At 39.5% G+C, this 72,089-nt stretch overlaps 1 protein-coding gene across 1 annotated transcript; it reads right to left on the reverse strand.

The window, feature by feature from the left end:
* Positions 1 to 15,307: 15,307 nt before the first annotated feature.
* ANKRD50 (ankyrin repeat domain 50) lies at positions 15,308 to 56,219 on the reverse strand. Its single transcript, XM_008929663.2, has 4 exons — positions 54,972 to 56,219; positions 33,412 to 33,641; positions 21,455 to 25,002; positions 15,308 to 19,159 (listed from the first exon to the last, which is right to left on the reverse strand). The coding sequence occupies exons 1-3, from the start codon at positions 55,448 to 55,450 to the stop codon at positions 21,458 to 21,460; spliced, it is 4,254 nt and encodes a 1,417-aa protein (XP_008927911.1). The 5' UTR covers positions 55,451 to 56,219; the 3' UTR covers positions 15,308 to 19,159; positions 21,455 to 21,457.
* Positions 56,220 to 72,089: the final 15,870 nt, after the last annotated feature.

Below are 72,089 nucleotides of genomic sequence, written 5' to 3' on the forward strand. Positions count from 1 at the left end.
TCCCACGCTTTCCCAAGGCTGGCAGCAAGCAAACACCCCAGTGCCCTGCATGTTTGCCCCCGCTGCCAGCGGCACAGGGCCAGGGGGAGTGGCAGAGAGAAGGTTTGGAGCCACCTGCAGAGGAGGAGTCACAGCCACCTCCATGGGAAGCGCTGCTGAAGGGGAACAGCACGGAGCCTTTCAGCCCCAAGGGCCAGCCCGCTCTGTATTTTCCCTGAAACACCAACAGCAAAGGCTGGATGTTTCCTTTTTGTCTCATGTACATGTGGTACCTCCAGCTGCTGCAGGAGGAACAAAGGATGAGGCAGGGGGACAGATCTGGGGCCAGGTTTTTGTCTTCCTTTGTTAAACTAATTCACACTTATATACAATTGACACCACTTCAAATCTGATTTTAAGTTATTTGCCTGTAGAGTAAGTTAATTTAATAGATAATTAATGTGAGAGATAATGGATTCATTAATTTTTTACTTTGTGAAGCCCTTGGTCTCTGAAAAGCATTTTTGTAATTGACTGTTGATTCTCCAAAAATAAAAATAATAATAAAAGTATTGGTAGTGTTTAATGAGCCCAAAACTATTTTACACCAACAAAAGCATCAATTCGAGACACTGGTAATAAAAAATACTATCCTCATCTGCTTCATAATGCTTAGTTTTCCTTTAAGATATTTTGGGTGCAATTCTGTATCATCACACCCAGAGTGAGCCTGGAAAAGGAACAGGAATTTTTATATGTCTGTAATAAAATATGATAGTATTCCTGGATTGGAAATATTTGACAGATGGAAGGAATCCTACTAATGCCCAGCAATGCACCAAGCAATGTAATTACATGCTGTAGCTAGGATCCAGTTACTAATGTTTTGCAAGGCACAAAGGTATATGGAATCAACTATTTTTACAGCTGTCATAAAACTGCATTCCTGGTAATATTCCTCTACCTTTCTTAAGATGCTCATTGTATTACAATAAGAAAAAATTCTAGTTTCTAGCAAAGAAGAAATAGAAATTACATCAGGACAAAACTGGTTTTAAACCCAAAGTAGAACAGATAACATTGTATGGTATTTACAGAAATCCCTTGACCTAACCCAGTAAACTCAGTTTACCAACTTGGAAACAAGTTCTTTGAAGTTTAGGGTTAATACAGGCCCATCTTAAAAGCTAGAGGCAGTTTTTTTTTCCTAGTAAATCAACATAATGCCAGCAGAAGTCCCACATTTCTCACCATAATGCACAGCGCTGCCAGGCTGCTCCATCCCTGAGGCTGGAGGAGGGTTTGAGTTTTCCAATTCTTTCTCAATTTCTTTCCTTACTGTGTGCTGCACAGACCTAAACCCATGGATATATGCACATATCTGTGTGTAAAACTCTGTATCTGTACTGTTTGCACAGATATAATTGGCATTTTCCAAGGAGGCTGTACAGTGCCAAGTGTTGTACTCCACTGGGCCGAGGATGGAGCTTCTGCAATCAAAGACCACAGGGGTCCTGCCAACACATGGCAATCCCAAACCATTCAGAGAGACAATATTTGTCAGGAATAATACTTGATGCACACAGCCAGGAAAATTGGAACCAGATTCAGGGCTCATGTGCTGGAAAAAATAACTGTGATTGTGGAAAAAATACTCTTATAGCCAACATCGTTGACTCCAGATTACAGATATGGATTTGCTGTGCACAAAACCCCAGTGCTGGGATTGCTCATTTATGGAAGTGAGCTGTGTAGCTGGCATTTTAACTGGTTTTACCTCCATAATCTTACTACAGCTGCAACTGCTTTGCAAAGTGTATTGAATTATAATTGCTCCAGTTTTTCCATCTTTTTATGTATCACATATATCTAAATAACCTATAAAGAATATTTTCTCCTCCAGTTCTCTTTTGCTTATCATTTAATTTCAATAATTCACTTAACAAAAGATCTGCTTCAGATATGAGGAAGCCAGGGAAGAGATTAGAAGCTAAAGGCACTGTACTCTTTATTGTACATGATAGCATTACTTTCTGGAAGATTTCACATTCTTACTTTAATAGTTTTTCCATTAAGCTCAATCTTGCTACAGCTGAGTTATAAACTCATACTTGCCAGAGTTGCAGTTACTGTATATCTGAGGTATATAATGATTCTTTATATAAATTTAACAAATCATTATATACCATGTATATTATTAGCTTTTCAAAATTATTGCAGCCTTCCCTTCTAATTCCATTCATAGGGATATAAACAATGCTGTCTAATGACTATTGCTAAAAAAGGTCATGGAACTTGCTCAGGTAGTTTTTCCTGGACATGCTAAAGGAAAACTCAAGTTCAGAGGTGAACATTCCTACCTTTATTATTTTAAATGTATTCACGTTGGCTTTGTCTGCCAGCTTATTTACACAACAGTTTTCCTGATCCTTATTTGGCCTACCTGGCTTGCTAAAGGTCTTGCTTTGAGTAAGTTAGAAGACACAATGGATGTGATTGTCTTAGTACTGAGAAGAACCATCTGAATCCTTCAGGTTCCTCCTTGCACTGAACTCCAGAAATACTCTATTTAATCATTTTCTAATTGAATCCATTCAGCATTTGTTCCCTTTTAAGAGGAGGGAAGATGTCAGGTAATTGTATATTTCAAACCAGGATGGGAGTGACTAGATAATTGTATATTTTCAATAGCAGAATCTTCTAGAGAACTTGTTTCTGTGGGGATACTTTATCTGTTGTCCCTTTCTTTTCAGAGATTTTGCTTACTAGAAATATATCCTTGGGCTTTTCTTTTACCAGGGCGACTGAATATTGCCACTGGAAAGTTGTATTCTACAGATCTCAAGGAGAAATTAAATATAAACAGAAACACTAGGAAAATATTATAGCAGGAGATTCCATATGATGATAAAGCAGTAGCACTTTTGCATATACAGTACAAAGCATACTCTGCACTAATGCAAACACCAAACACAGCAATTTCTATGATCCTTCAGGCATATTCATCACAGAGATTTTTGGCCCTAGAATTAGCTTGGAGAGTAACAAAAATCAGAGGTTTTAAGTCAATTTCATTTGCTGAGATTAAAGCAAAAAGATGAAATGAACAGCAAACATTGCCAAAATTGAAGTTTGGATATCAACATTGTCATTCTTGCAAACTTTTCCAGCACTATAAATCTTCCATATTATGCTCAAGGATTTTTTTTTTTCAGTGGCTTGATGAAAGGTAGTAACACTTTACAGATATTATAAGTTGTGCAAAATGATTGCCAGCCTTGGGAATTCTCCTGTATTTGAATGACATTTAAAACCTATGAAATTTAATTAAAAATACATATATCATAATTGCTGTGCCTAATTTTCTTTGGCACTTTGCTATCCCATCTAAACCACCCCATTTTCTCTTTTTCCTGCACAATGGCTCTCAGCTGCCTGGCACAAACTATTATGCCTATGTCAAAAGAAGTTGGTGCAACGTTAAAGCTTTTCTCCTCTGCTAAACCAAGTCACAGGCAATTTAGCACAATACGCGTGGGAGTTCATAATCCCTGACACAGTGCCCTGTAACCATTAAGCCACTGACCAAAAGTCTCTTCAGGGATATTCAACTTGTATAATCCTGAAGATAGCTGAAGCTTTAAGGCTTTAAACCTGTTTCCTATCAGGCCAGAGAACCCTCTTGAAGCGTATTCATGAATGTTTTGTTTTTTCATCTGGTACTTCTAATGATGTAGATCACATTCCCTGCCCATGGCATGGCGGTTGGAACTAGAGGATCTTTAAGAACCCTTCAAACCCAAACAATTCTATGATTCTGTTTTAGAACCCTCCAAATAAAAATGTTTTTCAGAAAAAAGTGTGTGTTTTTGCACGAGTACGTATCTCCATTACAAGGATGAGCTTGTTTTGGAGAAAACATGGGATATAATCTCTTTCCATTCAAGCAATACTGTATGCACAGTAGCAGTAATAGAGATTGTAATGTTGTTGAGCAGCATAGATAAAATAAAACTGAAAATCTTGCCTGGATATCGGTTTCCATACCATAAATCTCACATCTTTCCTTGTTCTCCACCCAGAAACCATCCTAATAACAGCAACTGTAACCCTTTTTTATTAGATTGCTGTGAAATCTCTTGCTCTGTGTCAGAATAACTGATAATCCTCACTGACGTAACAACCAATGAATGCAAAATAGAGGGAGAGATCAAACTGATATCCTTTCCTTTGCATAGACTCAGTCAGAACTTGGCCATCGGTTCTTACCTTGGCAACTGGACAGGATGCTTTCAGTAGCAGTCCCTCCTCTACACTTTAACTTTCCTCTCTGTAAAACAAGAGTCACAGTACTGGCCTCAGCTGTGGTTGTGTGGAAATCCACTGATGCAATTACTGCTACTCCCAGAATCTCTTGAAAGCTGAAAGTACTTTGTAATTTAGCTCATTTTTAAAGGAATTCTTTTCAAATAAAAGAATATTTCCTTTCTGTTTTTAAATAGCTCATTTAAATTAATATTTTATGAGTTCCTTTAGCTTAAATTGTCAGAGGTATTGTCCCTCTTTCCTAGCAAGTCTTGAAGTGGTAAAGATATTGGTTAAATATTGCAAACTAACTAATTAGGTCTTCAATTATCATTAAAATTATTTTTTAAACAGCTATCTACTGAAATGAGAATGCTTTGATCCTATAGAAGAGCTTGAAGTATCACACTGTTCAAAACACAATATCAGGTTACTCTTACATTAAATGTCTCTATTTATATATAAACTATTTCTATCTAAACATTACAAAGGAGCTTGTAAAATGACATGCAATTATTTAAGAAATAATCAAAAGGCTTTTTCTCTTTCAAATTGAAATTTGAGCCCAGCTATAATCAAAACACTTCCCAACTTTGTTTTTGTTACATCATCAAAACTTAAGAAGTTAGCTTCAAGAAGATAATCTATAGAATACCTTGATATATTTAATATATTTGAAAGGAACAGTATTTTCTCAAGGAAAAAAGCTCCACATGTCCTCTGGACAACTTAAGAAGGAGGAGGTCTCCTGGTCTTTAAAAAGATTCCACTGATGGTTGATTGCTTTTTTAAAAAAATACCAAAACCCAACTGGTTGCCTTAATTACAAGCTGCAGCAGCATCTCCTAAAATTAAAGGTTATTGTCAAACACTCTCTGTAAGACAATGCTAAACCAAAAAGAAAGATATAAAAATACATCCCGGGGTTTATGCAGTAGAGAGCTGGAGGCAATAGGACTTGGTTTATGCTGAATTAGAAAAAAAAGGGCATAATTCTTATTAACACTCATTGTGTCTGAATGGAGCCAGTAATTGCCCAGGGGTCTATATAATTAGCTTTAACACTTTCTTTGATAAAACAAGGATGCAGAAGGATGTGAACTATCATTTTCTGTAGGTCTTAAGTACTCAAGGAGCCTCTGAATACCTTATGCTAGGAAGAAACATGCTTTTGTGTCCTCAACTAAAATGACAATAATAATTATAGTAGTAGTAGTAATAATAATAATAATAATAAATAATAATAACAAGAATAATATCATTACCAACTAGGTTTGCTTTGGTAGTGAAATTTGTGTCTCTCTGTCAGAAAGCTGGTGGTGAGGTATGAAGAAGCACCAAGCAGAGAGGTAGAGACATGCCTTATCACTGCTGGGGAGAACAGGAGGACCTCCCCACCACAGAGAGAACATGCAGAGGACAGGAGGACAGAGGTAAAATGGGATTAGAGACAGAAGAGAGGGGGAGCATTCCCTATACCCTTCTTCCTTCTTATTGCAGTTGTGCTGTGTGCCAAAAATAACTTTTCATACATCTTGAGAGACCCCCACGAAGTAGCACAATCATCCAGCTGAGACTCAGATGCCTTTGCCTGCAGCACTAGATGTATTTTTAAGGACTCCCATCACACCCAGATCTGGTGTGACTCTGCTTAACTTGTGAAATCTGATCACAGCATTAGGTGATATGACTTAAGGCAGAATCGTGGCTCCAAGTAAGAGACAAAAACGATTGTAGTGCTGTAAATAAGTTCTTTTGTACAACATGACTTCCAGTCAGATTAAAGCTACCTTAGATTCCAAACTTGTATGATCTTCTACCAGTTACATTAACTGTTTGGAAGCTGGTTTTGGTGGAGTCTTTAGGACAAAAGAATGTAATTCTTGAATCATGGAGAGTGAGATCACACTTCGGTTACTTGATCTTCTGCAGTGAGCTCCAAACACATTACTGTGACTAAAATAAACATAATTATCCATTCTTATGGAGGAACAAAGCCATTATTTCTATTAGGGTAAGTCAGCAGAGTTCACGATAACATTTTCCTAGAAACAGAGATTACCTTTCTTTTCCTCACTGCTGATTTTAAATGGTGGTTCTAACTGAATCAATCTAAAGTTAACTTCAATGAAGCTACTCCAGGTGTATGGTGCTGTAAAGGAAACTTGTTATACTTGAGGATGCATGGGTTTTCTGGGCAATCTGAGCTGAGGCATTCACAGAATGCTTTGGGTTGGAAGGGATGAAACTCCTTGCAATGAGCAGGGACAACTTCACTTAGATCAAGTTGCTCAGGGCCCAATCTAACCTGGCCTTGAGTGTTTCCAGGGAGGAGGCATCCACCACCCCTCTGGGCAACCTGAGCCAGTGTTTCATCATCCTCATCTTAAAAAACTTCTTCCTTATATATATGACCTCCCCATGTTCCTTTGTCCCTGGACAAAGCATGAGTCATTATACTCTGCTTCTTGGACACTCCAGGTTCCAGGCTTATGCATTTTTATGACCATGAACCTGACTCCCCTCAGTTTGACCAAGGAGGATAGGAAAGGCTCAAGAAATATGAACTAATATATTCTGGGAAAGTACACGTGCTTCAGTTTGCTTATTCTGAGCAGAAGCTCTGAAACTTTATACCTGAGCAGATAAGATGCCCGTGCTTGGACTTTAGATCTATAGGGTGCTTGGAATGATTAAATCAAGGGAAAAATATGCAGGAGGAGGAAATGAGTTTCCTCCCCCACGCTCTTTGGTGCTGTCTCGCTTCTGAAGCCTCACCACTGCTCCCCACAAAGCCAAGTCGTGCCTGTGCCTCTTTCCATTTCCATAATGGACGGCAGCCAGAGGAAATCCAGAGAGCAGAGCAACGAGAGACTGGAATATGCCTGGTCATACTTCTGAGTGATCTGATTAAATAAAACAAGCTAAAGGAGGCAAAATCCCACACTGTGGAAAACCTGGCACATGGCACATTTAAGAAGTCTGGATGGCGAAAAGACAGGAAAATTAAAGTCAGGTAAAGGCTAAACTTTTGATGTTTGAAGACTTTGGACTCAACATCTGAAAGCTACCCTGACCCAGAAATCTAAAGGGGAGGAAACTGCATCAAATCAGCTAAAAAAATGCTGACTGCTCATCTTAAGCTCTACATTTTTACGCCTTTTACTTCTGTAAGTTTTACTTTAAAAAATGGAAGTAACAAAATTACAAAAGAAAATGCTTTGATGATTTCAAACTTTGCAGAAAATTAAAACTGGAGCTGTCTCTGAATCTTCTTTCCATGGAACAGTTTCAATTTAGATGAATTGCCACTATTTTCATATATATATAGTAATATACATTATAATATATATATTATATCTATAATGTATAATAAAAAGACCAGGACATTCATCTTTGCTTGTCCCAAATGGCTCATCAGAGCAGTAAAAAAAGAAGTGTTTCCTAGTTTGGAGGTAAAGATAGAGGGAAGAAAACCTCACAGAGCTTTGCAATGAGCTTGGTCCTGCATTTGGCAGGGAGGATTTGACAGGTCCTCCATTTTGCAAAAGGGAGGATGGATGTGTCCTGCAGAGCGTGCCAGTGACTGCACTGGATGCTCACAGAGCTAATGGGGAACATGTTCAGAAACCAGCTTGCACCACAACAAAGAAATTAATCACAATTTGTTGGCATGAGCCTGAAGACAATTTCTCTGGGTCTGTAATGACTGCAGTTATATCAGGCTCTGAGTCTCATCAGCATCTATAGTGATAAAAATACTGTACTAGAAACATCATTTCATGGGGCCAAACTTCCATTAGATATAAGATCCATACAAAGAGAGTATATAAGTAGATATATTAGTATATATTAAAGCAGCAGCAATTTGCCAGCCATGTGATTAAGAAAGTTGCAAAGCCAGTGGAAGCAAAACAACCTTAAAATGGGATGGGAAGAAGACTGTTATCATGCCTTGGGAATGGGATACAGCACAAATTCAGCACAGTGCCACAGCTAGGGACTAGCTCGTGATAACAGTCAGAGCATATTTAATCTCTTAAACATAAGCATCTTTTATTCTCCTTAAACCCAGCCTGAGCACTGGATGGGTCCAAGAGCAGGAAAGGACAGTGGCAAGAGAGCCTGCAGTCAGTTTTTCATTTGTCCCTTAGGATGAAAGAGGAATATGTGAGTCATTTTCTGGTACAATGGAAAAGCCTGAATCCCACTGCATCTGGTTAATGCCAAGGACTGACCAAGAGTATTCCACTGTGATTTGTCACAGATTAAATCTGATCTTGAAGTATTTTTTCATGGGTTTTGAACTCAGCAATAAAATATCATTCTTTCACTGGAATTTCAGTTACAGAACTCCTATATTAATGCCTAGTAATAAAGCAGTTCCATCAATAAGTGATAAATGAATGACATTCATTCTGCACCTCTACACTGAACAATGGAATACTGAAGGACAGTGACAGAGTCATTCATATAGGCTTAACTTTATTGTTTTCTGTGTCTTTTCAGGATCAGTTTTGAGTCTTTTTACAGTACTCTTTCATAAGCTGCAATTGCAGCAATAAAAACAGATAGGGAAAACATTTGGGAGTTATGCCTGCATTTTTCCACATCATATTGCATTGTTCTTTCTGAGATGCTGCAGTCTGGTGGGAGGAAAGGGGTTCAGGGTTTCCTTCTTTTGTTTTATTTATTTAATTTTTAAAAGCAATATGGAGATTCTTTCTATGTGAAGTAATTTTCCTTTTTAGTCAGCCTGCTCCACGTTCATAAAGATCTGTCACCCACTGCCAGCCGAGGCAGTTACAGTTTGTGAAGCAGTATTCCATCATGCTGTGTTTGGGTTACCTTAAGGTAAACTAATTCTCACTTTGCAGTAAACTTCAGTCCAAACAAATATTTGGGGATTAAAGTGGTTGTGGACAATAAGCAGATATGTTTTTTCTGGTTTCTCCTAAACAACGTAATGCTAGAGGGGAACTTCTGCCAAGAAGCTACCTCAGATAGAAAGTGGAGACAGGCACTGTGCTAATCATAGCACACACCTCCTGCTGGAAACTCATTTTGCTTCTGAGCCACAAAAACGTGGGTGACACTGAGAAAAAAAAAAAAAAAGACACACTTCAAAGCCTACAGGAGATGGAGGCAGCAGGTCTTCATGTCAGGTCACCAAGGTCTGAGAGGGGCTTACCAGTGATGGGGCCACTGCAGGCCCCCTGTCCTGCTCCACCACCCCCAGATCAACACAGCCAGGCCTGCCAGCTCCCACTTGGTCACATAAACCGGGCTGGCAGGAGCAGAGCTGGCACAAATGGGACAGGGCATGTTGGCCCAGGCACAGAACTGCACCAACAGGTCTCCACTGCTTCAAAGGACAGCTTGGGATCATTGCCCGGAGGCACCTCTATCCAACAGTGGGTAGGCTCGTTCTCTGTTTCCAGGAGACGGAGTGCAAGGCAGTGGAACACAGAGAAACACCCGGGGCCCCATGGGTTCGCTAGCCCTGGCCCACCCTGCTGCTGCCTTCCTACCTGCCCCACAGCACTTGTGGGAGCTTCTCAGCTGTGGCACAGAGACCTGCAAAAGACAGCACAGAGGCAACTTTGCACAGTGGTGATGCTGAGCTGGAGTGGAAGGGCCCCGGGGACGGACTGAGACACGCTGGGTCTCTCCACTTGGTCCTGTCTCTGAGGATGCTGTGAGAGCTCAGGAGCAGCCCTGGCCTCAGCTGTCTCCTCCTCTCTGCTCAGTGTCTGCATTAATTCACCCTGTAGGAGCCAGCACAGGTCAGGAAAAGCCAGGGTTGCCCTGGGGCTAATAAACTTGCTGGCCTGTATGTGGATGTTTGCATATGGCATTCCCATGCACATCCCGCAGCACTGATGTTTGAGGGAGTGTACCTGGAGACTCCCTTATTAATCTTAACTAACAGAGAATGAACTGTGTCATAAGCTGGCTGCATTTCATATTTAGAAAGAGATTCAAGCTCTTTGAATAGCCCTGAACTTTTTCCCAGGGAGCCAACCCTGCCCGCAGCCATTAGTCTGGGGGTGGGTTGGGAGTTACCTCCAGGAAGGCTACTGCTCCAGCACTGGATGCAGTGACCATGCTGCAGTCCCAGCAGTGCTACACAAAACAAGCTATTGCTGGTCTTAATTGCACAACAGACTTAGGCAAACGATCTCCAAAAGAGAAGAAACACACTTAAATCTTAAATAGCCTTATGTAATTTCAAACTAATGAATGCATGGATTAGAGTCCTCCTCTGAAGGGAGTGGTCACACAGTGCTAGCCTGCTTTCTACCCGAAGGCTATGGTAGCACCCTGATATCCAAACAATGCCCTCAGACCAGCCCTTCCCAAGCAGGGCATAGCCCAGACTATATTAGAAGGAAGATGAACACATCCTGTCACTAACTCAGTCTTCAACTCAGACCTTCCCTTGCAGGACCTCTTGTGCTATATCCATCCCGAGTCAAGGTTCAAGGACAATTTTTCTAGCATGGCTTTTGCTATGCCACCCTCCTCTGACATGTTAAAAATGAGCTACTCATGTTTTTTTGAAGGCTTTGATTCCCACTCTCATCTCTCATCTGTTATGAAAGGGCAGCTCTCACTCTGGCCACTCTCACTGCTGCTGCCTGCTGTGGAGCTGGCTGTTCAAACAAGGTATTCCACACTTCTCCCTGGGCAGTAACAAACACACATATACAGATCAAGCCTCTCTTCCACATCCATCCTCTGTTTGTCCATCTCCATGCTCAGCACCACCTCACCACCTAATTAGGACACTTAAATGACAACAGAGATTTGAGAGTGGTTTTGCCATGTGAGGCACAGTGCCCACAACCCAGAGGTCCTGCCAGAGTGGGAACGCTGAAGGAGCCAAGGAATACTTTGACCATGGTGTTATCTAAGTTGTGGAAACCTGTTTTATATCTAAAGGAGTAGATTAGGAGTGTGGGGAATATCAAGTTTAAAGCAGCTTGACACTGCTTGGCAACTTCTAGTCACTGTCCATGTGATCTGTGAAAATCTCAGAGTTAAATGAAAACAGATTAAAAAGACAAACACAGTCATTATTTCTGCAGGGTAAATGCTTGATTCTGGGAATACGGCTTGGCAAACTGGGAGCTTAGGAAGTGCAGGAGGGAGCACATCTGCTAGATTAATTTTCCTTTTCACCCAGTTCCTGCCGTGTTGAATGGCGGCACTGCCGAGAAGCACAATGGAAATATGCTCTTGCACCTGCGTTCCCCTTTGTGCCCACTTTTAATTTGGAAAACACTCATTTTTGAGAGTATGCATTCCTTATTACCAGCACCTGATGGCTTTGAATACTAACCAGAAAGACAGTGAATCAATATTCAAGTTTGTTCATGTCGTTAATAAGGAAAAAAGAACTCTGATGCTCTTGGGACTGTCTTGTCTCTATGCAAAAAGACCTACCAACTCTCCTACATAGATCTGGGGCAGAGCAATGTTTTTTCTTGTTTGTTGCAAAACAGGTTTTCAGCAGATGTGAGGAAGTTCTTTTGTCTCAAATAATATCTTTACTTTCTGTATTGTATAATGCTAATACCAACTGCTCCACGTTTATTGCAGACCAAATTTTTTTGACATTTGGAGCTCTGGTATAAATCTACTTAGGGTTTAAAACTTATGTTCAGTGGCTGATTGTCCAGTGGTCTTATCCTTCAAGAAAAAATATTAAATACTATTTATAAATTACAATGTGGTTTTCCCATTTGTTCCTGGCTGATTTAGTTAATATTGATGAACATAGAAAATACTGATGATAAAGACACTATCTCTGGGTTTGGAAATCCTTGAACCACAAACAGCTGGAGAGCATTCAGAGGAAAATTCATTGAATAAATAGGATACTTTTCTATTCACATCTGATATTGGTCATTGCTAATGACAGATTACTGGGCTGGATGAATTTCTGATGTGGCTGAAATGGCTGTTCTTAAATCCAACATCCCATCTTGGCAAAGGGGAAAGACTCACCCTTTACAGAAGCAGGCTTCATGTAAATGAGCCAGCAGTATGAGCCAAAAAACACTTTAATATCAATTTAAGCACAGATTTTGCTACCTTTCCTCAGGTGAAGGGAACCACACTCTTCAAGTACTGCCATGGAAATTGATGTACCTGCTCAAGCAGGGAGTCTCAACCCCATGTAAATAAGAACGTCCCTGAATAATTGTGTTCATTAATATCCCATGTTAAAAGAGCAACTAGAAAAAGCATTTCAAAAACAACTACATCCAGTCCTCTGGTGGGAAATCTCAGCAGAAGGCAAGTAGTGTGAATTAACTATGGTGTTACTAGGGCAAACATTGCAACAGAGTCAGAGTAAATGTGCTTCTGCTTCGCTCCTGGTCTGCAATGAACATCTCCTGAGGACAAATTATGCACTCTCTAAGCATCTCAAGATTTGTTTCAGCAATAAAGTTTTCAGATGTGGCAAACAGTGAGTTGCATTTTGAAGACTTCTGGGATGACATGAACCTTTCCTCCTTGTTTTCTCTCACACAAATAAATCTTCTACATTGCTGGTTCTGGTGCTTTTTGCTCCTGCCTTCCAGAAAAGTACAACTGGAAGGATAAATAAAGAATTTGGTCCTATCCAGCTTCTTAAAAAATTCTCTGCTTTGAACATTGTGCCTGTAAAAGGATCTTGTCTCTCCATACCACAAATACCATCAAATGACAGCCTTCAGAAACAGCCATCTCCATTAATTTGTCAAAAGACTGACAGCTAACCAAGGCACAAGGGAGACATTATATGCTAGCAGAGACAGAAACATTCATGTTGCTTTATCTTCCATTCAATTCAGAGTATTACATTAGGAGAAGACTGGCACCAGGACACAAAGGCTAGATTGGTGCTCAGTATTCCTTCTCACAAAGTTCTCACCTGTCAACCCGGCTCCTGGACAGACCTATTTTTTTTCCTACTTTTTTTTTCCAGAGGGCTTTTGAAAGTTCTGACTGCAGCAGCAAAAATGAGCACAACTACCCAGGGAGCTTGGCAAGCTGTCCCACGTGTCACGCTGCTCAGCAGAGGCCTGATGCAGCGAGGTGATCCTCAGCCCAACCCCGCAGGAATCCACTCACCGAGGAGCCTCCGAACCGGAGCTGACTCCTCTCTGACACAGCTCAAACAGCCGGCCAAGAGCTGGAGCTGGGAGCACCCAGCTGCATGGACAGCCTCCAGCGAGTTAAACTGCAAATGCAGAAAAAGCAACTAAAAAAAGCAACTGAAAAAAAGCAGGAGATGAGTTAATGCCAGACAACAGGTTATTCAAGGCGGCAGAATTGCCTAGGGCTGGGAGAGACCCAGGGGCTTTTCCTGATGTTGTTTTTAGCCAGGGCAAACGTATCTTTATCTCAATATTCCTCGTCTTTTCTGTAAAATGTTTTGGGATTTACTGGTGAAAAGTAACACCTTCTATGAGAGCAGTGTGGAAAAACAGCAAGGTAACTATTATGAAACTGGAATGTTTTATTCTTGGGGAAAATACAATGATAAACTGAAGAGCCAGTATAATGGAAGACAACAGAATAAATAATAATAAAGGTCCACTCTGTCATTTATGAATAAAGCTTTGAATTTTAAACAGTTTCCCTATAAGGTTGCCTAACATTCACCAAGACATAAAAAGTAGACAAAAGCTGTGCTCACAGCCTTAACTCAGAGAATTTTATTACTTACCTTTTTTTTTCCCCCTAGGAGAATGAGACTGAAAATAAGTTACATCAAAGAAGTTATAGGGGGAAATAAAACACCAAACCCAACAACCAAACCCCCATAGCTTATTCTGTTTTATCCCCTAAACTCTCCTTTCTGGAATCTTGTTGTTTTCAGAGTATCAACTTCACCAAGAAAACTGTAATGCCATCAGGAACCAGGAGGTTCCTTTGCTGCCATGCTCTTTGGAGAAGGGCACCAAACATCTTGCAAAGGATTCTTTAAAAGCTTCCTGCCCTCTCTGGCAGTTCCAAATAAAACACCCAGTGTTGCAGGGTCACCTGCCTGGAGATCCAACACCCTCCTGCCATCCAGCTCTTCATGGTTCAGACATAAAGCCTGAATTAGTGCTTCAATGGAAAAAAACCCCAAACCTTAAACCAGAGACAACTGCTTTAAACCTTCCACATTCAAAGAAGTGGCAATTATGTTTCTGATTAGCTCTATCTAGCACAGCTGGTCCCTGCAGCCTCCTCCCCATCTCCCATTTTTTCAAGGATACAGATGACTAACAGCTGAAAGCTACCACAGTGCTGCCAATCCCCTGTGCAAACACCTGAGCAAGCCCCAAGAGACAACTACAGAACAGGCTGGGGAGTCCAAGATGAACTGAGGCACAGAGAAGGGAAAAAGGTCCCAAACCAAACCACAAAATCCTTTACTGTGTTCTTAATCCATTTGAAAAAATGACAGGACACCAACTTTATTCCTGAAGACACATGATTTTGTCACAGGAGTCCAATAGAAGCTGTTTTTCTCCAGCTTAAACTCCACCTGTAATTGTAGTCCTGTGCTTTCACAGGTCTAATATAAAATTGCAAGAATAGATGTGAGAACAGTTGGTCTTTCTGGGACACCAGCAAATTAGATTTATTCCTGAAGTTCAATCTGTTTATATTACCTACATATACATTTGGAGACTTCTTTAATAAAATGATTTGCCAAGTAGATTTCTCAGTCCCACAACCTATTTCTGTGACTCTGTGTAGCATAAAATGATTAGGATGTAGATCAATGCCAAATTGTCACTGCTGTCTCTCAAAGGGCCTCCAACTGAAAAGCTTTAGTTGACTGAGCCAACTAGTCTCAGCTTTTTTTTGAAAAATACATTTTGGTACTACTTGGTAATATACAAATCAAATTCCAGTAAAGATCTCCCAGAAGATATGAAGTGCTATTCAGTGCGATTGTTTATATTCCATAGAATAAGAGATCTGAAACAGGTGTTGGACAATTTTATTTAATTATCAGTACAGTGATTATCTGAAGAAAATGTCTGTATCTGAAACATAATAGAAGTTACTCAAAGATTAATTCAGTGAAAATGATTCTTTGCCTCAATGAAAAATAGCCACTGAATTAACGCTCCTCATACTTTGTTATTTCAGATATAGAAAACTTAACAAAAGAGGGTCAATAATTGCTGTGAGAAACAACAGAAATACACAGAAAACAAGTCAACAATTAATGACAATTTTGTCATTCTCCTTATCTTAGAAATCAGTTGATCCATGCCCACCAACCACTGAAATCTGTGTGAATGAAAATACCTGGAGGTAAACTTGAACCATCATTTGCAGAAGGCACAGCCGAACTCTTCCTTCACACTCAACAACTCTGCAGAGAAATCACAGCACCTTTATAATCCAAAGTGGAAGTGAGACAGGATCACAAGGGCAAAGGGGATTATTGCAATGACCAGAAAACTTTTCTCTCCTGCCTTTTCTAATAACAAATTCAAGAAAAACGAGTAGCCACCATCAGTAGGAGAGCTTTTGCTTAAACTGAAAATACTACAGGGTAACACTGATCAAGGTGATAATTAACAAAATCCATTTGAAGTGGTAAAGGACTTATAGCAACTGAAACAGTGAATTTATTGGCCCTCCTGGTCTTTACAGTATATAACAGTCATTTTAAACAGAAGGACACACAGCAAATTTTCTCCTGCAAATGCTCAGGGTCATAGGAATTAACATTGAGGTCTGAGGTTTGCTAGCCTGGACTGCTTACTGGACACATATATAATGTTTCATTTAGTATTACACAAACGTTAATCAAGTTTAATAACCTTTTCCTGAAATGTCCCAGGAAATGAGGTAGAAAAATTAAAACAGATGTCTGCTGAAAAGCAAATATATTTATTATGCACTTTAATATACACAGGGATTTTCGCTTAATATAATACAAGGAATAAAATAAAAATTTTACAATGTGAAATTCACTCAATGTACATTAAAGGCTATTTACAACCCACTCCAGGAAAAAAACAGTCTATCTGCAAACCAAGTTAACTGAGGAGTTCAGATGGGGAGTATTAAGCATAACAGACATTTGCATAGCAGAGTAACTGAGGAGGGAAAATACCTTTTTAGTTTTAAAGAAATGGCAATGCTTTCAATACTGATCACAGAGAAGACAAAAATGCATCAGTTGTGCCTCTGTATCTCTTAATGCATTTCTCTTCTGACGTGTTTTTCCACATGCACACAGTATTGACATCCATGTCCACAAAACAGTCTTTTCCCCTAGTTCTCCCATCAAGAATTTTAGACGTCTTGTGGAGATGATCTTGGAAGGACCAGCAAAATGGGATGGAGAAAAAGAGGATTCATGTTTTATTCAGGTTTTTTAGGCTGTGAGAATTGTTACATTGGCAAAAGAAACCGTGCTGAGTCACAGCTCTGAACCTCTGCTCACCTCCACTCCATTGTACGGACACAAAAGGGAAGAGCAGAGGGAATAACGTGGGGAACAGCAACTTTGCTTGGCACACAAACCCTCACAAACGGTGGTGCTAAAAATCACACGCAACAGCAACATGGAATTACGCAGACCTTCTGAGAAAGTGGATGATTTAAAACAATCCATGCTCTGTTCCAAAATGATATTCAAAGTGTGGAAGAATTGTCATTCTGGAAACATTTTCAACAGGTCTACTTTCTGCTGATTTGGATGGAAGGTTTCACCAGCGACTGCTTCAAACGTAAATACTATTCACAAAAAACCCACCAGACTATCTATCTATATATTGTGGCCCCTTGTGAAACTGGCCATATTTTTACGTCCTCTGTCCACAAGGTGCAATTAATAACAACACAATAAAATTAAATAAATATAATCCCAATGACAGTCAAGGTCAGTAGAAAAATGTTGGCAATCAGGGATCCCTTTCTACAGAACAAAACATACATCTAATAACTAAGAAAAGTTGTATTCTTGCACAGTATTGCAAATGTACTACACTTGAGGTTTGGAACAAGTTTGCTGAAAACATTTTGGTACTTTCTCTTTACTGAGCCTCTTAAGGCCATTCTGCCAGACTCCTGTTATGTTTAATTTATAATTGTCCCACGGGGACAAGAAATTCAATACATGAAACATTCAGAATAATCAATATTGCCGTGTGTTAATTTCTAACATCTAATTTTACTATATGCTCAATGCCTGACTATAAAAGATTCTTTTTACATTTAGGAGCAAGCAAATAAAAATGGAGGTGCAAGATTTAAAAAAAAATGTTCTGATGACTGTTGGATCACAATAACCAGACATGAAGCCCTTTAGTGCCTCAGAATATGCACTACATCTACATCCAGGGGCCATTTATCGAAGTTGAAGGATCTAATTAATCATCTATGAAAAATAACCTCAGCTTTCTATCATCTTATTTCTGGAATGATCAGAATTAGAGTATGAAAAAGATGAAACCTAAGCCTTTAGAAGAAATATGTGCATACAAAAATAGGCTTATTTTCTAAAGAGCAAGGCTGTGTAATGGTGAATAGTAGAATATAGCTTGCATTTGTAGGAGAAAATAACCCACTAGTTTTATTTTACCACTTGCAGAACTGTGCAAGTAAGATGTGCACATTCAAAGGAAAAATTTCACACTGTTCACTTTCACAGCAACGACCTTGACTTTGCTCTCTTTCATTTAAGTAAAATTCTTCTGCTGTAAGAGCGGGAAACCAGCTTTCCATTATCTGTAGGTGGACTATCCAGACTGCTGATTAACCAAGCCCCAGGTACAGACACACTCACACTGGCTCTACCTGAGCCACCTGAAGCAGCAACCACATTCATACAAGTTTGTGCTTTAAAGAGTTATTGTCTCAGGACAGGGCTAACTCAGTAATCTCTGTACTCCCCAGGCAACGCTGTCACTGACTGTGTGCTTTTCCACTGCACTCCGGCTGTATATTCCCTCAGCCCCATTAACAAAGTGTCTGCATTTTCCACCGTTTGTTTTACTGACATTCTCAATACAGTCCTTGGAATAAAGAAAGAGTTGTTTCTAATGTAAAAAGATATACATGAAAGCAGGATCAGACCTTTAGCACCTCAAACATACCCATATTAGTTACCTCATTACCGTAACAATAACGGAGGCTATTGAAGACCAAGTGTCCAAGAGAAAATTCACCTATTGCTTTCAGTGGTCCCAGTCTGCCATCCAGATTTGGTGCTGTAGTACCAGAGAGTGGATTTTTGCCTCTCAAAAATCCCAAAGACACTGCAGATGGTTGCAGTCCGACTCCTTTGCTACCACTGAACAGCTATTACACAGACAGAACACACAAGTACAGTATTTATAAAATACTGTTAGGAGACTTGTAATTCTGGAGAGAACTTTTTGAAGTACACAGGGAACTGACCATACAGGACAACAATGCAAATGTGACAAACTCTTTGCTTATTTTCTTTGCTTATTACAGAAAAATAAATACAAAAAGCACTGCCTCTCCATACACAGTTCACTGTGGCACATGCACCTCTACAAGCGATCTGGAATAGGAAATCAGAATTCCTGGTTCTTAGCATTTTCAGCTGTGGTCAGGGAAATACAGCATATATCTTTCTGCAATTAAAAAAAGTGCTCATTCTGTGTATTAAATACAAAGTACACAAAATAAAATTTCGAAGCACAGAGGGTTATACTGAGAAGGCAGCCTGAAAATGTAGGCACGTTACAGTAATTAAGGTAACTGTACTGTAGTAATCACATTCTTGAATTTCTAGGTGGACTAAACAAGCATGATATGCTTTCATCCCAGCCAGCTGATAAATCTTTTGGAGCAGAAGGGCTTCTGTTCACAGCATCATGGAATCGGCCTGGAAGGACAAAATAAAAACATTAAGTTTTGAAATAGTCCATAATACAAACAGTATCGTCAGAAAGGGAGCTATATCATCTCTAATTAAAGTTTAAAGCACACAACAACCACCTGATGATGGAAAGTGCTTCCTGCCTAACCCAAATCCCATGATTGATCCTCTGTGCTCTCTGCCATCCAAAGCAGCTACAAGGTCCCCACAGCAGGAGAGCTTCCTGAACAGCGCTCGGAAGCAGCAGCCAGGGAAGGAAAACCATTCCTCCGGTGCTCCCGTAGAGTATTTCTGATGGGATTCTCCACAGGTGACTAATTTATTCACCGGTCAGGGAAATTACTGTTTCTGTGCTTGAGACTTGGCAAAAGAGGAGGTAAATTATTGCCTGTGCCAAGCAATTCATAATCCACACAAAATTGTTTTAAACTGCCATCTTTACAATGAAGTAATGAAAAACAGTTAAGAGAAAAAGCAAAAGGAACCATTTGGTTATTTGTACTCCTTTGTTTAGCCATTTGCTAAATGCTATTCTTAACCAAGAACTTCACAGAGAAAACCCCTGAATTTTCAGTAATGCACTATTTGTTCCAGATAAAGCAAAGCCCAATTTTAAAGTTATGTGTAGATTGTTCAGATTTTTTTTATGTGCTGTTTATATTTTAAAACCAACAAAGTTGGAAAAAAATCATCGAAACTAGTTTTTTGATGACAAGTCAGGTAGATCAACACTTCCCAGGTGAACCAAACAATGGATTTACAATAAAGTGTAACATGAAAGCAAGCAATGAACATCAGGTGCAGGTACATAAGAGTTAAGAAATACAATTCTTAATTATATGTTTTGATGTTTTATGGAGGCAGGAAAAAATTACAATTTAAATCCTGTCTGGGCATGATGTACAACTGTGGGAATCTGAAATGCTTATAACTTTTAAGAAGATTTAGGGCCCATTCTCTCTCTGTTGATGATTCCTTTCTATGCTGGTTCCTGCTGTGCTGCCTCATCCCTTCTTCCTGCCCTACAGCTCATCTGACCCTTTGCTAATATTTGCATTTTACAAATGTTCTGGCTGTAGTACATATGTTTTTGAAACACTTTATTGTTTCAAATATGTTAATTTAACCAAAATGCCAAGCCCAACTTAGTGTCCTGCAGAATATTCCAATACTCTCCAATTCACAAGGGTCCTCAGCTACATTTACAATTCTTCCATTAAAGTGAAATCATTTTCCAGGACACTTTGGGAAAACTCCCATCTGTGTGTTTTTGACAGCTGAAAACTTCCCATTTGTGGATTCTGCACCACCTGCAATTGTCCTAGAACACGCGGTCTGTGATGACCTGTAGCAGAACTGAGTCAGCTGGCAAGAACATTCTTGTTCTAAGGAGCAGCAGTTTGAGCTGTCAAAAATGCTGCATTTATGCAAAAAAAAAATTTTCAGAAATAAGCAAATAAGCAATAAGAGAAGGGCATACATATCATACAGATGCTGCTTCTCTGAAATTCAAATAGAAAATAAATTAATTATTAACACATTCCAAATACCCTAAAAAAGATTAAACTCGATAGGAACAGGGAGAAAAATAGAACTATTTTAGCTGACTCACTGACAGTTCAGGTCTAAAAAAGCTACTTATAATTACTTTTTCAGTTTAAAATTCAGTATGGGACAGAAAGTGAGAAATCTAAATTACCTCCACTGATTTAGAACTACAGAATGGTCTGAAAATTGGTACCATATATAATTTCTAATCTTCCTCTGAGAAAAGCTACCTCTTTTATAGGAGGGTTACCTTTACAGTAACAGAAACATAAAATCAAAGCTTAAGAATAGCATGTTCACTTTTTAATTTCTAGATAATTCTGCTACTGTGATTCAGAAGAGTGCTTGCCTGTAACTTATAAGAACCTTCAGAAGCTTACTGAAAAGCATTTTTGTAAATAATGAAATAATGACTATATCTGAAAATACCACATATTAGATTTCCCATCTATCCTTATGTTTGAAAATTTGAAATCAATGCTAGGTGAAACTTGCTCTTTTATTTATTCACATATCAAAGACAGTGGGGGCACAGTTTGAGCAATCTGAATTCAACAGAAAACATGACAGTGACCCAATTCCTCTACAGCTGATGCTTTTAAGTGACAGCAAAACAAACAGTTGCCAGTTTAAGATTTTAACATTTGTGGTTAGTAATTATGAAGAGAAATGATAATAAAATGTTATTTAGCATGTTTTAAATGCTAATGATGAAACACAGACATTTGGTTCCTTTGTGACAGGGTAAGTTACCTTTTACAATGGTGTTTCCTTCTTGTAGTTGAAACTTGGGTCGCTACCTTCAATCTGAAGTTTTAAGGCTTGCTTAAGGCTGAGTTCCGTTTCTGCAGAAGGATAACCTTCCAGTACATCCTGATGCCCTCTATCCTGCACTGTTCGTGGGACAGAAACCCTGCCAAGAAAAACCTGATTGCTCTGGAGATGGTAGTTTGGATTCGTCATAATCCCATTCCTCTTCTTCTGCTCTCCACTCTGTTGGTGAATCAGGAACTGCTGCTGAGATCGACCAACTTCTTGCTGAGCTGGCGGGACCAAAATTTTGCACTGTGGCTCTGCCGGCATTGACTTCAGTGGCATGCTTGGGCCAGATTTGGCAATAGGTACTCGTTTATCAAACTGAGTCATTTCATATTCTAACACTTTGGGTTGGGAGGAACTACTCTGCTTTATTTTCTTTCCAGCTGACCCAGACTTGCTGGAGTTGTCCGTTTTCCCTCCCTTGTTACCCTTTGTTGATTTCAAACTAGGTTTTACTTGGCTCCACTCAAACTCACTACTTGGTGAATTATGATTTTGACTTAGGGAATGAGTTGTGGAAGAAGGAGAAACAATGGACTGCCTGCTTCTGCTGCGCGGCAGGGAATGCTGCTGTATTTGCTCCGTGAACGACAGGCTGTGGAAACTATCAATGGGCACTGTCTGGGCAGTCGCTGTCGAGGACGTGGTGCGGAGAGAAGAATTTTTGGAACTTTTCAGGGAATTATTTGATAAAGATGACTTTTGACGGTCAACTGTAGAATCAGGGGACTCAGAAGGAGAACTGAAGGCGTGCGCAGGCCCGTTAGATAATCCCCGCATACTGGGCTGCATATCTCCACCAGTACTCCCCGAACTATTGGACTTCATTGTTAAGGACTGCATTTTAGAAGAGACTGACTGTAAGGGTTTTTGCTCCATTGTGTGTACTGGAGATGGAGTGCAACCATTCAGAGTTGATGCACCATATTTTTCCAGTAATTTAATAATCTGAGAGTGTCCATTTTTAGCTGCAACTCGCATAGCTGTGCGCCCAAATTGGTCGGCGTGATTTGGATCAGCACCATGCTCCAGTAATATCTGGACAACGTCAATATGCCCTTCTTGGGCTGCAATGCAGAGTCCAGTAGCACCTTGATTACATGTATGGTCAACCAGAGCTCCATGCTCAATGAGAAGCTGCACTACCTTCACATGACCTTGCCATGCAGCAGACTGCAAAGCAGATCTCTTCTCGTTATCTGCAGCGTTCACATCAGCGTGGTACGTTATCAGCACCTGTACCATCTCCAAATGGCCCTGCCAGCAGGAAACATGGAGTGCTGTTCTTCCTTCAGCATCACTTGCTTCTACGTTTGCACCGTTTTCTAAAAAATACTCAGCCATTGTAAGCTGGTTTTCTAACGCTAAGATATAAAGTGTTGGCCGGCCATCAGCATCTTTGTAGTTCACATCTGCTCCATGGCTGAGCAGTAGTTCAACTATATCTCTGTGACCTTCTAAGGCAGCAACTCGGAGAGCATTTCTCCCATCATAGCCTCTCTGATCAATGTTGGATTTATTTTCCAGTAACATCTGCACACAATCATAGTGACCCTCTTGTGCAGCTAATATGAAAGGTATACGTCCATCATTATCGATTTCATTTGTTCTAGCACCTTGTTCTATAAGAGCTTCACATATCAACCTGTGACCTTCAAAAGCTGCCATATGCAAAGGTGTCCAGCCTGCATCGTCTCTATGATTTTCATCTAGCCCCCTGTCCAGCAGAGTCCGTACTACTTCAACATTGCCCTGTGCAGATGCTATGCTCAGAACTGTTCTACCTTCACTATCAATGCTATCAACAGCTGCACCCCAAAATAAGAGAGTATTTACAACTGAAGCGTGGCCCATGGAGGCTGCTGCCAGAAGCGGTGTACGACCGTTGTTGTCTGTGTGATCAACATCAGCTCCTCCTTCTAGAAGCAGATCAACAACGTCCACGTGTCCTTCATAAGCAGCCACCAGCAGTGGGGTCATGCCATCTTTGTCACAGTGGTCAACCTCGGCCCCACGGTCGATAAGCAGGCTGACCACCGAGGCGTGTCCCTTGCTGGCCGGCACACAGAGTGCGGCGACAGACAGAGCCGTTCTTCCATCCACGTCCTCGTGGTTCACCTCTGCACCGTGATCCAGCAGGTGCTCCACAATCTCTTTGTGCCCCATGTAGGCAGCCGCAATCAACGCCGTTCTGCCCTCGTTGTCAGCTTTATTAACTTCAGCGCCGTGTTGAAGCAGATTCAGCACAATATCTTCATGTCCCCCCCATGCCGCTGCTCTCAGTGCCGTTCGACTGTCAGCATCTGCACAGTCCACTTTGACTCCCGCATAAAGGAGCGCAGAGACCACCTCTGTGTGCCCTCCCCACGCTGCAGACCGCAGCGCCGTCCAGCCGTCGTGATCCGTGTGATTGACGTTAGCCCCGCATCCGATCAGGCAATTGACAACCTTGGTGTGTCCCTGACGAGAAGCCAAGGTAAGTGCTGTTTGACCATGAGTATCTTCTATCTCTAAATCTGCTCCCCTCGAGACCAGCAGGTTGACGACATCGAGGTTGCCGCTGTATGCTGCATTGGCCAAGAGCGTTCTCCCATTGGAATCGCACTGGTTTACTGACGCTCCGTTGTCTAACAAGGTGCGAATGGAGTCCTCTCTCTCCAGAGCCTGCCGGACGATGCAAGACGTGCGGTCATCTTCGCTGTTGACGTGAGCACCAGCTTTTACCAGCAGCTGTAATACTTCTTGTTCTTTAGGAATTAAGGTTGACAGGGAGTCTTTGACAGGTGTGCCATTCCATATCATCCATAAGGCCAGCTCTGAGGTCTCTAACTGTAAATTTGAATTAATCAGATGCAATGCAAACTCTTGAGCTTCTAATGGTGTTAAATCCTTTGCTCGGCAGGTGTAGCTCATTGCCAGCATCCTGTGGCCCTCTGCTGCATTACACAAGTATTTCTGTGTACAGTGCTTTACATCCAGCAACCATTCTGCAAAACTGTAATGGAACAAGATTTTTGTATTTCCAAGGCCATCGATAAGGACTTTTGACAGGACATCCAATTTGCGTTGGAAGTCTTCCATCGTCAGCGTCATGTTTTTGGTCCACACTGCATGATACAACTCCGTGGTGGTTAAGGGTCTACAGGCTGCAAGAATTACATTAAGAATGGGCTGGACCTTCGCAAACTGTTTTCTCACAAAAAGTCTCTGGCAGAGCCAAAGGTAGAGGCCGTTTAATGTTCCTGGAATATCACGGATCTCTCGCAACATAATAAAATTCTCCACAACTCCATCTAGGACACGTTCCAGATACAAAAAGCAACCACTGCTTTTGATGTGAAGCTGATTCAGCATCTCTGCTGTTTCTTTTGTGAGATGTTGTCTCAGGGCTTCTTCCTGGTCTAAACGATGCAGAATATATTGCTGCACATCTTTCACAATATAAGCCTTTCGAAGGTCATCCAGACTTATTTTTCGAAAACCTATAAGGAGGGAAGAAAGTTATAATTACTTCTGATCCAGTTCTGCTTAACTCAGTGTTAAAAAAAAGTAAATAAAAGACTGGGTGGGGAACACCCACAATACGATATTCTCCCTGTAAACATTGTGAATGTAAAATAGTAATAACAGGAGAAAACTTTGATAATAGATGCATTTTGATCATCATCTACTATTAGAAGAAATATGTGCTATTAACACAGAAAATACCAAAAATCACTTTGAATTAGGCACCGCGTGTCTACCTTGGACAATACTAAATACCTAAGCAAAACCATCAGAACTACAACCAAAATAAAATTATTAAGTATTATTATACTATTAAAGGAATAATCCCTTCTCCGATGTGGTTAACACTGGAATTCCAAACAATTTTCAGTTATTTATATTAAGAAAATTATTATATTAATTTAATTACAGAAGAGGTTATTCACACCTGCTGTGTATGCATGATGAAATATATATAAAACACTAACCTGACCCCCACAGTTTCTTTTAAAAGCTGTTATGATATAGAAGAGACACTCCAAAATAGTTTTAAATATCTTTAGATCACTGTGCACCAAAAATTACCTACTTTTTTCAAGTGAGGACTAAGTTTTAGATAAACACCCTGGTTCTTTGGTAGGTGACTCATTGTATAAGGAAACAGGTTTTCTCATAGTTGTATGATCTCATTGTTTTTCCAACTTGTTTACTCTTCAGAGGAAAAAGGGAAATTATTTCATATGTGCAGACTGTGCCCATTCCCTCCCCTCTCGAAGCAAAGGACACTATTCTTAGAAGCACGTGCAAAGAATTCCCTACGGCCACCTCAGCAGCCGTAAGACTCTCGGGAATGAGGTGGAATAAAGACATAGTTTCACGGATACACGGCTATCTCTGCCGCTTCAAACATTTGCTTTGGTAGGGCCAAGGAAAGCATTTGATGAAGACCTACCCTATAGGGACACATTACAGTGTTTGAACACTGCTTTTCCCGAAGCCATGGGAAAACCACAGAGGTCACAGACACAGCAGCTTCGACAACTGTGTTTCAGGCCAGAACTGTACCTCACTCCTCCAGGGACAGGCTGTAATCCCATCCTCCAGAGCACACTGCACACATTTCCTTACAGGCAGCTCAGCTAGTCAGGGAAAAAACCCAACTTTGCTTTTCCAACCAAAGCAGTTACTGAACTTCTAAATAATTTAGAAGGAAAAGCAACCATAGATCAATGTATTCAATTCAATTTTGGCCCTATCTCCCTGGAACAAATAATTTTAAGTGAGTTTCTGAAGAACGTTGCTTCTAAGTCTATAGTTTTATTGTATTTGAACACTCTGTGGATCAAACTGCTCAGTCTGGGAGCTTGTTCTGACAGCAAATTCAGGCTGATAACAGAGCTGTGTTTTTTGTTTCCCAGTGGCTTCAACAGAAGTTCTGAATGTCCCATTAAGCTCACTTTGTTAATTGTTTAGTCTACATGAGCATTGTACAAACACAACAGATCAGAACTGAGAGGCAAGCTATGGAAGTGTTACTAAAATATTTCTGCTTCCCTTATTAATTAAGGAAGCATTACAAACGGAACAGGGCTAAACCAATAGAATACGTAAAATAAAATCATGCTTCTCTCCACTGGAGAGGATTTGCACAGTCAGTTCAGAGGTTAAGACTACACAAATAAGATTGACTACTTGAAGATTTGTGAGTAAGAAGGCCAGGAGAAAGAAAATAATTATTTTTTGGGGGGGGATATTTGTTCCAGAGGCTCTTTTTTTTTCCTGGCTCTCAGAAGAATCATCTTTATCCACCATCATTTGCCACAAATTCGAGTAACGTCCTAACCTGACCTGCAGAATGGGATAATTCATCTATTTACTATGTATTTTATTAAAATATTCTGTATGTAACTTTGTAAAGCCCTTAATTCTTGCACATAACCCAAATAAAAAACTTTGCTGAGTAATAACAGACAGTGCCCTGCAACTCTGCAGATCCCAAGCTTTCACTTGAAGTGAAAGACTGTTTCTAGGTCAGGATCCTTCAGAAGATACACAAGTGAAAAAATAACACTAAAAACAGGGCATTGCTTGGTGCATGGATTCACAGTCACGTGCAGACACAGAGCTGTAATTAGAGACAAGTGTCCCTTTGCTTGGCTCATGTGCACAGGGAAAAGCTCTGTTTTGCTCTATTTGGAGCAAATACACAACCCTGTTCACTCACCTTCCTTTGAACTGCTCTGCTTCTCCCAGTACTGATTTGAACCTGTCACTTGGCTAAATGAGGACAGGCAGAGAGCTCTGCAAACTCATTCTCTATGTGTTTAGTCACAAGTGACCCTGCTCACAAAATCTCACACTAATCCTTTGACCACATCCTTCCTTCTACTATATACCTGCAATGTAAGCTATTTCTATTTTTACATTACTCAAGTGTTTTTTCAGTAGTTTCATTTCACAATAACGAGAAAACCCCCTGATGGACTCGCACAACAGCAATCCTGGGATTTCAGCTGATGTTCAGCGTTGCCTGACTAATGACTACACTTCACCTCTCCTGACTCCCAGCCTTCCCAGGAAAACTTGCAGAGTGATAACTGTTTAAGTGCCTCAGTCCCTGTACATGTGCTTCAAAAGCAAAAGACTCTTTCTTATCTTGCAAGTGTTCTTTGGAAAAGCAATTTTCATTTTGCTTCCCAAAATGGGTAGGAAAATAAAATCATTTCGGATGTGATATAAAAACCCAAGCCCTCCAAATAAAACAAGTGAAAAAGGAAGGGTTTGTGTGTTTGGGGTTTTTTTCCCTTTAAATAAGGTTGCATTATTGCCCAGAGAAATTATGGATGCTCCATTCCTGGAAGACCTTAAGGCCAGGTTGGATGAGGCCCTGAGCAACCTGGTCTAGTGCAAGGTGTCTCTGACAATGGTGGGGGGGTTGGAACTAGAGGATCATTAAGGTCTCTTCCAAACCAGTCTAGGATCCTCTGATTACTTTGTTCCATATTAGGGCTAAAAATATCACCCTGATCTGTACTTACCTGAGACACACGAAATATCAAAGCACTTCAGACAGGTAAAAAAATTTCAGAAGACTTCAGAACAGTTTTAAAATTATTTGAGTGGCTGTATGTTCATGGAAGCTAACAATTGCTTGGTTTTTTTTTTTCTGCAATATTTCCATGTATTCCTTGTAAGTGAGATCCTATATTTTCTATCTCAAAATAAGTCTGGATACCAAGAAGCACAGTACACTCACACAGGCCTTCACACATTCCAGGGATGAAACGCACTTTAAGGGCTGGGATTAACAAACTGCCATTGTAACAGACTTTTGGACAGAAATAGGTTGTTAATTTTGACCACTGCACCATGTCATACTATAATAAGCGAATAATTCAAAAAAGGCCTCACAGATAGAACCATAGTTTTTTGAAGTCTTAAATTCTTGTTGCTAGCTTGAAGAAGGAAGACAAAGCCTTGGTTTTTTTGCCCCAAATATCTATCTAACTGAGGTCATTTTACATTTCCAAACAAAGATCCTGCAAACTTGCTTTTCAACCCTGCCCCATACAATAAGTCACTTTCATGGAAAAGAAGCACCAAAACATTAAGAGAAAGCTCATTTTGTTTCAGAAGCATTCCCATGAACTACTTCAGCTCAGCAAAACAGGAGTTGCAGTAGACAGAACCTGCAGTCCCACGACCCTGCTTTTTGCGTTGTTAAAATTTTTCATACAACACATCACTTTCAAACCAACAACAGCTCCAATATGGATTGTCCTGATTTATTACATTTCTGGCAGTTCTGTAAACAAATCAGTTCCAAATGTACTTCTTGGCAAGATCTAGGGTCATTCAAAGCGGGAGAAAAAAAGTATCTTGGCTATAAATACTTTTACAGTATGTCAACTTTCTCAGACTTTAATAATAAAAAATAAGCTATTAACTAGCAAGTTCCAGGAAATGCTTAAAAAATCCTTCTACTTCCATATCTTTAGATGAATTTACATAAGTAAATTACAAAAGTTTTAAACACATTTTAATATATTTAACTGAATGGTTAACTTTAGAGTAATCTAAATGATTACAAACATGACAATGATTTGGCATTAATAATTTACACTGCTGATCTGTCATATAATAAATCAGGTATTTTTGTGGCCATTTATGCACACCTGCTCAAAAAGAATAACTTATCCAGCAGAGTAAAATGCACCTGATAATTCAAGCAGCACATTTGGTTTTTAGTGCATTTGCAGTATATTGTGCATTACAAATATCACTGCATCTACTGCAGGTGCTACAAGACATTGAGGCTGAAATCTGCTGCTCTCACTGGTCCGTGTCATTGCACAGAAGTTTATTTAATTAGATTTACAGGTAACAGTTCATTTAAAACAATTTAGTCTTCCCTCTTTAATTACAAGGCGATTAAGTTCCAAATTCACACACAGTTTTTTACTAGGAAATATGAAATTCCCTAGTACAGTGCTTTCAAAGCAGTAATGACAAGAAAGGAAACAATAATTAAAAGTTCTCTGTTGATTTCCCAAGCCTTCTGAACATTTGTCCTTTCCAAAACCTGAACCAAAGCAACAAATAAAGTTTTTCAAAGCTTTAGTACTTTAAAAGTAAATTTTAAAACTACAGAAATACATAAAATTTATCTTTTAAAGTCAAAATCCAACTCCCATAAAGTCTTTAAAGTAACATGAGGTCATCCAAACAAATTCCAAACTACAATGAAAAATTAGAGGACAACTTAGATTCTTCATTCTTAAAGCAATATCTCCTGTAGTGGTCTCATGCCATTTCTTTTCTGGAATGGCAGCTAATCAGAAAGGCTCAGATCCAAATCAGGCAACTGCTTCAATTTGGGTATTCAGCAATATGACTTCCTGAGTGGCTTTAATCACCAAACAGTGAGTTTTTTTGGGTGCAGAGTAGCTGGGTTGTGATTTTTTACTGTATTTCTCTAAAGTATTGCTTATATTTTAGCATTGGAAACAGTATAAGAAAATCAACCCTCCACATCTATTCAGACCAGAACCAGTAAATAGCAGAGATATGAGAAAGACATGCTCCCAATATTTCTAATAATGAATTTGGATAAATATCAGCTCTTAAAAATATCTGGCTGAAACTCAATGGCAGAAAAAAAGAAGAGCGAAAAATGAATGATGTTGTCTAGTTTTGCCTATGGACAAGTGGGTGAATGGATCTTAAGTCACCTCTGAGTCTAAACCAAACCCTTTCACCTCCACTTTTGATTCTTTTTATTGGAGTTTTCAGTATCTTTCTGATATTTAACACTAACTTAATGAAAACTATGGATCCCTGAGATGTGACATCTGCAGGTGTTGTACCTCACTGGTGCATTCATGCCTCATGCACGAGAAGGAATTCTTTGGAAGAATGTCAGTGTTTAATTGAGGGGTATAATCAAGCCAGATGCCACAGATACTTGATTTATGTGTGCAGCAAAAAAGAAGAAATTAAGTAAATGCCTATTGAAAAAAGCCTCTTTGACCCAATAAATAAGAGTATTTGTACATAAGCACTTTCGTCTATTTAATTTTGCGCTGTTGATGAGGAATTATCTGCTCTTCACTCACACTTATCTAAATCAAATTGCCTGATTTTAAAATGCCTCAAGTTTTTCAACTACTACCACGGACATTTAAGAAAGGAAATAGGTTTTGTAAGAGTGACTCCTATGCCTTCAAGATTTAGTCTCATTTTAGGAGAAGCATTTTAATGAGCTCATTAGCTGAAGCTTAAAAAAAAAATGGATGTTCTGTGCCACTTTTAAGTTGGAAAGACTGTGTTTAATGTAGCTGCTTAACTGTCCATGCTTGTAGCCAAATGATAACAAATAATGATGTGGGAGACCCTGTGGATAACTATGGGTGCAAGACAGAATTGTTAAATTTGGGGGGGAAGTCATTACGAAAACCAAACAGGTATGATGTGGGAGTGACAGTGCACATGCAAGAGAAGGCCATGCATTATCTGTTCCCCTCCTTTTTTTACTCAGTTGGCTGGCTTTTTGCTCTCTGTGGAGGGTGACCACAGACTCATGCAGGCATCATTTTACATTTGGTTCATATTTTTGAGGCCGTCTCTGCAATCACAAGAGGCAAAACCATTTTTTTCTCCTTTTTTTTTTTTTTATTTTTTAAATTAATGAAAGCTGAGAATCTCTGTAAGGGGAAAAAAATCTGTAGCACATTGTGCTACTACAGAATCTGGGAATACAGAAGGGCCCAGAGCACAAGCTGCAGCAGAGTCAGCACAACTATTCAATTTTCATAAATAAGTCACCAACAGAAGTGAAAGAATAAAGAGGATCAGACTAAATTACCCTGCTCCTTTTCTCATTCTTAGACTGTTAGGGATTATTCACCATTAGGATGAGGGTGGATGAGAAAAGCTTGACTCTCTCTTCCACGTCATGGCTATTTTTGGCTCAGGAGATACTTGCAGAACTCTCATCTGTATTGGACACCCAAAAAAGAGCATCACAGGACAAGGTCACTGCAGCAATCCAGTCATCGATAACACTTTGCTAAAATGAGAGCTAAACCTATTTGTCAGAGAGATTTGGAGGAAGTTTTCACTGCATGAAAATTTTAAGTGAAAACAGATATAATCTTATTGCAATCAGGTTAATATTGGTTAAGATATATTTCATATTATACTCCAAAACTTTTTTTAGCAGAAAAAGCTACAGATGGGGCACATTTTCCTAAAACAATCCTAAAAGGGTTCCAATCTATCTTACTAAGTTACAGTGAAGCTGATTTTTTGTTTTTTGTTCCAAATACTTATTGTTGATCTTCAATTCTGCCTGCCCACCAACTAAATATAAATAGTTTTAAAAATTGGCTCAGCTAAAAGTAAACATTCAAATACCACAAAGGAGGAGAAGAGTTTGCCCCAGCAGAAACTTTAATGTCAGTGAATCCTTTTCAGGCTAGAACCAGAGAAGAAATCCATGTTATCTCCAGTTTTACAACACGAAGTTGCAACATTTCTGAAGTTAACAGGAGCTTCAGCAATGCTCCTCATACCGACCATACCTTTTGCAAACTTGAGTATTGGCTATTAACAGGAAAATCATCCAACAGTGTATTAAATGGGCAGCCATCACATTGGCTGTAATGTCCCGTTTTTCTTTCACAGCGGCTAAACCACCACTTCTTCCGGATAGACCCTAAAACTCCTTCTCAATTTGTATCCAATTCTTTCTTTGCTATACCTTTTCACAGTGAAGATGGGATTATAGTATCATACATCAACTTCCTTTATGCTATTCATCAACTCATGCTCTGTGGAAATGAGAAATTAACTCACTGAAATCAAATTTATTTTAAAGGCATATCCATTAGTTCTGCTGATTTTTCCTGTTAGGAATTCCATCCGGAAATACACTTAGAAAACAACAGCAATTTTTTAGGACTAGTCAGAAACACTATATGATTCAGTGGAAAGGAAACAGAGCTGCTGTGAAGAAAGTTTTGTCTGTTTTTTTGGCAATGACAACATATCTAATCAGCCAAACTTTGACAAAACTATTCTCATATGAATGTCCAAAGTGAAGCTACCCCAAAGTTTCTTTTAGTTCTCGCATACTCCCAAATACCAGTCTTCATGTCTGTTGCTGATTAATACAGTACTTCATTCCAAAATGCAATTATCCCATTGACCTTTTGCCACTGTCAAATGAGCAAGCCTATGGGTCTAAGTTCTATAATCACATTTTTGTCCTAATTGTGTCCTTAATACACACAGGCTTTATACATAGGCTTGGAATCCAGTCTAGATATTGCCTTTTATTAAATTTCAGAGAACTTCCAGTAACAATGTCATTATAGTGAAGAAATGTTCTCATGACACGGCAAAGCCTGGATGAAGAAGCTGTAAAGAATTTTTTTACTGTGCAACCTCTGCCAAAAGCACGCACCAAGAATCCACATCTACACTATTCCTCTCTCCAATTTCACCTTCTTACTCACTTCCTGCAAATATGGGGAGAGGTTTTAATGGGAGATTAAAGAAAAACCTTTTGAGGCTGTAAGGCATGGGTGTATGCAGCCGAAATACTTCTGTACTTACACATCACCTCGCTGTTTCAAAGCCTCATAAAAACAAGTAAAGTGAGAGGAAAACCCAAAGCAGCCCTGTTCTCGGCAGGTGCATTGCAAAGACATAATTTAACTCCAAAATATTTGTGTGATTTAAGCTATCTGTAGTCCTTGGTAAAGTGGGATGTGTGTTTTTTAGAACTGGCATTGTTGTTTTTTGTCATTTTTTAGAACTAAGCATGCAACCATCACACCCAGGGTCTGGTAAATACGACGTCCTAGTTATGGTACCAAACACTTCCTATGCTCTGCACTCACCTGTAAACATTTTTGTAACAGCTTTACTCTGCTTGCGGGCAGAGCACAGGAGGAGCAGCCAGGGAGGGAAGAACTCGAAGTGGCTTGCTAAAATCTCTGCAATTGTTCCAGATAAACTTGTGGAAGTCTGTTCACCCTCGGAAACGTTACATCCCTCATCAACCGAATCCACGAGTATGAAGAGGCTCTGCTGAGGGGGCTTCATTCCCAGGAGAGGGAGTAGAATGCACCTGTGAGAAACAGCAAACAAAAATCGGTATTCTAAACACATTTAACAATATAGTTATTCACGGTGAAGCTGTGATCAACTTAAAATGCAAAACTAAGTAGTTACCATGGAAAATACTGAAGTAGACTGAACTAACAGAAATACTTTGAACAGGTAGCGATGTAATTCTTGTTTGGGCAACATTACTTTTTCACAAATTTATAATTTATAACAATACTTTAAAACTACGCCACGGTGTTCAAGGCTAATCAGAAGACTTGGAAAAACGTTGCTTCACTAAGAAAGAATCTACTTGGCTTAAAGTTTAATAATTTCACTGCTGTTGTCTCTGCCACAGCTGTTGTCATTGCTTATCCCAAACTAATAGTGAACAACAGTCCGTCACGAAACAAAAGTCTACAATACATGTAAAATACTAAAGCTCAAAGAGTTCAAGTCTGAATGAATAAAATGTTTACAAAGAACAGAATTTCTGCCATACCTTCACAAATAAAATGCAAATTAGTAGCAGACTCAGGCATTTGGTAGTGACTTTGATGTATTAGCTTTTATTTATATTGAAGTTGCCAAGCTTCTATTACTGAAAAAGGACTATCTGCATCCTTGGGATGCTGGAGCTCTAACACCACATCTGATTGTGTGGCTAAAAATTTCAAATTTGCACCTACTGTTGCTCTCCTTAAGAGTGTTTCTAAAATAATATCTAACTCTGCATTTACATGTATCTTTAAATAGCTACTACATAACCATCATGCATCTATTCAGTATTTCCATGCTACACTACTATTTTCAAGGAAAATTCATAGTGATTTAGGCCTGTAAGTTTCACTGACTAAATTATCTTTAAATACATTTGGCAAGCAAATTTTGACTTTATAGTACAAAGATTTGGAAAATGAAATGAGGTGACAAAAATACATATCTAACAGTTTACTCTCCTGTGTAGATTTGCTATGTGCACATGTCCAGAAGGCACACACATTGTACTTTTTGTTTTACTCAAGTCCATAAGAATCTTTTTTCATTTGTTTTACTGAACAAATTTATCTTCAGAAGACTTTGGTCAACACATTGTCACCTACCAAGCATTCAAATGGGTATACAGGCAAATCTTGCCTGTTAATGGAAGAACACAACCCATTTCAGAAACGATTCCTAAGCCCTGTTAGGGGAAGCTTTGTTATTTTCTGGTTTTCTGACTGAGAAAATGCAAAATAGAAACAGGGGTGCACCCTTCACATCTGACAGCAATAGCCGAGCAGATTAGAGAGAAATGTCCTCAAAGGTATGAAAAGGAAGTACAAAATTCTTGTGTTCTGAAAGCACTCAGCATTAGATGGATTTTAAAATCCTATTGCATCCCCTCCCCCCCTTTTTTTTTCAGAAGCAGAAGACTACTGAGAATTCTTTTGGTATTTCCCCAGGTAGGTATTCTTTCAGAAGATGTCAGAAGTACAACTAAAATCACTGTTCACTAAGCTGGGAAGTTAAGCAGCTACCGATTTACAGAACAGGAAATTAAAGTAGCCATAAGGTTAAAATTACTCTCCTAAGTGATGCCAATCCCACAATGAAAGGAGGCAGTTGGAAATGACCACATTTTCCACCCTTCCCCCACCCCAATTCTGCCTTGTCCTCTCAGCTATTTATGTCAAGCCATTTTCCCAGTAACATTTGTTTTTCTATCAAAATTAATTTTCTTCTCACATAGTTCCCTACATAAAATTACTTTTCCAGAATGTATTCATTCCAGAATGAATGTTACTATGATATGAAGAAATGGTATCTTGAAATCTCACTTAAAATCTGTGTGACCCTCACAAAATGCCTATAAAGTATCTTAGGAGCATCTGAAAACATTCTTGTGTCAGTATTTACCTGTTGGGAACATCACTGAGAAAAGGTAACTGATGTTTGGGAAGGAGTCTCAAATCACCCTGCTGAATTCCTGCAGTCCATAGCAGTGGGATGTCAAGAGTCAAATCAAAAGGCTCACCCTGCCTCTAAACAAGGTTGGAAGCAGATTTCTAAGGAATAATGTAAGCACTGGGCAAGCACGAAACCACATCTTCCCAGCACTCTCAGCAATCAGTGCTTCCAGGGAGTTTCTGAGCCAGAGATTCAGTTTTTGCATTTAGCATCCCTTAACTGACCACACTTCCAAGGTTTGTCCAAGTCTTCTATGAACTGATTTAAGACTCCGGCGCCCACAACATCCTGCAGCTTAGCTACACACTGCATGAAGTAACACTCCCTTTTGCAATTTAAAGCCCCAAAAGTCCTCGTTTCATTTGATATCCTTCAGCTTCTGTACTAAAAGGGCAGTGAGCAGTAATGTCATATTCCCCCTCTCTATGACATTTGTACCACAGCCTCTCTGAGTTGTTTCTTTCCAGGCAGAAGAGTCTTAGGATATGGATGGTGCTCCATAAAATGCTGTTGCACTGGCTGTTGCACTGACCCTTGTCTCCCCGTGCTTTGCTTTTTTTCATTTCGTAATATATTTCTGAATCTTAATATAATTTAAATTCCACTATGAAAAATATATGCATATATATATATATTTTCACATAAGAAATGAGGCACAACGACTTTTCCCAGTTTATAGCAATATTAATAAACGTGTGACATTGACAAGACACTGATTGGACTTTCTCTTTAAGTGCCTTTTGAAACTGTTGGATAAACGTGTGTTCTTCCTAGACACTTCATATCACAAGTTCAGAGTGGATGCCAAGGAACATAATAAGTGAAACTTTTCAGTAAGTGCTGTGCTAATTTGCCAGAAGTCACATTATGTGACAGCCAGGAGATCAGGCCTGACAGCCCAAGGTTATGAAAAGCAGGTCCTGCTTGACCAACCTGATATCCTTCTGTGACAGGGTGACCCGCTTAGAGGATGAGGGAAAGTCTGTGGGTGTTGCTTATCCACACTTCAGTAAAGCCTCTGCCACTGTTTCCCACATCATTCTCCTGGAGCAACTGGCTGGATGGTCAAGTCCAAAGAGATGTGGTGAATGGAGTTAAACCAGCTGGTGGGCAGGTATAAATGGTGTTCCCCCAGGCTCAGTACTGGGGCCAGTCCTGTTTAGTATCTTCACTGATGATCTGGACGAGAGCACCGAGGGCACCCTCAGTCAGTCAGCCTCTTCTCCCAAGATATGTTTTAGTGATGGACTTGGCAGTGCTGAGTTAACAGCTGGACTCTGTGATCTCAAAGGCCTTTTCCAACCCTAAAAAATTCTATGATTCTTTGCTTACCCCTATAACCTGACTTAGTAATTCCACTCCCCTATTTCTGGCTTACATAGGAAAATAATATAAATCAACACGGAATTAACAATGTCTTAAAGTACTTCCCTCAAGGGTGATTCATCTACAGATTGTTGTAACAGATTGCTTAATGTGCAGAGTGCCTCTCAAAGGATTAGAAGTTGATTTTCTTTACCTTCTGAAAGGGTAACAGCTTTATCTTTATAACTTTTATATCCAATACAGATATAAAAGTGGTTATCGTTAAAAACAACAAAATTAACTAGTCAGTAAAAATACAAAATCTCCAGAGAAAACAGCACAATTAGGTATTTTAAATGATGGAATTCATTTTAGTGGCAATATAATGACTTACTTATGCAGAGCAAAGATGTTTTACATGCTCTGCAGCAAATAAGAATTCCTCAGAACAATGAGCCATCCCACAGAATTCTTCAGGATTGCTACTGAGTTGACTGAACCCATGCAAACATGATTTTCCACACATGGAAGGAATATACACAGGCTATGCTGCAGTTCTGCTTGAGATTTTTAGACTGGATCCACACAAACACGAAGATACAACAGAAAAAAGTAGAAAGATAGCAGTGCTGTCCACAAAGGCTGAAAAGAGCCTCAGTGGAATGCACATACTTGCTTTTAAAAGGAAAAAAGAAAGAAAGAAAAAAGCAAACACATACATGCCAAATAGCAATTAACGAGTGGCTCTAGGAGCAAAAGAAATTATAAATCCTAGTTTCTCATGAATGCGTTCCTCATATTTGGCTGCCACTGGAGTATAGGAAATTTGGTTATGCCCCCACTTGAACTGTCTGATGGTTGACAGAGGGTGAACATAGCTTATCCCTAAAAGGGCTTCCTTTTCTCTACCCAGCTGCTGGCATTTACTGCTGACAAACACACAGAACAAATGTTCAAAACTTATCTCCTAAGCAGGCAACAAGCAGCAAGGGAAAAAAATTAAAGAAAAACATAATCAATCCCCAATTTGTCAAACTCCAAGTGCTGCTACTTTTAGGAAAACATGAAATACTTCAAATTTCATGATGGAAATTACTTATTTGGAAATCTGCTTTGCTGCTACTCCTGAGCTCTTATGTTTCTTTTTCTAATCAGTGTAACAATGCTTTAACAAACTGCCTTTTGAGTCACCTTCTTGCCACTAGGTTATAGTTCAGGACTTGTATTCCACTTACAGCTGCCAATGGCAAGAACCACCATTCCAGAGGTCTGGACTGGGAATTTACAAACGCTGCTCTTTCCAAAGAAAGTTTGTAAAGAAGCGGACAACATCATTATTCCACACAGTCTCCTGCTTTTTCACAAGTGCTTCTACACCAGATTCCTTGAGGAAATTCACCAGCTATTTGTCATATTTGTAATAACCTCTTTCCCCTCTTCCTTCTGTAATTAGTAAGGAAGTTAACATTTCCTCCTCATTTTAAACTAGGAGTGGCCTCCAAACATTTTTCTTCGGAGGAAATAATCTCTGTAAACTTCAGCTAGGGAAGCAGCTTCAGGATTAATTCTGGAAGTGGGCACACCCCCTGCATTCCCTCCAAAGCTGGAATGTGACACTGATTTTACATCTCTCACTGGAAATGCTGCATGTTAAAAGACACCACTACAGGACGTGAACACAGAAAAAGCAAGTTAAACATCTCAAACTGATTTTTAAAAATGATGCTAAATGCTTCAAGTGGTTTTACTGCTGTCAGGTAAGGTTGTCCTTAAGCTTGACTTTAGCTCATCTGCTTCTTTCTGTTTTGGGGAGTTCTAAAATGTTAAAAATTGGCATTCTCCTGTTTGAGTTCACCAGCACCTCTCTGCCAAGATGCCCCTAGACCATATCTTACCCAAAGACTATTTGCATTTCAAAGAGGAAAGCAATATTCAGGTGAGACAGTTCACATGTAATATTTACAATTAAGTTAATATTAACACCACTATTCTGAGTCACAAGAAACAGTAGCAGGTGATCACACGGAATAACAGAAAACAGCTGCAAACTCCATGAGGACTCTAATTCCTTGAAACTGAAGCAATTCCTTTAGGACTGTAAACATATGCTGAAAAAAAATGTATTTGTAAGACCTACATTTGGTGACTACCAGCAAATGTACTACCACCCACTGCTATCAGCAATCAAAGTTACACTGGGTTTTACCTGATTATTATATTTGCAAAAATTTGCCAAAAACCCCTCATAAAACGTTCACCTTATGTGACACAGACAACAAAGTGCTGTCCTCCATATGAGATGTAGATACCTGGTAGAGTTTACAAGGAAACTGCTCATTTGATCTAAAGAATTATTGAAGATTAAATGGAGAAGTATACCTATATATATCGGATGGATATCTTTGTATGCATATATATTTATACATAGAGAGTTTAACTACCTCTAGTGTTTAAAAAAAATAGACAATTCTTCAGACACTTGTCTCAATCTTCAGAAAAGCAAACAAGCATCTTCCTTCTTACAAGTGCTTTACAACACGATATATCACAGCCCTTTACCATGTAATTTTTAAGATACTTATTTCCCTTTAAATTGTATCTGAAAATAGAGAAAACAAAGTATATGGTGAGACTGTAAATAAGCCATGTTGTAGTAGTTTTTGCCAGCAACATAAGATGCAGAGGGATTTTTGCCTAAAAATCACACACTGAGACCTAACAAAGATCCTAACCACTAAGAGGAAACCTGATGCTGCCTCTTCCAGCTCTAAATCAGGTGTAGCAGAAGCTTCCCCAGCCCACTGCTGGGGGGACAGGCAGGGAAGCAGGAGACTCTCTAGGGCAGTGAAGAGCTGGAGGTGCTGCATGACAGGGAAAGGGAAAGGAATTGTTAAACAGGCTCTACTGAGGGGAGCTCAGGCCATTACAGGATACTTGAGGACAGAGACGCCCAAGGGCACAAATCTATACCCAACAGGGTTTTCACTACTTCCACTGTTCATGGAATAAACTTAAAAACTTTAAAATGCCTAAGAATAGAAAACAAAAATGCAAAACTCGAGATTTTTAAAAATCATCCGTATTTGAAAAACTCTAACAAGTGAGAACAAATACACCACCTTCCTCTTCATGAGTTTAGAGACACATATTCATTTGTATATTGTAATAATCCACGGGCTGGTTAGCAGGGAGTATAATCCATTAAAGCTGTCTGTCCACACCACCCCCAGTTCCCAATTTGCATTTAAAAGCATGGAGCCAGTGAAGATAAAGCTGTTAAAGACTGTAGAAGCTTCAGGAAAGACAGACTTAGACTAATAGCTGCATTTTTCTCTTTTGTTTTCCAAACTGCATACGGGGCACAGGTCGCAATAAAAGATGAAAAGGTAAATTTAACTTCTAATAAAATTGACAATTCCTGTTATTCAGCTATGAAATATTACCCTCTTTCAGCAGCTGTATTCACACAGAAAGAAAAACCAGAGCATCTTTACAAATTGTTTATAGCACTGCTTGTAGAGGAGTGAGTTTTATTTTGTCCTATGACAAGGCATTTACGTCTTATGGATGACTTACAGTAAACAGTTTGTTTACCTGCCTTATAACGCATTCTGGCTAATGATTAAAAGGGAAACTAATTATCAAGTCCAAGAGTTGCTTTCTGTACAGTATCGCCCCTATTCTCGGCACTATATACATTTGTAACACAGGCCTTTGCTTCTTACTAATCGCCCAGCTGCTCAGACTGGTAATAACATCCTAAGAAACACCACAGAGGACCTTTAACTAACTGGGAATATTTAAGAAATACAAGGGCTGTGAAGCACAGAACCATTTTACACTTAGAAAAGCTGCGAAACAGAACATAAGGCAAAAGTGAAGTAACGCAGTTTGATGTGTGCACACCTGTGTGTACACACCAGATCTGATCAGGTTATTGAGGGGCTTGTTCTGTAATTTTTCAAAATGATAAAGTGTATTGCAACTGATTATGATTTTCTGACAAAGTGCAATATTGGAATTAAGACACACTCATGGGCTACAGTGTAATGTAAATTATTGTTTCTAGTAAATTATTTATTTGCAGGTTGCAAAGGACAACAAATTGGCTCTAACAATTCTACCCAACCACACTTAATCTTATGAAGGATGAGGCAGAAAGCAGAAAGAAAAGAAAAGCCCACCCTGAGAATCACCTATTGGGAAAGGTGAAGTACACAGATGTAAATCAAGGGTCTGGCCTTTTCAGAAGCGGTGAATTAGAAACAGCAGGCAAGTCTTGTGCAACTCAATACCTGATTTTGCAATGTCTTGTAGCAACCTGGATTTTATCTGCAATTGTAAGGCAGACTTGTAGCCCCACCAGGAAAGCACAAAAGCCACCTCCAGGGCATCAGGCCAGACAAAAGCAGAGTTTATCGCCGAACCAGAGCCACTGGTCACACAGAAACAGGCCATACTGGACCCTGTGTATTGATTAGAGACCTCCTACAGTCTCATACAAATACGTCAGTGATTTCTGGCTATAAAGCACTGCCCGCAGATCTACTGGCGAGATTTACTTGAAACCTCAGAAAACAGAAGCCTTAAGAGCAAATATTTTGGTGTAACAGTTGGACTGCCCAGAACAGTTTGCAAACAACTTGGCTATTATAAAGGATGGACTACTGTGGCTGAAAACCATTCACAACTGCTACCATGACCAGGTCGACTGACTACCTTTTAAACAGAACATACTTGCTAAACATACTAAACAAACATATGTGCTAACATATACAATATGTTCTAAACTACTCCAAGTCTAACATACAAAATTCTGTGTTCCCAAAGGCGAAGAGGAGGAGAGCACAGGAGACAATACAAACATTTTTGCCAATCACGTAATATAAAAAAGCAATGTATTCTACACAAACTCTCACAGGTCTGTTTTACAGTGATGGAGAGGTCACCTAGTCCACTTCCCCGCCTACACCTAGATTGGCTCTACATCTGTCATCCCTGAGAGATACAAGTCCAGGCATTCATAAAGACTTCCACTGATCAATAGTGTTTCCCTAAGCAATCCATTCCAGCGCTTCAATATGCTTGTAACTGGGAAGTTTCCCAATTTTACGTGTTTTCCTGCAATTCAAACTTGTACTTCTTGCCCTATAACTTGTCCCACGGGTAACACAAGGGTCATTACAAGGAAGCCTGTAGTATCCAAAATTTATAACCATTTCCCTCCACTCAGTCAGCTGATGGCATTAAGGAACAGCCTGAGAAAAGACAGACCTCTGTGAAACCACCACTTCTGTGTCAGTTTGAAAGTGAGCTAGGATAATTAAGTTCAGTTACTCATCTCTTAATGCACATAGCCAAATATAGTTCTACCTTGCACACAGCCTGTTTGCATGAGTCTAATGTCAGCAAAGCCTTCTTGGAGTCAAGATGACATTATGGTTATCCCTTATCCATAAGTACTGTGACTCTTACAAACAAGTTAGATTAAATTTATCAAAACCAAGCCATGTCATACCCTGGTAGTTGTTTTTCAACTCTTTGTTATCTTCCAGCTGCTTGCAAATAGTTTGGCTGATTATTTGTCCTGGCATTTTTCATTTCAATTGACAGGCTTCTAGTTCCCCACGTCTTTTTTGTCCCTTTTTAAAGCAAGGCACTAAATATGCAACTTCTTTCAAGTCTGAATTTTCAGCCATCCTGATAAAGATAACTTGTCCTTTGAAGACAATCAGTAACAGTTTGAAAACATCTCACCTATTCTATTGGGTTTCTCTTTGTTTGTTTTGGGTTTTTTGTCTAGGCTATGTTTTTCTTTACTCTTCCCTCTTTCTTGCTGGTTTTAACTATGTTAGCTGACTGCAAAATGACTGTTTTTTAAGAAAGGGCAACATACACAAGCACTGAACACTTCAGCTTTCCCACTGCCAACAGTTTTTCCCTCCCTAATGAATAGCAAACCAACACTTGGTGGACATTGCCTTCTTTCTGCTAAAGCAGGTATGGAGCTATTTCTTATTACCGAACAAAACACATCTCACGGGAAACATGATTAATGCCCCCTAAACTTTCAGTCTTGCCCTCATTTTTACATGAGACTTTCACTTTCACATTTAGTAGCTGCTCTACTTGCTTTCTGCAGTCTTCCTGCTCACGTTTCACACATGAACAAAAAGGAGCTCAGTTTCACTGAACTGGACATTTAATACACTGTTTTGAGACCTCGGCGTTCATTTCAGTTAATTCCTTTCATTATAGTTGTCTTCATGAGATCTTACTCACAAATTACCCGAGGTCACCAGTATCTCCAGGCCCACCGATTTTAGTTTGTCCTTCTTTCTCCTCCCCTTCTATAAGAAGAATCACAGAATCATTTAGGTTGGAGAAAACCTTTAAGACTGAGTCCAACCATTAACCCAACACATTTAAGATCATTTCATAGTCATTGTCTCCAAAAGACTTCTTTGATTTTCTCAGCTGACTTTTTCCAATCTGATTGAAGCAAACTTATGTCTTCCCACTAGCTATTTTCTCCTCTTTGACATCAGTAGTATGGTCACTGGCAGACTCCTGCTTCTATCTTGCTTTCCCAGTTGATGCTTATCTCCTGTTTGTTTTGTTATTCAAAGTTTTCAACGAGGTAGACATTATCATCTAAATTCTACGCTTTGGATAATTTCATTTGATAGCTTAAAGCAGCTTAGTTTACTTGAGCTTGCAGATTTGGTGAAGTAAAACACTTGTGTTTTAGGGAAGACACGGTTTAGAGGTGTGGGAATTTCTCTTAGTTACCAACTACTACACTTGGACAAAGTAGGTAAACTTTTAGGTACACAAGATGGTCCGATAGGTAGTTGGTGCATAGTTTTATTTACAGTCCATGAAAGATAACACTTAACAGCAAACTAAGTAGAAATCCCATGTTAAACTATCACCACGTATGGTATATATGTTTATATATTTTTTTGTTTATATATGTTTATATATTTTTATAATTTTATATATATATTTTTTAATCACAGATTTTTCAGTGGTTTTAATTTCTTTAGCTTATTCTAGAAAACAAGCAAGTACATTATGTACAAAGCAAACTACTTTTTTTTAAACATACCAGTTAAACAAGATATCCTGACAGATCTTTTAGAGCATTTAACTCAATCTTGAGTGCATACTAATATTTCCAGTTCTGCTTGTTCACCCTTACCTTTTTTCCATTTGTATGAAAACACCTAAGGCATTTGATTACTCACTAACTTATCTTCTTCTTTGTCCATCCCATGACCTATATGACTAACCCTATTTTCCCTCCTCCTCCACCCCCAGTTTCTGAGCTGTTTGTTTAAGCTGCTGTTATTTATATTTACACCTCGAATTTTCCATTCACCAGGTGTTGTTTCAGAGCTCTTTTAACAGGGTCAAAATCAATGCTTTTCTTTCTATTAAGCATCAATTAAGTTTTCACTATTGGTTTCCACCTCATTCCTTGAAAAAAAAAGGTGCCATGGAAAGTACAAATTACATCAAGTATGAGATGAAAGCATCAAATCAGACTCATTGAAAACTATTATTAGTAGAAATGAGAGAATTGCCTATACTGTATCTTATTTTCCATTCTTGTAAAGTTCGGATAATAACTTCATAATATTCAAGAATATGTGGTTGAAATGCAACATACCACAATAAGAAAACTACCAAGTTTATATATGCAAAGAATGTATTAAAATTACAAAATTAGCTTTAAATCATTTATGAAACCAAAGGTTTCACCATGTGAAATATATATACATAGTCTTTTCAGCTTTCCTTAGTAACTACCTGATTCCTTAGTCATATAAAAAATATTTCTTTGTTAAACAAAAATGTAGCTGCTTCTATGAGCAGTGTTATCTGAACACATTAGTACACAACTGAATTGAAATTCTTGTAGTTTTACAGGCATTTGAATTTGTAGGTATTATCCTATGTTTTGGAGATAGACAAAGATCCATTTCTTTTCTCTGTCTCGATTTGTACAGCACATAAACACAACATGGAACAGATACTGCTTTCCAGGTACATGATTGTATTTGCTGACATGAGAGAAACGCTAACCAGAAAATGAAACAAAAAACCCCCACCCAGATGAGACAGGTGGAAAACTGCACTGAATACACTCATTTGTGTGGCTTTTGTCAGGCTATATGGTAGTTTACTGTCTGGCCAACCCTATGTTCACTTATTCCATGACCATATAACAGAATACAGTAGATTAATACACACGATACAAAAGTCACCATTATTACTGCAGTTCAGTCTGACAATCCTCAAATTAATTAGATTTTTCCTATGCATCTGATTCCAAATGGAATAAAACCCAACATTACTGATTGAGAAGGAGGAAGAAGAGGTGCTGCAGTAGTTGTTCCCTCAGAATTGGGGGTTCCTGAATTGCCTGCCCGGAAGAACCCCGCTAAACAACAGTAGGCATTTTGAAATCTTGATCAATGCCTAACCAAATTGCTCTATACCTGCCTATCTCATTTCCTGCACATCATCATAAAGCACCCCACACTTCAGCTCTTGAACTGATTGCAGGATTACACTGTCCAATCTCATCTTGAGAGAATCCTCTGCACGAATACCAGATGAAAAGCTATTAAGATATTACCTTCCTAGTCAAGCACTCGAGACAAGTTTCCCTACTATGTTTGTGTTACCACGTATCTTTTTCCATCTTATTTTGTCAAGAAAAACGGACTATCCTAACCTTTAACTGCACTATCTTAGTTGAAGAGGCAACAGATGGAGCAGCTCTCCTGTGTCCCACTCAAAATTATTCTCCCATACTCCCCAAAGCAGAATCCACAGCATATGTTCCTCATGCATCACTCTGGGGCCGTATTAGTCATCTTGTGGTTTGGTTTTTTAGCCCCCCAGCCCCAAGCTGATATAATTTCTCTGTTTTGACTGTAAATCTCCAGCTGATCCTTTCTGCATCTTCTCCATAACTTACTTTCAAAAAAGACTGTTAGGTTAGCACCATGTGAACCTGATTCCATTACCCTATACCAGTGATGCATTTAGCTTTGGAACTGATTCTATAGTTTCATGTTTAGTAAGATCTGTTTTTAGCCTTACTAGAACAAGTGACAAACCACATCTTCCTCTCCCTTCCCCCCACAATTTATACAGAAGATATTTACTGTGGATGACAACTTTATCATACTTCAAAATAGACAAAAGTACTAAAGAAAAAAGTATGGACACACAGAATGATTTGTGGTGTTGTGCTGTTGACTGATGAAGTTTCCATCTGTTACGACTGGGCAGAGTCGGTACTCCTTTGCTAATTTACAGTAATCCAAAATCAGACAGGGCACAATTTCTTTCATCAAACGGATCAGATGCACTTTACCTATTAACAGAACTTTTTTCCAGTGTCCTGCTGAATGCTACTCCAGGAAAGTGTAGAAAAGGGATAGACAGCTTAGTGATTGTATCATGTTCACTATTGTTGCAGAAGAGCCAATGTAGTTAAACTGAGACTTGTTAATTAACTGCTCTAAGATGGAAATCATGCTGTAATCCCATTCTTAACAATTTTTCCTCATGAGGTTCATTCCTACTTTCCGGTTAATGTCATCTCTATACTGCTGGTGTTTTCCTTAACCAACCTAGAACTTCTGAAGTTTTCTGTTTCCTAGAGGACAACTCCATGACACTGCAAAAAACCTTAAATATGATGCCACCCTGCCCCCTTGCCTTCTCTCGGGTACTAAGATACCATGGATCTTCAGCACACCATCTTGCATCTGTGCAGCCAGATGCCCATCTCCCCTTCTTCACACAACCACCAGTATTACTGACTCTTCTTAGTACATGACAAAGAAAAAAACCCAAGGGAAAGACACCGTTTATGGTCCGTATAATCCACTCACATATGATCCTTTATTCCCATTCTTTCTCAATTTAAACAACAGCATCCACACCTGAGCCAGAAAGTCTGATGGCCTATCTACAAGACTTTTTGGTCTTTGTATGAAGGTATCTCCAAACATGCAGCATAGAGGGCTTTGACTGCAATTGGTTTGCCCCTTTCACTTCATCAGTTATGTAAATGTCCCCAGTTGCCTTCTTCTCATTATCTCATTTTCAGTTCTTCTTTCATGCTCTCATCACACTTTGATGTCATCAGCATGCCAGGAACCTACCCACCTCCATTCTTTGCAGCACCTCCTCTGCAATACCTTTGAACACCTACATACAACTCAACCCTTGTGTCAACATAATTATTTTCTTGCCTTTTTTGCCCAATTATTTGTTTTTGAGCAGTAATTCTTCAATCATGAAGCATCTTTGCATTAACTATTCAAAACATTCCTGCTCCTAAACAAAGACAGAAGATTTCTCACCATTCCCAGTGTATTGTAGACATCATCACACAGAAGAAACTGAAACCTCTTCAAGTCATTGCTTCACTAACATTTTCGGGAGGCAGTATTTCAATACTATCTTCTCCCAATATATAAGACACACTAAGTTCTTTCTACTTCACAATCTGCCAAATCCTTTTCATTTTTTCATTGAAAAAGAAGAAAGAAAAAGAAACTTAAACCCTTGCACAAGCTATGAACATGTGCATAGAAAACTGAAGGGAAGGGAAATAATTAACAAGTAAGAATTGCTACGAAGGTCCATCTAACTAAACAGCTTATAGGAAAACCTGTAAGGTTTAAGCCTGAGCCTCATTGATTAAAGGCAAAATGTTAATGCCTATAGAAGTAGAAGACAAAAAGGTCTATGTAAGTTGTCATTATTAAAATGCCTTAGGGAAACTTTCTTATGGTAATTTAATCTGAAAAGGTTAAAACCTTAAGTGGTATTATGTTCAGTCTGTAGGCTGTGCTTCCATACAATGAAAGAGGAACATACAACTTGCTCTTGCAGAAACACTAACTGCTGCTATGTGACCCGTTAACTCCACAGATTTAAAGGAAAAGCCTAAAGAGAAACATGCCACAAAGTACTTAAGCTTCAGGCAATGCTCAGCTTTCTAACAGTCTGGAGAACACCAGAACACAGAGTTTTCTATGAAATCCAGCATCAGTTAAAAGTCGAAAGCCCCAGTGACTACACATTATGTGTAAATACTCAGAATCAGAAGCTCCAGGAGAGTCAAGATGCTCTCACAAGACTGAATTTACCTTCTGCAACTCCACTTTCATTGAGTTGGAAATGTAGGCTGAGTTGGCAGATTCTTTTTAATCCCTTTTGTATACTCTTACAGAAATAGTTTTTCATCTCACCCATGAATTGGTATAATTTTCAGTTGGTGTCCTGCCAACTGAGTATAAAATAAATCATAAAAAAAATAAAACAACTTGCTTTTAACTGAAATGAGATGGTTTTTAACTGAAAATCGTTATGACTCCTACTAAAAGGAGAATTCAATCTTGTACCAGATCAGGCTCCTCTGAGCTAGGATCCAAATAGCTTCAGGATTCTAGTCAAGTATAACTGAAAGATGTAGGAATAGAAAAAATTCTGGGAAAGTACAGAAGTAGAATGTTGCCTATTTACACATCTAAAACATTGGTTTCCTTTAAATATGGAAAACATTTTCTTAGCTAAGGGACTTTTTTACATCACATTCTCAGGTGTGACCTCTGAGGAAAGTAACAAGTTGGAATTATTTAATTTCAAGATGAGATGAAAGAGAATAAAGCCATATTCAAACATGTAAAAGGCTGTCCCAAAAAGGAAAGAAAGACTCTATTCTCCATGACTCTGCAGAGCACCGTAAGTACTAACAATTTCAGATTATAGCAGGAAAAAACAACTCAGGTTAGACATATGGATTTTTTTTCCCATAAGAATTGTGAGGCGTAAGAGCAGAGGTTTTGCGCATCTCTCAAAACCAGACCCAGTTTCTCCTGCCTGGGGAAGGAGATGCTGGACTTGATTTTTCTGAGGTCCCCTTCCAACCTTCTCAAAGTTCAAATCAGTCACTTGCACATTTGAACTTTACATGTGGTAAATGAATAAACACACTGGAGGTTTAACAACTTTCTTCTTTAGAGGGTCTTGTAAATTAATTTATTATGCATTCAGATCTTTCTTTGCATGACATGGGATACAGTTAGTCCTTGGCTTTGTTTCTACCATTTGGAGCTCTACAACATTAGGAGACTTGGACAAGATCTATATTCACACCTTCCCTGTAAACACTGCAAAGCTACAACTACCAAGACTGCACTGGAGCTGTGGAAGCAGAGGGAAAGGCTCTGTAGCAGCCCTTTGAGATTAGAGAAAAGATGTAGATCACTTCCAGACAGTCTGAGAAAAACTGAGACATTTATTACCTATAAAAGATTAATACTGAATTACTGTCTTATAGAGTAAATTGAGAGAAATCCCAACAGCTTTGAAGTTTCCAGTAGCTCAAGTTGAGGCATCTCTATGTCCAACATGCTGCCTCTCTCTGTTATCTTTTCAGTGGTCTCAGAACCTGGGTGCTGCAAACTGCAGCAGAAAGTCGTACGGTGGTTAATTCACTAGCAAAGAAAACTCAAAGTTCGTAGGGTAAAATATCAAAACCCCATTAAACTCAGGATACTCTAAGTCATCTCAAATTTACTCCAAAACACACTGAAGGTTTTTCAATTAAGAATAAGCTACTCCAAAACGGCGAAAAGCTCACTAGTTAATAAAGCCCACACAATCCATTATCATTTTAATTATATCACTGACTTCAAAGATGGCACAAGGAGTTCTAAAAAAAAACCAGCTTCTTCACACTTCATCTGTTATCATATACAACTCAATGTCTAAACCTGTTCCTTCATCTACACCTAAGAAACAGCAAGAAAAATGGCATTTCAATACTGCAGATTGCAAGTCCCAGGACAAGTCACGTAACATTTGGTGAACAAACCTGTGTTTTTCTACATTGCCACACAAACAATCCAGAACTTGAATTAAAACTTGTTTCCCCATATCACTTAGAGAAGAGTAAAAGCTCTATCACCTACAGTTTGCAACTTTCTGGCAATACACAACTCTTGGGGGAAACAAGGAAGGAAAAAAAATAACTCAGTAGCATGGAAAGCCAATACAGGTGAAGGGCTGGGAGGAAGGAAATGCTTTTTAGCACTGGCTGACACTCACAGGTTTTTACTCTGAATTCTGCTGTTCATGAGGTTTCAGTCATATTGCCAAAGACAAAACACCAAACAGGCAGAAGTAACTTTACATAAGATAACAGCTATTGGCACAAGAGTTGTTGCACTTTAACGCTATCCAAATGAGTGACTCATACAAGGCTTTCAAATTTAATCAACATAAACCCCTGCTTCAAACTTGCAGTCAGCAGAAAACCTTACATGACCTCTCACACTTTTTACAATCAAGCCTACAGATACTTGTATGTTCTAGAGAACTGTAAAACTGTTTTGCTTTCTGTATCACTCTAACGTTGTTGGTCACGTTCCACTACAAGGCAAATCCGCTGTCCATGCAGACATAGGAGCTACATCACAGATACATAGTTCAGCTTCACAGAGCACTGAAGTGCGAAGAAACTGCAACATCAAAAAATCCTTTACTGCCATTAATTTAAACTTTTGGTGTGGATGCCTCTTGTCACCTTGCCCAGCTTGGTTAATTCTCTGGGGCTTCCCTTTCCAAATACGAGCAGGAAAGATTGGTAGTTAGAAATAGAAGAAAAGCTTCACATCGAATTTTGCATTAGCATGCACAAAACCTGGTGTCCTTTCTGAAACAACAAAAAGAAAAGGCACAGCTTCCCTATATTCATTTTGGTAAAGAGGATGAACCATCAGTTGAGAAAACTTCTATGAAGTTCTTAAGTAATCACGGATTTGTTCCGCAGCTCTTTCTGTTTGTTTTGTGGTTTTATTTCTTTTAAATTTTTCATTTCTTGGGTCTCTACTGATCAGGGACATCTACTTGCATGGGAATGCAAATAAGTGGAAATCTGAATTCACAGCTTCATTTTTCCTCCAATAAAAATCACTTTGATCAGACCCTCTTCCATAAAGGCAATTGTATCAGAAATACTTTGGTAACAAAATTTTAGGATACTACACAAGCAAAAAAACACTTGAAAATCACTGAACCAAATTCAGTATCTGAGATGTATGTGCAAAGTCTTACAAGATTTGAAGTTTCCTGAAACGACGTGCAAGAAAATGGAAAGAAACTTCACCTGCGAGTGAGAGTAAAGCTGCTCCATCTGCACCAACCTGGCTGGGAGATGTGGAAATTCACCTTTTTTTTTGGTGATTTATTAATTTCAGCAATACACCCAAGCAAAATTCAAATTTTGCTTTAAGTTTGCAGTAGATCAACACACACTGAAGGCGAGTTTAGTGCAAATTTAAAAACATGTTATTTAACAGACATATTCCATCTCTAAATTATCTAAACTGACCCAGGAGCTCTTGTCATGGATCTTTCAAACTCAAGAGCAATGCCTCCAAAACAAACCAGCTCTGCAGGATAAACTATGCCCACACTTTCAGTAAAAGCCACTTTCTGGGCTGGGAATCAACCAAGCTCTGCCTTCCATCAATAATCAGAACTGCAGCACAACACATGGGAATTCTATGCCTTTCCCTACTGTCTGAAGATGTTTAATGTCACCTCCTCTGTCTGAAAAACATAAACCAGGAACATAAGGGAAATGCCTTTCTACAGCCTAGTTTACACAAATTTCAGTATTATCCATGGTTTATATCAGAATTCCTCAGGTCCTCACGGCCTTGGATAACTGGTATCTGCCTGTATTCCCACCAATCACTGGAAATATAAACTTGCTGCAGCAAAACCAAAACAACCCTAGAGATAGTATTGTAAAATTTGGGTTATTAATTTTTCTATATGAATCGGGAAAAAGAGTCTAGTGGATCTTTTGAATTAAATTCTCTCCATTTAACACATCATTTCTTTAGGAGTTTGTAACAGTCTTTGGCTTCCCTTCTGCTTCACTTTCACCTCAAATGTGAATATGAGGCTTCAGTATCCTCCCTTAAATTTAGGACTCCTTTCTGCTCCAGTACTGTGTGACTGAGAAAAGAAGTGCCTCAGAAGCAGCACCATAAGTAGCTGTTCTTTCTCTCAGCTGTCAGTGCAGCAATAAATACTTCTTAAATAGATTTGTAAAGTTCAGCCCTTCCAGTTCTTCAAATCTGCAACATCTGCCCCTGAAAGAATTTTTAGGGCACATTAAGTTTATAAATGCATAAGAAATTTTTAAGATAAGACATTTAAACAGGAGGAGAACATCTTAACTCTCCAGGTCATTGCTTGCACATGCATCACTATGACCATCAGGATTGCTAAAAATCTCTTTAAAAACAGTCTTCAGGAAAAGATTTCATTATTTTAGCTAACAAACTTTATATTGTTTAGAAATTAGAATGTCACAAAACATTAAAAAGCTTTTCTTTCTCACTATTTCCAGGACAATTAGCACAAAAATAGAGTGGTGTAATCTTGTTTAGCACTTATGAAGAGAAGTCTTTCCATTTTAGGCCATGAATACATGGTTGGGTCTGGAGCAGCTGCGAAAAGCAGAGCAAAAATCTGACAGCGCCTTTAAAGAAAAATCTTTCCCCTCTTATACTGAATAAACCAAAATAAGGTAAAATCGATGGAGCATTGAGACAAGAGCTTTATGCCGTTTCAGTGCCTTTACACAAAGCAAGAGGCAATCAGCTGACTGTTAAGTCTTCCTAGAACTCATTTCATGTTACAACAACTTTCACTCAACATAAACTATATATAAACGCATCAGAGCAGAAGACTAAAGTGCTCAGTGGTAAGTCTTAGAAACCGGGAAACATCTTAACTTATATTTTTGTTCAATATTTATTGCATGCTTTATATATTAACAAAACTTCAGTTAACAAATGAAGGAGGCATTTGATGGTGGGAAGGGGGTTGCCAAGTTCCTCTTGTTTGTGGACAAGAGATTGTATCATCCAGCAGAACGAGCTCGCCGTACTGCTGTCAACAGCCACCTCCTGGTCCCCTGCCACAGTGCTGAAAACTTATATTCCCAGTACAGCACCTCGTCTCTAACACCTCATCTCCCTTAAATCTGAAATATGAGAATGAAAACCATCTACCACAGCTGCTTTTGGGAGCAGGAGATCAGGGTAAGTGGGCAGCAAGGGAATACGTGAAGGGCCAAAAAAAAACCAACCAAACAATCCCCTCAACTGAAGTTGTTGTACTACACCAAAAGTATTTTTACTGTTTACTGTCCACAATCACTGCTGCAAAATTTGAGTAGGAAAAAACTATTAGCGGATGTTGTGTCACATTTGATTGTTCCAGCACAAAACCAAGAACCCTGTATATTGACCTAAATATTCAAAGAGCCCATCGTTAAACCCTATGTTCATAAAAATCACTCTAAAAAGCTGACTCTGACTCACAAGTATCTTCTAGATTTTCTATTTCTAGGTTGCATTTTTGTCTAAAGACATTTACCTAGCTTCTCTTCTGTGGAGTAAGGTAATCATGCTTAGAACAGAGGAAGGATTCCAGCCGAGAGAACTTGCCTGTGCCAAATTAGTAAGATTTCCTTGTAATAGACTTTTGAACATAAACAAGCTTTTACTCACCAGATTAATCCACTTTCATGATTTTAAAAGACTGCCTAAAGGTAGATGGCCAGTCTGCTATTCCATTTATAGACACTTAATTGCACCCAGTTTTTACTCATTAGAAATTAAGAGGGTTTAATACTTCTGAAATTAGGGCCTTAATAGCTGTTAGAAGTTGCATATTCACTTAGCAAAAAACAAAAAGAATCCAGAAGTAGTCTTGGTTTAGACTATTTAAGACACTACACTGAGAACAATGTAGACATGCATCCTGTTTATTCAGCAGGCAAAGACATAACAGCCGTCAGAACTTGAAGGCTCTTTTACACCACCAGGACAATAAGAGCAAGCACTATGGTTCAACCTCAGTACTTGTTTTCCCAGTCTTAAGGGTCAGGAAAGTAAAAAAATGAGAAAAGAGGATATTTTTTTTTTTTACTGCAAACATCAGCCAATAAACCCTCAAGTATCACAAAAAGTTACATCACTACACAACATTAAAAAATTTCTGTTTAACTAATATTCGAGAAAAGTTCTATACTGGCAACTAAATCTTTGTTGATGAAGACAAGCCTTATCCTTTATGAATTTTCCTTCATTGTTAGCCCAAGGGATAAAGACTGATAGAGACACACGTGAACAGGTTGTGCTCAAGACTGTACTTTGTTCTATGCACATACACTGTTATATACACATCATAGATCCTTATACACATCCTTATGCTTACAGAAACAAAATTATCAGTGACACATTCAGGAGACTTTGGTTTGTTAGGGAACACTAATTAAAAAATATATTTTTTTCCATTCAGCTTAGACAGCTGACAAACCCTCTAAGGGGCAGGGTGAGCCTTCTTGTTCAATTTCTGATCCGCTCAACACTTTGAAGTACTTACAAAATAAGTGCCAATAAAGACTTGACATAATCTGTGCATATTGTGAAAAGTAACATAAGGAGTTAATTGGCATTTTCCTACCACATATTTTTAGACCAACATAAAACCGATGTGTTGGATCAGACCCAGAGATCCATTAGTCCAGTTTCCTCTTAGACAGAGCATGTTATTGGAAGCTTTTCCAAGGGTCCTGTAAGGTCTGTTTCAGGTCTGTGAAGGACAACTGCCCTACCTTTATGGTACATGAAGGCCACAGACTAGGTATTTTCCACTCTGAAGTCAATTACTTTAAAGTCCTTCCAAAACACTAGTTACAACTGAGGGTATTAATATACAAATGTAAATAAATTCACTATTAATACTAAACTTTGTTTTAAAAGTAAATATTTATTTATGTCAGCTATAACTACAAAGTTAGATTTTTCCATGGTAGGTCTGCAAGCTCTGAACAGAGATAAAAAGCCATGAACCAAACATGTTTTAAACTATCTGCATCTTAGACCCATTGGAAGGAAGAACTAAACAGCAGATATTTTTTGTTTTATTTGTGTTTTATTTGTGATAGGGTTTTTTTATAATTTGTTTTTACCTTTTAAATGCTTCAGCAGGGTTCCTCTCACATTCCCCGGGTTGCAAGAGACTTTGAATAGCAGGATCTCTTAGTTTGTCCTCATATCCCTGGATCAGTCCACTGCGGCAGATTTGTGTGACTAAACCTCTAATAAAGCCTCCAACACAGAGTGTGTCAGAGTCTTGGGCCCTGCAGAAGTGGAAGGCTAGAGCCTGGCGATGTAAGCCTCTCTGGAGGTTTGCAGGTGAGCTTGGCCACAGTAACTCAGTACAGAGGGCTGTCTTCCCACTACCAGGCCCTCCTACCAACAATACACCCCAGGCAGCTCCTTTCCCAGAGACACTACCGGTATTATTCCCAGAATTCGCTACAAGAGATGGTTTGTTGGCAGCGCTACCACCGCAGTTAGCTTTCTCCTGGAGGCAGTGCTGAAGCTTGTGGAAAACCCACTCCCTACAGTAGAACTGCTTTCCCTGCAGCAAGCTGGTTTGAGCCATTTTACAAAGCTTCTTCTCTTGGATGTGTCATAAGCAGCAGCACATCTTCAACATCCCGGAGCAGGGAGACACGCGCTCATCTCGCACAGAACTTGACAGAGGTTACGGAGATCAGTTAACCTTCCTCGTAAAACTTAACAGCCTCTTGGCAGGAAGGGTGTCACTCCATTTGTGTGCTTTGTTGTGATCAGCACGGCACAATCACAGCTCAGCTGACATCGTGAAGCCGTGTCTGGTACCAGCGCTCTGCAACACCTCTTGTGTGGCTCACAAGTTCACACAGCTCCATGGCTGCATCTGTAGCTTACGCGGCTGTGCGTGTTCCCAGTGTAGAGGGGAGATAATACATCTGGAAAAACTGAGGGAAAGCCAACTTTGCAGTGTACACTAAATGCCTTTCAACTCTAGGCATTAATCTCCCTGGATATACATCCAGAAAAAGCTGTCCATAATAAAATGTTCCTTCTGGGAGTTTTATAAAGAAAGTGATTTTTCTTCAGAGTACTGTATACACACCACAAATGTGGTAAGTACCACTGACTAGAAGAGCCAGTTTGGACAGCAAGCTTTGTAGACTTCATACATCTGGGAGAGTGTCCGAGAAGTGCTTCATATTACAGTTTCTTATGCAGTATAGACGGCAGGGGAAAAAAAATGTTTACAGCTTCTTATTTCAATACATTCGTGTCTTCTTCAGGAACTCGGGATTGTTACTGAACCTGTTCTCAGGTATCTCAATCGCAAGATGTCAGAAGAGACAACATCTTCCCCCTAGAGCTCTGAAATAAAGGAGACAGTACTTTTAACCCTACATGTAAATCATAATTCAGTCAGTGGCAAATGCAGACAACAAAGAGTAAAGTCAAGGGCTCTTATTCCTTATTTTTGCTAATACTGTTAAATTAAACTTAAAGAGCTGTTTTAAAGAAAATTCGTTGTTACGAGGTGCGATCAGCCACATGCAAGAAAAAATAACAATAAACAATGAACAGATATGACAGTGGCCTTAAACCCACAATCTCTCCCGAGGAGAACTGAATATATCCTCTCATCTCAGAAACGCTCCTCCTGACGAGGCTCCATCACCGAATCCTCTCTTCACCCCGTTTCCCAATCGCCGGCTGCGGGCGTTTCTCGGGAGTTTCGTGCGGCAGGGCACTGCTGCTCCCCGCACACTTCTTTGTTCGCGGCAGCCGAGCGCCGGCAGCCCGGGGTCACGGCGTACACCCGTCTCCTACCGCCCCCCGCGCCACCCCTCCACCCCGGGCCGGGCTGAGCCCCGCGCCCTCGAGCCCATCACACGAGCGGCTCAAGCAGCCGCTTGGCAGCGCGAAACCACTCCTCCCTTTGGAAAAACCCCCGAGCAGCTGGAAGCCTCCCCAGCCCTTCCCCTGCCGCTCGCCCCCCGGGCGGCGCCAGAAAAACACGCCCTGTCCCCGCTGCCCCCTCACGCACACCCCCGGGCACGCCCGCCGAGCCCCGGGTCGTGCCAGCGCCCGCCCGGGAGGGGCCTGCCGCCGCCCGCTCACTCCGCGCGCCGCCCTCGGCTCCTCCAGACGGCTCCTCCGTCCTCTCCCCGCTGCCCCGCCCCTCCTCTTCCTCCTCCTGGCCCCTGGCTCCCGCCCCGGGGCGCCGCCGTGCCAAGGCGCCGCGCCACACCCACCGCGGCTGCCTTCGCCCGCCCGGTGCTCCTCCTGCTCGCGCCCTCCCTCGCTGCCGCTTCCGCCCGCCCCGGCCCGCCCCGGCCCGCCCCTCCCCTCGGGCGGGGGACATGTGGGGCGGGCGGAGGGAGGCGGGCGGCTCCCCGTGGCCGCCGCCCGGGCTTTGTGCCTGGCCCGCGGCCGCCCGCCCTCTCCCCCCGCGCCCTCGTCGGCGCGGCCACTGTCAGGGGCGCGGCAGCGGCCCCCGCGCGTGGCGGTGGCCGCGCCCTCAGGCGCCGTCCTGGCCCCGCTCCACAGCGGAAAACTTGAGGGGAAAAGGTTCTGCCTGAAGGCGAACCCGCAGTTACCCCAGCCCAGGGGCACAGGCCCTCACGTTAAAACCGTACTTCTTCCTTGTTTGTTTTTTTTTTCTTTTTAAGAAGCACCGACCTCATAGGGACAGAGGACACACAGCCTCCCCAAATAGTTGCACCAATTCTGACCTTCCCCCTCAACCCCCGCCCTTTCCTTCAGGGTATGCACGGACTCAAAAATTGTGTTTCCAAGACTGTGAAACAGCTCCGAGGGCTCCATTGGAGTATCCCACACCCTTCTCTTCCAGCACATTAAAGCAACCCCAGAGCTTTACAGTTTTGGGTCCCTACAAGCCCTTGGAAACATGGACCTTAATACGGAAGAAAACAGGGTGGAACTTGCTCCAGGACAACTTTAACATGGAAGAAAGCAGGGTGGAACTTGCTCCAGGACGCCTTTAAGAGGCCCTTGCGAAGCCCCCTCCACCCAGGACAACAAAGTTACAACTCTCACCCTTTATTTTGTCTTGTGACACAGCAAAGGAAGGATTTTCATTAAAATTTGCTCCCCTCCTAGCTGACTGCATTATTTATGATAATGTGCTTTTCCATTAGCTGTTGGATCAAGGTCTTCACGATTACTAAATAGTGCCTTCGTTTTAGCACAGATTCATATACCAGGTAATTAAAGTATCATGGAGTACATACTGAATATATCCATAGGATACAACAGAGTGATTTAGGACCTCTCAAGGAGTGTCCCGGGATTCTTTGTAGGAGCAAAATGATAAATTAAATAAATTTAGTTGGTGTGCTGAAGAGCTTAGAAAAACAAGTCTGTCTGCTTCTGAAAACCAGTAGAACAAGTTTGAAGAACCTTTGGAAGTAGTGAATTACAAATTCGCAAAGCAATTGGGAGTGAGGGAGAAACAGAAATAAGATTAGTAGAAAGAAAACGTTCTGTGGTTGTTTTGTTTTGGGTTTTTTTAACCTTTCTTACTTGGTTGTATTTTTTTTAACCGTACACTTTAGGCAAATAATCTTCTCTAGGTTTGTTTTTTTTTTTTCCCAGCTGCACCACCCTTCCATTTCGAAATGTTGTGGAAACTCAAGACTTCCAAAACTAATGCTAATACAAGTTCAAGAGACTTTGAACTGTAAAATATTTTCTTCTTTTCTTCCTTTTTTTTTTTTTAACAATAAAGGAATAGGGATAATGCAATAATCCAGATAATGTCTTGATTGCAGCTCTGGACTGGGGAGCAGGCTGGAGGCAAAACAGAGGTTGACAGAAAAAATTATAAAAACCCCACAAGAAACAATTTCAGATTCAACACGTTAAGAAACAGATCTTAGGCACAAACATTAGAATGGTAGAGGATCCAGGAAAAAAAAAAGATGAGGAAAATTATGATACTGGGGTGAAAGTGAAACTTCTGTCTTTCTGTTGACCATGGCACAAACAAAACCCGAAGTCAGATGAAAAGGCACCGTCAGATTTCACAACATCCAATATGAATATTCTGAAGCAGGTGGAGTAACAGCATGGTTTGCTAAAATCAGATATTTAAACATAATCACGATGGAGTTATAGATAATAATTGTGAAAATACTTACCTTTTCATGCTAATACATAAATTTTACAAGCAAACAGATCACAATAATTTGATTTCAGCATGTTACAGAGGACACAAAATCACTAACCCCCCAAAATTAACCTGTGGGCACTGCATCTGAGCAAAGCTTCCCTTTAGGATATCTCTTCTACAGCTTACATGAGCAGTATGAAGTACTTTTGGGAATGTAAAAGGGAAGAAGGAGGGGAAAAAGAACAGCAGTAGGAAAAAAGTGTGGCTGGCCTACAGTATAATTAAGTAAAATATTGCAGAGTCTAAATTATGACCTTTCAAAAAAGTTCTTTGTACAACCTAAAGGTGAAGATTGGGAGTGGCCTTGCTCTGACCCCCCCAAATTACTACTAGGAAGCAAAAGCATATAGACACTTTCAGTGATAAATCCTTTTTTTAAAAAAAATAAATCCTAAAAACAAGTTCAAAGGGTTAAAGAACTGAGATTGTCATGAAGAGGCACAGCCGCTTAGGCTGGGGTCCTTCATTTGTACACAAAAAACTAAGACCCTGTAGTCAACCTTCAAAAGCAAGTGAGGCATTTTGTTATCAAGTTTATTTGCATAGTACCTCCTATACCTAAGGTGACAGCTTAGATGATATCATCTTAGTGAAATATTATAGCTAAGGGTCAGATATTTCTGATACAATTGTGCAATGTTGTAGTTAATGAGACAGTATCAGGACAAGAACCAAACCTTATTTTGTGGTTTTGTATAACTTAGTTTGACACAGATAGCAAACGCCATGATCTAATTGGCTGCAACCTTGCAGGCTGCAAGACTGACAGATAAGGCCTAAAAGAGGCACAAAGAAGATGAAACAGAGCAAAATTTCCTATCGGAAAAAAATCCCCCTCTCTCTACATTTAGTTCAGTGGTCTGAAGCTGATGGGAGGTTTGTGTCATGCATGATTTTACATATGGATTTATACTTATTTAAATATTAATTAGGGCTAAGAAAAGAAGGAACTTTTAGTAAAAAGACTGCACAAAAAGTTGTAGCATTGTGAGGTCTGTACTAACACTGAAGAACCTGATGGGGTGGGTTAAACAAAGACCTTTTATGCTTTCCAAATGATTTGCCATATCTTTTGCAGAGTGTTAGGAAAGAGTACTGTGTGTTTTTCAATTATTTTGACAGTTTCAATATGATGTTATTTGGATATGAAAGTAGGCAATCTGGATGGACAAGGGAACATAATAGATTACAATGAGAAGGGCAGCATGAGGCATACTTAAAGTCATCCAAATCTGAGCCATCATATGCGTACATAAGCTTTTGTTTGCTTTGTGGGTAGTTTGTAGCACTATTACCATTTTGCCTCTTTTTTGTTCCGTGACTCAGACCCGCTGTGGGTCTCGTGGTCGGGGAGCACACACATCCCAGCCCGTTCGGAGCCAGCTCTGCACGGAAAGGGAGTGGAGCTGCAAATCCTTGCAAGCTTGTAATGTCTTTGGTGAAGCTTTTGGTAGGGCAGTGATTCACATCCAAAAATAAATGTTTTGCAAGGGTGGGCCTGAGGCGTGATTATCTATTTAAACACGTAGTAGTTGTTTTAACTGCTTTTGTAACTTTTAAGTCACTGATTTTCATGCGTAATTATGTATTAATTCAGATACTTTCATTCTCTGACAGGTAAAATTAGTGAGGTTGATGGTAAATAAAGATAATGCAAAGTTAGGAAACATAAGAACATTAACCTAAAAAATTTTATAATTTCCCAAGCGAACAGTGGAAGTCTTATCACATGAATTATTTAGGTAAAGGCATTTCACTGACACTGATGTTTCAGGTCTTAGTCCGAAAATCTGCCTGGGGTGAGATGCACTTTCTTCTTGGGCCTGTAAGTATATGGTGCCTCTACAAAATCACCTGGAAGTTCTGTACATGGGCAGCCTGTGTTCAGCCTGGCATCCACTGCCATGTTTGTGGGTCCCTTTTGGCAGGGCTGGTTGGTCTCAGCCTGGGGAGATGCCTGGGGTTGCTCTGTCCGACACACAGAGCTCTGCACCTCTCCTTGTAGAGCTTTACGAGGTTGCTGCCAGTCCAGTTCTGAAATTCAGCAAGCTCCCTCTGGACTGAGTGTGCTGTTTGCCATGTCAGAGACATCTCCTGTGTAGCACGGTACCCTTGAGTTGCACTCTGTGTCACCATCCAGGTGAATATGCTGGAAAACAGCAGCTCCTGGTGTGAATCTTGGAGCCCCCCACCAGTCACTGGCTGCCACACGGATATTGTGCACTAATTGTTCTCTGAACCAAGCTGTGCAGCCAGTCTCAAATCCTCCTGGTCATCCATTGCTCCAGGCCATAATCCCTCAGCTCCTAAATGATGATGCTACGGGGGATGTCAAAGGCCTCATTATGGTCTGATTACTTCATATTCACCATTTGCTGATCCTCCAGAGAGTGAGTGAGTTGTGCTGATCGCTTTGTCACATACCTGAGAATGGATTCCAAGAGGATGAAGTCCTCAGGAACTGAGGTGAGGCTAACCACTTCATCCCTGCATCCTCCTTCTTGCCTTTTTAAAAGAGGAACATAATGCTGGTTGGTTTGGGTTTTTTTTTCTTACTTATCAGGGTCTTCCCTTATCCTTGTGATTTTCAGTAAATGAAGGCAATAGTGTTCTTTTACATAAGAATATAGCTAGGAAGTATAATAGTTCCTTTCAGCTCATTCCTCACCCTTTCTCATTACCCAGTAATTTGGGTAGGAGTATTATCTATCCCATCTATTGAAACTGGATCTCTGTGAACAAAGGATGCAAGAATGATTGAGCTGAAGCAAAATTAAACAAAAGATCTGGGATAGGATCATGTGGTGGCTGGAACACTTGGCCACAAGAGGAAAGAGCTGTATTCTCATTCTCCCTGAAAAGAAAATAGTTCCCACTTCCAGGCTGACAGCATTCATTTCTAGGTCATTACAGAACTGCCACCACAACATATTCTAGTTGCGTTTTAGTAGAAAAATGGCTAGTATGCTTTGGGTTAGAAAAGGCAATTATCTATTTCTTGATAAACAAGTCACAGAGTCTGTCCTGTAGCCACAGAAAAGGGAAGGGAGGAGGTTTGCAACCACATATCTTCATCCTTTGTACAAATACACTCATGCATTGAATACCCAGCAATGGTGGATGTTCATTTTGTAGTTTTAAAACAGATTGAAGACAAACTCAAAAGTTTGCCCTTGCCTGGAAAAGACCATTTGTATCACATGTAATTATAACTGTGATTATATCTACTACTATGTGGTACTGTCATCCAGTTAGTACAATTGCTCATCACTGGTGTCAAAGAAAACACTTCTCCCCATCTCTATTCAAAATAGGAGACCAGTTTAAATGCTTTGAATTGCTCCTGGAGCAGCTTTTTTCTTGCTCTGCCTTGATGTGAGAGCACCATCTTCCCAATGTAAGCAGTGGGATTGCACACTAAATTTAGTCAATAGGCTTAGGGACACTTTTATGTCTCTTGAGCAAATCCCCAGGCATTGGCTTTCAAGATTTGCTGCAGCATCTTTTTTTATTTTTAATATCTATATATCTATCTATATCTATACAAAGACACAAATATGCTTCTGCACAGAACTAGGAAGATATGAGTCTTCTAATTAATAATTGATGCCCAACTTCTGATACTTACTGGGCAGGGGTTTAGCTGGGTGTCTAGAAAACCCATCACAATTTTTAGACAGCTAAATAAGGAAAAAAAAAATCCAAACCAACTCCTTTTAGCATCCAAGAAACAGATGTTCTTGTAGTGCTCTGGAGTGCTACACTCTGTCCAGCCTGTGTCATTCTGATCTTGAATATAACTGTGTACACAGGAACACGAATATGCTTTAGCTTTTTCCTACATTGAAGTAACATGTTACCAGTGTTTGTGCAATATAAATTATGGTATAACACCACCATTCCATTTAATAACAGTTGACAATGCATAAGGCCAACCAAAATTAAAACTGAAATTCTTGAAAACAGGTGCTGCAGTTGATAACTAGTTCTGTTGGATGAAAACATATCTGTTCCTTGGGAAGGGAAGAATTTAAATGGCATTAAATGATGGCATGAAAATGTCTATGGAGTGGAAAGAAAAAAAATCCACAGCAGTAAGAGAAAACTAAGTCATGAAAGTGACTTTTTTATGTGAGTTGGTCCAGAAGTATATTTTGGAAGTATCATTCTCAGACCAGGTATAAAAGAAATTATTATATTCTTAGGCAACTGATTCTTATGTGAATAATCAAAATAACTACAATAACAGAAGACTTTATGCTGGCACAGGATCTTGCATAAACTCAGTAAAATCTAACAAAATATTTGATTTTTGTGAGAAATGAATAAGATGTAAACTCTGGGAAATTTTGTGTAGAAATAGCTTAAGTACATCTATCTGTATATATATATATATATATACACACATATGTTCCTCACGTAACCCCATTGTTTTCATCAGTTTGTGTTGCAGACAGTATCTGAATGCTTGCCCGGACCGCTCTGTCATCTTGAGCAACTCATGTCACCTCACCTGCTTCTATTTCTCCATCAGTACAATAATAAATGTTTCTTATCTGCTTTCTTATGCCTGGTTAAATGGCAAGCTAAAGCAAGATTTGCCAAAATATTTTGTACCACTTCAGTAACGCAGGATAGCCATAATCTTGCTCTAATCAGCTAAGTGTGACTGATGTGTCATTGAATCAGCATGAACTCTTCAGGCTAAACCAGAAGTAATAAATAACCAAAATACCTTTTTGCTCTTACAAACTTTTGCCCTAAGCCTATAGTAGCTGAAAAGCTTCTATGCAAGAAGAAGTCACACTGATACACTATAAAGAGTCAATTTAATTAGTTTTCTCTCCATCTAGTTTACCCTGTCTCAAGACAGTTTTGTGTTATTTGTGAATTCATGCATTTTAAACACTATTCTGCAATCCTTTAGCAGGCAGGCTGCCCATTTCCAGAATCCCCCAGGTCAGTAGGCACTTACTGTTGCCCTTCTGCAGTTCTTCTGAATTTGTGGGTGCTTTGTAAATCATAATTTTAGAAGTGAGAAAATGACAGGATTTAAATTTGCCTTTAAACAAACTTCACCTGAACAGGGAGCAGCCAGCTTCCTCTGAAGCTGGGTCAGCATTCTACCATCCATGGCATTATCTGCAGGACTACTACATCTATCAAATGCAAATTTACTTTTATCTATAAGCTCAGCTTCCAGAGTTATCAGCATTTTGGAAAATAATATAGAATGCAATCATGCCCATCTTTATTCCTTAGCATAAAGCATGCTTAAATAGAAAATACAGATCCTCCTTTCTTACAAGGAGCTTCATAAGTTAATAAATAAAAATAATCAGCATAATCCTAAAAAAAATTGTAATTTAAACTATACTTTTCTACAGGCTGAGGCCACTAAACTGTTGTAGACACTCAGAAAATAAAATTATTCATGACAACTCATAATCAACAGGGGTAAAGATAAAAGATTTTTTAATCTGTTTCACTGCATCTGTGAAACCACTTGATTAGTCTCCTTCTAACACATTTCTAAACACGGAGAAAATACATAGTGAGATGATGAATTTTTAGAGCATATTTTGGATAAGTTTGCTTAGAGTAATTGCAGATCTTCTGAATCTAGAAGAGGCAACTAAAATATATTCTTAGAAATGTCCCATTAGACTTTGAAAATAAAATGAGAAAGACAAATTAATGTTGATTGAAAAACAGCATGTGCATTTTGTGTGGAAGTGAATTTAGTTTGGTCATGAGTGTCATTTGATAAGCAGAGTTTCATTCCCTTTCCCTAAATAAACTCACTCTTTTTCATCGTCCAGACTGTCTGTTCTAATGGATTTTAAAAATCCAAAACAATTCCTTTTAAAGGGAATAAAAAGGAAAGAATCAAATTGTGTTTCCTCATACAACACAATAACTCAAAACTGTTGAGGCATACTTGCATCAAAGCAACTAACTCTTCCACTTGCTGTTTTCCAACATGAAAAAATTGGTGGTTTATGGGCTAAAATGTAGTTTGGTGTGTTATAATAGTAAAATCAGTTATTTCTGCACCTACTAAACACATAAGCCGTGGGTTTACTTACCCTTTGCAAGCTAAACATAGCTCAGGAGAGATTCAGAAAGTACATAAAGTTGATTCATGGCAGATACTAACTTTGGATATTAAATGGTATTGGTAGAAATCCACATACCCCCTGTTCTCTGAAGGGCAATGCCTGCAGATAGGCAGTGAAGATGCACATAGAGCTGCAGTATGGAATGGAAAATATGGGCAGTTTCCAACCACAGAGGCAACAAAATCTTCTTTGTTGTGCCTATGCAGTGTGCCATAGGCCACTGTAACCTAAATAGTGGTAGTAATACCAGTAACAGCTTCCACGTATTCCCTTTTTTTCTTTTTTTTTTTTTTTTAAAGTAATTGGCAAAAATTTCCCAGATACAGGCAATTCCTCTGGAAAAGCCTGTATGTTTCTGAAGACGTTGCCATGCCGGAACAGGACCTTAGTGTCCCATGTACTTTCTATAATATCGAGAGACTCCCCTGGTTTAACTTGTAATCCTTTAAATCTCCCAGGTTAGCAAAGGCATACAGTGCTTTTGGAAAACTCCACAAAAGAGTATGGCATAATAAACACTTGAATAAAAGCACCAAGATCAGTGTTTACAAAGCCATAGTGTTGTCTACTCTCTTATATGGTTCCGAATCATGGGTCATCTACCGCCACCACCTGCGTCTCCTAGAACGCTTCCATCAACGCTGCCTCCGTTCAATCTTAAACATCCACTGGTCAGATTATGTGACCAATACATCTGTTCTAGAGCAAGCAGCTGTCACAAGTATTGAGGCCATGTTACTGAGAACGCAGCTGCGATGGGCAGGGCACGTCTCAAGGATGAAGGACCACCGCCTCCCTAAGATCCTGCTCTATGATGAACTTGCCACCAGCTGCCGCATGAGAGGAGCCCCGAAGAAATGATACAAGGACTCCCTGAAACAACATCTCAGCCTTGGCCATATTGATCACCATAACTGGTCTACTCTGGCCTCAGATCGGGAGGTCTGGAGACACGCCATCTATAACGCAGCTGTCTCCTTTGAGAACACATGCAGGATCACTCTCGAGGAGAAAAGGCAACGCAGAAAGAACCGTGTCTTGCAGAATACACCATCTAAGGAGTCTTTCTGCTGTGCCTTTTGCAATCGGATATGTCTGTCACATATTGGCCTCATAAGTCACCAGCGTGCCTGTAACAAATGTGGATAGAGCCTTCCCAAATCTTCGTTCGCGAAGCCTAGCCATGACTGACTGACTGACTTAAATCTCCATTTTTTCTTGGGCAAATCCTGAACTGTGGTGGTATAGAACTTTTAGTTCACCTAAAAATTTGAACTTTTTTTCAGAACTCTCTCTTCTCTTTCCGTCTCTTATGCTTTTGTACCTCTTTTTCATCCGATTTAACATTTTCCAAAGCTTGCTAGTTTTGGTGCAGTGGGATCAGGAGGTGGCGGAGGGAAGTCTGAAGAATACATCGTCATACACATCCTCTGCACAATCTTTTCCAGACTGCTTTGTGGAAGAAGACATGCTAGTTATAGGATCTTCATCATCGATTTCATCATAAATCTCTTGATCAGAAGGAGGAGGGAACACTTCCAGCTCCACTTTGGTCACTGCATGGACTGATAATCATACCCTACTCTTCAACATCATCATACACTTCCATGTCACTCTCTGCAAATTTCACATCACCTCCAGCAGGAAATTGTTGCTTTCTTTTAAAAGAATCATAATCAATCCATGGTTCTTTTAAATGTATACATAGCATCCTCTTATCCTGCCCAGCCACTTTCCTTCTGGGCTGTCTGTGATGTGAATGATTTCAGTCTTATCCCTCTGTTTGACAGTCAGTTCATTCTTCCCTTCCTTGTGGTCAACACAAGCTCATGCCTGATGAAGGACTGCACTTGGGAACCTGGAAAACAAATATTTTCCTGAATATCTTACTTTTACTCACTATTTTAGTCATTATTAACTGATCTCCTACCATTCAACTTGCATTACCCAGTACCCCTTTGTGAATTGCATTAGCACACTCTAGAAATCCAAACTGAAGTCAAAATCTAGGGCACGTCTTAAGATCAAAGGGTTTGGGTACAGGCTGTTTTCCATGCATGTGCCATCTTCATAAAATCCCGTTAACACTCTTATGATGAAGACAATTGAAATGGAACCTGTAAGAAGAGGTAAAGGCTTGGATTATGAAGCAGATAGTTTATGAGGTTGTTTTATGGCTACAGAATACACTGCCCCAAAGTATTAAAGAATATTTAGATATCAAGCAAGACTCATTTTAGCTTTCTCTTGAAGACAAGTCTCATCAAAAAGATCTAAAAAATACAAATGGAGTTGAAGAGAAAAAAGCACTAATTTAATGTTACAGTTCCTCTGGAAAAACAAAGAAACAAAAACCAGTCTATTGTTGAAAATGGTGTGTTCAACTAAACAGATTTACCAGTCTGACCTATTCATTGAATCGTTTAGGTTGGAAAAGACCCTTAAGATCATTGAGTCCAACCATAATTCATTTCCTTGTAGGTGAATTCCTGTGGTCCTGAACCTGCAGGAAGACTTGACAAAAGCACAATGTCCATTTTGTTACTTAGTCATAAGCAGCAGACAAAAGGCCAAAAGATAAATTGTCTTTCCTGGCTCTGCTGAGTCTTGGCAAAACCACTCCAGTACTGTAGTTCTGGATATACTTGGAGACTAAGAGGTGGCACACAGGACCTTGAAGCTGAGGATTTAGCAGAGGAAAAAAAATAATAGAAGGATTTAAATGGATTAAGAGGGTGATGAGACCCAGGCAGAAGGAAGTGGAGATAACTTTAGCTGTCTGGTAAATAAGAAGAGAGAGAGATGATAAATGGAGTCCTAAAGCCTCCACAGATTAAATTATCTGGGTTGTAGTCAGGTGTGAATTACCAGGGAAGTGAAGGGTCTAAAGGGATTTTTGTGTTTGCTGGTGTAAGTAAAATTCCCCTTCAGGTGACACAGTCGGTGGTGGAAATGCTTGGAACTATGTCTCTCCATATACACATTATCCAAGGCCTGGGGAATAATTCTCAGTGTGAGAAGAGGGAACCTTTAGTGTCTCACTAGAGACTCACTAAAGTGAGACAGAAGGGCAGCAGAAAAATCAACCTTGACATACATAGGAAAAAGTCATTAGTCACCATGGCAAAGACAATCTTACTATAAAGGAGAGGATTGAAAGTAGTCTGAAAAAAACCTGAGGAAACTCCCTATGCAGCAAATAGGCACACACTATAAATCAGTATGTATCCATGACATCAACAGCTTTGCAATCTCATTGCTCAGTCTCATTTTAAAATACTTTTGCAACTATTTGCAGATCAATCTGCATTTCACAAACAGTAAGAATCCATTTGGTGGCTGGGACTATCATATCTGCTGTGTTTTGCTGCAGTTCTTAGCAACTCTTTATTTTCTTCCCCTTTCAAGAGGGTAATCACTATTACCATTACAGTAAATCAAACCAAACTGATTAAAACCAGGTTTATCAGAAGTTCTGTCAGGTTTTGTCAGAAAAAATAGGAAATAAACTCAATGATTTTCTAATCAAGAATGATAAATTGTGGCCTTCTATGAAGCCACTATATTAACTCCCCATATTAAGACACTTATTAGTGTCATTGCCATAATAAAGTCCTTTCCCTCTTTTGACAAGTGTTCCAGATCTCAGAAATCACTGAAAGTCAAGTAGGGGCTTTCTACTTTACAACAGCTTCTAAAGAAAGTCAATAGTTAAATGGCTGTTTCCAAGGAATTTTAGACTCATCTGTGTTTTTTCTTGCACTTTATTCACAGCATTAAATTCAGTGGAAGAGGATTAAGTGTTTTACTACTGATTCAGCATCTTATTACTGGAAGTGATAGCATTCATGTGTATCAACAGCTTCATAATCCTCTTGACATAAACTAAAGTCAGATGTGAGCAATGTACAAGTGTGGTGGTGACCACAGCAGTTGTCCAAGCAAGGCTCTATTCTCCCATTGATATAGAAATATTTTTTCAATAGTTTCATACTTACATTTTCTACTTGTTTCTGCCATACAACTTAACCATGTGCATGGGCTGGTTATATTCTGTAGTCTTTTGCATTCTCAACAGAGGGTTACAACCACTAAATCCCCTTCTAGCTTGTTAAGTAGCTTGCGTGATTTTTCTAAACCCTCCTCGAGATCCACCCACACTGTGAAAATTCCCTCCAAATGAAATCAAATTATATTTAATCGGGAAATTTAATTATGCCACGGCATTAGGTATTTTTTGAATGCCATAGATTAGGCGGATTAATCAGGTGCTCAGGAGGTGGGTGGTTGGTATTAATAAGGCAAAATTTGTTTGCACTGGATGTACAGACAATTCTGAAACTGCCAGCCAAAGCAGAAAGAAAGGATTTACCTTGGTGCTTTTAATGAGAAGTAGATTAGTAGAAGCTGTGCAGTTAAAACAAAACTAAGCTAAACCAGCCACCACTTTAAGCCAAGGAGAAGAGTGCAAAAACAGCATTAATTTTTAATAAATACAACATCACTGGCTGCTGACTGACAGCTTCAATGTTATCTCATTAGAAATGTATAATAATTAGTTGGGTAATTTGGCTTTCTGAGGAGCATTATTAACTATATCAGAATTGCAATCAACTCAGGAGATCAGATTCCTAAATACACTGAATCCACTGCCTGCTTTGATAAACAGCTTGTGGGAGGGAGCAGGAATAATGAGCACAATTAGAGTCAGGAAAATGCAACACAAGTACTTTAGGAACCTAGACCCAGATTCTCCTTAGCTTATGGCTGAGCTGGAACTGTTTCCAGCTCCACAATGGGGCAAGACCCCAGCATAAAAACATTCCCTGTCTGGGAAGCAGCGTGCAGTCGGAGCAGGGAGATGGCCCTGGATGCTGCAGGGAGAGTGCAGCAGCAGCAGCCCTCGTGGGTATGGAGTCAGAGGAGTGTGTGTGTATATAATTATATTCATGTTCTGATTATATAGCCAGATGACTCAAACACATGTTGCTGCTGTTCCTAGGAGCGTAGAAAATTTGGACCACACCAGTTGCCACAAAAATGTATAATGGCTGTCATCACACTGGTTTGTAAGCAAGGCACAGTGTCACCTTCAGGAAAACCAACTTCATTAACAATAACATCAATGTGACATTTTCATTTAATCCTAATGACTGTGTAATTATTAATTACTGTCACTACAGAAGCAAAATCCCAGGAAAGCTGGAATCTCAGTCATATCATCCCTCACAGTTGCCAGGTATTTTTGGATTACTTTACCCAGGAAAAAAAAATCATTTAGTCATTATTTTTGAGAAACAGTCATCATTAATATAAAAAATCTGAGACAATGAAGATTCTTATATGTCAGAATTATAAACAGCATTTCTTTTGAAAAATGTTATGACAATTCACTTTATTCAAATCACACCTTGAAGTTGTCGATATAGTGAGCACACACATCAAATAATGTTGTTCAACATTGGACTAAATCCTGCTGAGTTAATAATTAAGCATGATCCTCATTGTCAGTGAGTTGCAAATTTATATTCTATTACTAATAGCATCTGTGCTAATTTAAATCTGCTTTCTCCTGTTTAAGCTTTTGGTACTTCAAATACTTAATTTAAATTAGTGAAATGAAACCAATTTTTTGTTTTAATCAAATTTCTTTTTTCAGATTATTTAAACTACACTCATTGCAATTAGAAAAGCTCCCATTTAGCAAGTTAGGGAGAAAAATCCAAATTGTCATCCCCACAGTATATTCTTTTTAGAGTTAGTTTTTCAAAATTATAGGATACTTTGAGAGGAAGGGTTTCTGATGCATTTCAAATGTGTCAATATTTACATCCATTATTAGTTTTGCTCTTTTTGCAGAATTAAACAGATTCAATATTTGGAGGAGAAGGTGAAGCAAAGGGAATGTTCTAACTCCCAGTATTTTTCCCACACTGAAGCAATGAGCCAGATTACAGAGGATGAAGATAAAAGGGGATTAAGCTACACATATTGTGCTCAGCGAGGGGGTCTGATAATATATAAATACTATAAATGCTATTTTTTAGTAAAGGTTTCATATTAAAATCAGCATTTTTAGCCCTCTTTGAGGAGTTAATTTTGAAGAATGGCAGCATTAGCCTGAAGTAACCTTCACCTAAGTTTCAAACTTCCACTGGTGTATTTTAGGTGTACATTTTTTGCCAGAGGAAGCATACAGACATTTAGCATACAGACATAAGCAATATAGACATGCTTATCTACCTCACAGATGTCAGTCCGCCAGTGAGAACCCAGGTTATTCAAGACAAGATACCATGGATGACAGACACCTACTAAGAATTTGATTCTGAAATTTGATTCTGTAAAATACTATGAGTCTTCTTTGAAGTGTAGAACCCTTTAAAACTTCACTGAATATCAAATTTGTTTGTCTTTGCCTATTTACAACACAAAGAGGACAACTTTACAAACTGCTTGGTAAAAAAGAAATGATTATTAACTAGCAATTCTTTGGTTAGGAGTGAATACCCCTTCACTTACCCATGTCTCAGTGAAACTGAGAAATGTTTCTGAACCAGCACTCAGTGAACACCAACACACCTTTGTTAAATAGATGCTGATAAATACATTTATCTGTAGAAAATGCTATGGGTACGCCCTACAGTAAGGCAAGATGCAGCAGCGCAGCATCAAGAACAAGGACATCTTTAAGAAACATATGACTAGAAATGCTGTGACTATTAAGGGTCTAGGCAAGCATTTTGAGGAGTTCCGGAGATGCTAGACACAGGAATATTTGGAAAGTTGTTTTTTAAGGTCATAAAAACCACAAGCAGACATGTTACAAGGGTGCCCAAGCAAGAGCAGCGTACCAAGACTATTGATATGCCAAAGATCTTTGCAGTCAGAAAATTGGCAGGGGAGAGAAGTTA

This window comes from Manacus vitellinus, unplaced genomic scaffold (assembly GCF_001715985.3).
Source record: "Manacus vitellinus isolate BGI_N305 unplaced genomic scaffold, ASM171598v3 scaffold_73_pilon, whole genome shotgun sequence".
NCBI lineage: Eukaryota > Metazoa > Chordata > Aves > Passeriformes > Pipridae > Manacus > Manacus vitellinus.

Excerpts from the sequence above, each read along its gene's own strand:
- ANKRD50 (XM_008929663.2), bottom strand. The coding sequence starts at position 55,450 with ATGGCTCAAACCAGCTTGCTGCAGGGAAAGCAGTTCTACTGTAGGGAG. Across the intron at positions 33,642-54,971 it reads CCTGCTGAAGCATTTAAAAG|GTGCATTCTACTCCCTCTCC; the intron begins GTAAAAACAAAT and ends TGTTTCTCACAG. Across the intron at positions 25,003-33,411 it reads TGTTACAAAAATGTTTACAG|GTTTTCGAAAAATAAGTCTG; the intron begins GTGAGTGCAGAG and ends CCCTCCTTATAG.